Here is a 70,882-nt window from a genome sequence, read left to right on the forward strand (position 1 = left end):
GTTATCCAGCACAATATCCTTGGTGCAACAACATCAACTGTTGCATAGCTAAACACTTATAAGGTCCCAAAGGCGAGACCTATTGGCTATGCCAATGCTTGTTAGGTTGAGCTTTGATCGACCTGTTATGTCTCTTCTGTGGGGTTTGGCAAACCCACCAATTGCCATTGGTTGCTATCTGTGGCATTCAGAAATGCTGGCTTGTTAATGGTGCATTTATGGAAATGCCACTTCTTTGCTTGCTTAGTTCCGTCCCTGGCGATTTCACTCGGAGAATGTTTTTTGGGGGGGAAACATCCGGAACAATGAGGCCAGAGCCACGAGTTATGGAAGCCCGCAACCCGAACAACAACTGGCCCGAACAACAACTTTACCTTAACCAGGCATGTGTGTGGTTAAGGTAAAGTCGGTCTAGTGTTCGGGATGGGTGGGGAGAGAGGAGCGTCGGAAAGGAAGCAGGACAGGTAAGAGGAGTTCGGAGTAATTTTTCAGGGGTAGGGGGTTTGGGGTCATTTTTAGGGGGTGGGGTGTTTGAGGAAGTTTTTAGGGGGTGGAGGGGTTCAGGGTAGATTTTAGGGGCTGGGGGTGTTTTTATCTGGTGGGGGGCTAGGGGTAGTTTTTAGGGGAGGGGGTTCAGGTTAGTTTTTAGGGATGGGGTAGTTTTTAGTGGGTGGGGGTTTGGGGTTGTTTTTAGGAGGTGGGAGGGTATTGGGGTAATTTTTTTAGCGTATAGGAGGTTTGGGGTCGTTTTAGGAGGTTGGGGTGTATTTAGGACTCAGGGGGAGAGGGAGGTGTGGTAACCTTAGCCACAGATAGCCGTTTATCATGCATGCCTTTACCAGGAATGCGTGGTAAAGCAATTCGTGGTTAAGACACGGTTGTTGTAGAGACGGCGTTGTAAAGGTAGGCGGGGTAGTGGAAGTCGTTGTTGCAACATACAACTTTTTATTTGGCCATCACACTTTACAGCGTGTGATGGCCCCTCCTCCTTGTTTTTGGTTTCCATTTCTCGTTTTGTTATTTTTAACCTGCACGACCGGCCTTGCGGCTGCGTGTCTTTCTTTATGCATGGCTTTCCATGTTAAGATTAATAAACAATTGCCTTTTTTAAAGGGCGCGATGTCGTGCTTTACCTTTAAATATTCTCTTTTTTTTTCAATGCGCCACCCCGGTCTAAGGATTTAACATGCGCTCGCCTACATCAACTTATAAAAATCCTATTTGTTTTGTTAAACAGCGACAAAATACTGCACTCTCACTTTAACAATGGCGCCCGTGCACCTATTGTCAGCAGTTCGGCGGTCTCTAGCAACTTTGCTGCATTCACTTCGTGACCGTGTTGGTGCTGTTGTGTTGCCTCTAGACATGATGGACGGCAGCAACAGTTCAGGTGATCCTTCTCCCCTCATCCGAACGTCTCGCTGAAAGCTAGCTTGCACCACTCTCTTTTGGGTGAGTAGAGTAACAATTAGCACCGTTTTTAGGTCTCGCCTGGCGTTGGAGCGCGCATGCGCTCCTCGCCCTGCAAGGGCTATAGTAAACACTCTAAGAAGGGGAACTTTAATACACGCTCCTGTGTCTCGACCGTTTCCAATTGGCTTAGGTCGTGATTAATGTTTTTTACATGCTTCTGGTTCGCTGGCTGTCACTTTTGTTGACGCCCTTGCAGTTTTGTGATGCCGCCCATCGTGACAAGCACATCTGTTTTCACTTAGCCCCGGCGCGATGCAACAAATAAAAGCGGCTGAATGAAAACACTTTTGGGTGAGTAGAGTCACCATTAGCACCGTTTTTAGGTCTCGCCTGGCGTTGGAGCGCGCATGCGGCATGGCCCGTAGCAACGGAGAACGATTTCAGCATCCGAAGGACGACTTCATCGCATCAAGGTGAGGCAATAAGGGAACACAAGGCCCAGGGGGGAGCTCCCTGCTGCTCACCTCTCCCTGCTACTGGCACTGCTTCCCCTTTGTCGAGGCGGTCACTGCCACAATAGGGGAGAGCCCCCGCTCACTACAATAGACTGTCAGAGGCTGAGAGGCAGCGAGGAGAAAGTGGCCAGTCGCCCCGTGCCTCCTCCGTCAGCGAGGCATTAGCGTAGGTCTACATGCTGCCTGCGCGAGTTGGAATGCCCACAGCGAAGCATGTCTAAGCCCGCCCCAGCACTAGGAGGCCTGCCCGAGCATTCCCAGCAACGCGCTACCTGGTGCCCGAAGATGAGGAGTAGGGCACGTACCCAAGCCAGGCACCATGCATGCGGCAAGATTTGACACCGTGTGAAGACTGCCTGCAGTGCGATTAGACTGCGCACCCGGACGCCTCCGGTTATATCCGGCTACACCTGCAACCCTGATAGCCGGCCCGCAGCAGAAGGAAAGCTGCCGCGGTCAGGTTGAAGTGTGCAAATTAATGAAAAGCGGCAGCGCGACCACGATACACAAGTACAGATTAAAAGAAAACGTACTAAAGAAGCTTACTCACCGAAGCCTGCACAAGTAGCTCCTGCCCACGGCCAAACTACGCCGTTTGCAAACACTGCACAACTATTTGAGTTCCCCCTCCCGGTATCAGCATCTGAAGTACACAGTGAGGCCTGCAGCGCCACGAAAACTGCCGCAGCATCCGGAGTTGACACTAGCACCACCTAGCGCTCCCCAGTATAGACCGCACCCACGAGCTCACTGCGCTAGGAAGCCCTAGAGGGGGGCCCATCGTAGACAGAGTGACCAGCAAGCTGCTCCCGCCTGATGGTGTTCACGTCCTGTTCAGAGAAGCACCTGCAGCCCATTGAACTGCACTATTTAAATGTCTAACATTAAGCAGACCCAGCGCGAAAGTTTTCAAAGGGACAGGCAGCCTGGTACATCTAACTAGTCCGGCAGCGCCACCTAGCAGCCAATGAGAGGCTACGCGCTTAGGAAAGCAAATAGACACAAAAGGAACATGTGTGAATAGGACCATTAAGCAGCAATGCCACACCTAATGGAATACACAGTTTGAACTTAAACAGCCCCAACAAAGCAGAGCACCAGTTGTCCTGGAACAGAGAGAGGCGAGTCTTAGCCTAACAAAGTAGGATGCCACCAGGCCGAGGCAAACATCAGTAGACCTTCTTGCAACTGTCTTCCAGGGTGTAGCATTCCAAACCAGACATGTCAGCGCGCACCAAAGCATTGTCAGCCCACCACGGTGCTGAGAGTGCTGTGTGCCCCGAAGAGTGAAAATCCTGAGAGAACACCCTCCCAGAGACAGTGTTACAGAGCAAGCCTGATTGCCCGCCTGGTGTCCCCAAAAGCGACAACACAGGAACGTGCCAAGACACACAGGACAGCGCAGCTCAGGCAAGCGCCGACCAAGCTCAAGCAGCAACACCAAAGACGCGGCAACACAAGCCCCACGAGCAAGAGTGGACGACCAGCCAGAACAGCAATGTCTCAAGGTCGCTGTCCCCACTAACAGCTCAAGAGGGACTTGGGCAGAGCAAGCACCACACGTGGCTGCCCATTGCCACTGTTGGAGAAGAAACAGCATCGCTTGCTCCTCCCGGTGTACAGGCACAACCGCCAACCACACCACAGGCACCCCAGTGCCGGAAGGGAGCGCCCAAGGCGAAGACGGAGCGCACGTGGTCCGAAGCGCGCAGAAGACCACACCAGCGAATCCGACAGCACGGGCAGGCGCCCGGGAGAAAGAGACTTCTCCACAAAGGAGCACTGCTAAACACAGGCAGGAGAGCATCCACGTCTCCACTGCCCCAGCGAAGCCCCGCAGTGGGCCGAAAGCAACAAGGTCCTCCTCAACACTGCCTCAAGATGGAGTCGGCGGTGACCCACGACAGGCAAGAAAGGAGTCGCACCCGCAGCGGCCCAAAAGCGACACAGTGTCCTCCTCAACACAGCCTCAAGATGGAGTCGGCGGTGACCCACGACAGGCAAGAAAGGAGTCGCACCCGGAACGGCCCGAAAGCGACACAGTGTCCTCCTCAACACAGCCTCAAGATGGAGTCGGCGGTGACCCACGACAGGCAAGAGAGGAGTCGCACACTCCACATGGCGGCCGCCACAGCAACAGGTGCTCCAACGCCAGCGACACGCGACTGGACGTCACGTCGCCCAGCAAGCAAGGAGCGCGCCGGAGTGAAGGCAGAAGCCGGCGCCATGACAGCGCCGCCTCGAGGTCCAAGCGCAACGCCCTCGAAGAAAGAAGAGTGACAGCCCTGTCACCCTGAAAACCGGATAAACACAGGTGGGCTGAACAGACCAGCAAAAGGAGAAGACCGAAGACTCACAGCAAGCCAAGAGCACACCCTGGCACACCAGACAGCCACCAAGGCAGACCGACGTCCCTGGATACAGCTCCACAGGTGAACCGAACATAAGCCGCAGCAAGCGCAAACCGCGTCTCATCCCCACGCTTCCCCAGGCGACCGTCCATCCCCAAGCCACCAAGGCGGACCGACATTCCTGGATACAGCTCCACAGGTGATCCGAACGTAAGCCGCAGCAAGCGCAGACCGCGTCGCTTCCCCAGGCGACTGTCCATCCCCAAGCGTCAGCAGTCTAAGTCAAGTGGCATCCCTGCTCCTGTCCGCAGATGCCACGGGTGAAGATCAGCTCTGAGTGTCCGTCCTCACACCGCCTCAAGATGGAGTCAGCAGTGGCCCCAAGCCAGGCAAGAGAGGATCAACACACTCTACGTGTTAAACCGCCACGGAAACTCAACATCAGCAAGGCGGAGGCTCGTGGCTGCCCAGGTCCATCCTGACATCCGAACACTCTCAACAAGCCACCACCACCTGTCATTCCGACTCACCACATGGCTGGCAGCCATCACCACGCCAACCATCAACACATGCGTCAAGCACCACTCTCCGAGTACCGATGGACTGGAGTCCGAAACCGTTGCCGCACAAGCCGACTAAACGAAATCAGAAGCTACCTGTGACCATGACCTACACCGGAACAGCGACAGCAAGCCTTGACCAAGACTCATCCACCCGTGAGGGTTGTGCGTGCGACCAAGCAACGGCTCCTCGGCGGTCCTGCAGCTGCCCCAGATGGCACACAAGCAGTGGCTCCAGCGCAGCCTTCCTACAGTCCCGCAGCAACCCCGACGACGGGCCTCCCCAGGCGGGAGAGGGAGGAGAGACATTGCCCCACCGTCAGGGTACCGGTCACAGCCAAGCGGTTCAACAGGGACAGTCGGTCCAGCAACACTTTTGTGAATCCTCATGTGAGACTCCATCCATGGTCACGACGCAGCACACTAAAAGGAACTGTTAGAACCCACCACAGACCATCACCGACGTCAGTCACGATAAAGCCAGGCAAGACAGCAAGACATGGCATTGTCAGCGAACGGACGGTATGCAGCGGACGTCTCCAAGCCAGCGGTCGTGTCCTGAGTCCCTCAGGTTAAACTACGGGTGCCCGCTGAGAAGGTCCTGCTGCAAGCCAAGTTCACCAGCCCACGTCTGATGTCGTCCTGCCACCTGACTCGAGAAGCTGATGGACCCTGTGGTATTCAATCAACTGTGTGTTTCTTCCCCACAGGTTGGACTGACACTTTGTTTGTCCTTCAATAAAGTTGGAGAGGAATGTAGTGTCCTGCGAGACACGTTCTAGTGTCTCACAGGAAGCTGTAACCCCAGTCACTCCCTCGAGGGCTGGACACACTGCACCCCCACACCCATCCATCACGGGTGCCACGAGTGACTTGGCCTCGTCAATAAAAGGGCCCGAGTGCACGTGCTCGTGGCCAGTTACTGCACCATACCAACCTGTGTCTGTGTCCGTCACTTCTCAGCATGTGGGCCTAAGGCCCAACATCACACGCTCCTCACCCTGCAAGGGCTATAGTAAACACTCTAAGAAGGGGAACTTTAATACACGCCCCTGTGTCTCGACCGTTTCCAATTGGCTTAGGTCGTGATTAATGTTTTTTCCATGCTTCTGGTTCGCTGGCTGTCACTTTTGTTGCCGCCCTTGCAGTTTTGTGATGCCGCCCATCGTGACAAGCACATCTGTTTTCACTTAGCCCCGGCGCGATGCAACAAATACAAGCGGCTGAATGAAAACAGATGGCGAGAGCTTTTTAGGTCTCGCCCCTCTGACCTAATTGTTTCTGATTCGCTCACGTCGTGATTAATGTTTTTATCGTGCTTTTCCTTTGCTGGGCGTCATTTTTGTTGACGCCTTTGTATTTTTTTAAGCCCACCCATCGGGACAAGCGCACGTCATCTTTAATCACGCTGTGATCACGCAGTATTAGCATGCGGCAGTCGTGTTGGTGCTGTTGTGTTGCCTCTAGACATGATGGACGGCAGCAACAGTTCAGGTGATCCTTCTCCCCTCATCCGAACGTCTTGCTGAAAGCTAGCTTGCACCACTCTCTTTTGGGTGAGTAGAGTAACAATTAGCACCGTTTTTAGGTCTCGCCTGGCTTTGGAGCGCGCATGCGCTCCTCGCCCTGCAAGGGCTATAGTAAACACTCTAAGAAGGGGAACTTTAATACACGCTCCTGTGTCTCGACCGTTTCCAATTGGCTTAGGTCGTGATTAATGTTTTTTCCATGCTTCTGGTTCGCTGGCTGTCACTTTTGTTGACGCCCTTGCAGTTTTGTGATGCCGCCCATCGTGACAAGCACATCTGTTTTCACTTAGCCCCGGCGCGATGCAACAAATAAAAGCGGCTGAATGAAAACAGATGGCGAGAGCTTTTTAGGTCTCGGCCCTCTGACCTAATTGTTTCTGATTCGCTCACGTCGTGATTAATGTTTTTATCGTGCTTTTCCTTTGCTGGGCGTCATTTTTGTTGACGCCTTTGTATTTTTTTAAGCCCACCCATCGGGACAAGCGCACGTCATCTTTAATCACGCTGTGATCACGCAGTATTAGCATGCGGCAGTCGTTTCTGTGATTGGTGGACCTTGTCAACCAATCACAGAGACAACTGCTGCATGTGAATGCGGCGTGAAGGCAGCGTATCGCGAGCGCAGAGCTCCGGCATGTGTACCTAGCTCTCTCCACACGGAATTTGTGTGCGATTCAATTGCCTGCAGCTATTTCCATGGAAGCTAAAGCTCTGCAGCCAGGATGCAATAAGGGTAGGTAACAACTGTCCTGTACCCTCTGCTCCAAATAATCTCCTGACCTGCACACCGTAACATGTGATACCCGCGTCGGAGGGGGCTGTCCTCCCACATCACTCTCAGACTGCATGTCAGCTGTGTAATTGGAGTAGTCTCCGTGAACTGTGCACGCAGCGTGTGATAATGTGACAATATGTCGTGTGTACTCACACCGCCCCAACAGAGATATGTATTCACTTTGCCATCATACGAAGTTAGTGCATTTTCCTGTTTTTTTCCCGCTGCCTCTCTTGTTTTTCTCGTCCTCTTTTCTGTTATCGCTCGTTGCCTCCGTCTCAGCCTAACTCTGGTAACTAGCGTCTGTGCGTGCAGGGACCGAAACATTTAATTATGCATGGCCCTTCCCTACAGGTAATGGGACGTTAGGAAAAATGAAAAATATTCCGTTGTGCTACATTTAGACTCAGTTCTCGCCAGGAAGAAGGATGTTGGTTTGTGCATAACACCCACCTTATCTGCATCGTCTCCTGGGTACATAGCTGAGTTTTAGTGCCCATGACAATAACTTGTCCATGCATTTCCTGGAGTAAATGTGTAGGGAAACCCGTGTGTGGTCACGGACTCGTAGCCCTGAGGAACAATTGCAGCAATCCTGCGGTTTAGTGTTTACATCATTCTTAATGTGACTGGGAAATCCGTATTATAATCTGTCTTCCTCGCTCAGGCAGCCTGTGTGATCCTGGGGAAGTCCCTTTATCACGCTGTGCTTTGGTTCTTTCCCTTTCAACAAACTGAGAGCTCTTCAAAGCGGTGGAACCCTAGAAGCTGCTAACAGTCTGGACATTACAGGTGCCATGGGTTGGAATGTGGAACGAACAGACCTGGTATGTATTCAATCCCGCCTCCGAAGACTGAGCAGTGTGCTCTTCGGAACACGATCACATGTGGGGCCGCCCGCCTCTGCTTCTCTGCCGTGTATCGAGGGTCCGATGAACCCTCCCGGGGTGCTGCATACTTACGGTAGGTAAATGACTGCAGAGTGGTCCGGAGTGTCACACCCAACCTACCCCTCTCCAAAGTGCTGCACCTCGGCCCAGTGCCTGCTGACAGCTGCTTGGTGCCCGGCTCGATACCCCGAGGGCACCTCGCCAAGTGTGGCACGGGTGAGCCCAGCACGACTTGCGCAATGATGTCCAGCGGTGTCGAAATCCGGCCCGACTTCAAAGGGAGCGACCATTGAACGCGGCGGACTGTTCAAAATACGGTAGCACCAGTTGGGAGGGAGAGGGAATAAGAAGGTGGGAACTTGTCTCTGTCCCCTGGGAGTTTCAGTTTGTATAGCGCATATTTTGATCTCAGTGACTTTCTGGGTGCTGTGGGGCACGTCTGGGTTAAACTATTCTAACAGGATTTCCATCAATTACGCACCCCAGCGGGATTTAAAGAGCAGTGTTAGCTTGTATTATCAGATTATGCTAATGAGATGAATGTGGTTCCCGGCGACAGCTGGGTCTGGCTCGCGCTGCTGTGGCGAGACTGTTCGGTGAACTAATAACCCTGAGCGGGAGGTAGATCGGTAGTTGAGTGCCTGCTGCAGAGATCTAAGTGCAATCTGCTTATTAAGGGCATGGCCCCCCAACAACCCCATTGCAGCGTTTCGTTAAATGGTCACTATGCAAGTACAAGTTTTGGGGGGGGGGGCAGTGTCCTCTTCAGGGGTACCGCGCTTTCTATTTCCTTTTTTTTTTTTAACCCCCTCTGACGAAAGTTTTCTGAAGGGCCTCATGGGCGTGCGATGGGAGGGTCATGTTACAGGCTGTAACATGTGGGGACGCAGGCAAATATTGCCGACACCTGGACTGGCTTCAGATTTCAACAGGGCCTGGCTACTCGCATGGGGAGATTTGCCCCCGATCTTGTGGTAGGCTTCTGAGGGCTCTTTCATCCGACTCCCGTAGGTGCCTAGTACCCTCCCAGCATGACCCAAGTTCAGCTGGATGTATTCCCACAGTGCTCACATGCTCTCCTTGGTGAAGAGCCCTCAGGCTGCACGCCAGAGTTAAGTAAATCAGCCTTTCCCCCCATGGACCTCCGGTAAGCATGTGTCCCACCTCCAGGAGTACACCTCTTCCCGGACAGCTAAGTGTGGTGTCCACCAGTCCCATCTCCTCTTTCCAGGAGTTCCTCTGCGTCAATGGTTTGCAGGACACATGGTGTAACAACAGAAGGGGCATTATATACAGCTTTGGGTGGACCGTTCTCATCGCTCCCTCTATCTCTTACTCTCTACCCCTTCGTCTCTTACCCACACTTTGCTTCTTGCTACCCCAGTGTACTTCGCTCCTTACACCCCCTCTCTTACCCTCTACCTCTTTATTGCTCTCCCTCCTAGTGGCTTTTGCACCCTACCCGCTGTCTCATACTATCTAGCCCTATTTTTTGCTCCCTACCCTGTCTCTTGCTGTCTACCCTCTCTCTTTCCTCCAGCACTCTCTAATCCCCGTACTCCTCAGTTTCCAGCTCCCTGCCTCACTATCACTTATTAAAAGACACGGGGGAACCGAACAACGGTCCCACCAAGCTGCACAGCCGGAGCACTGTATAAATCCAATGAGTTGAACTCCACACGATATTTCAAACTCTTATCCATAATTTTCACCATTTATTTATTAATTCTCCGAACTTGACTTTTGTTAAAATCATTTTATCCATATTAAATGCTGAGCGTTGATATTCAAAAAGGGCACAGGAACACACGTAGTTTCCACATATCATGATTTTATTACTCAACCCAATGCATTTCGGGAAAAACGATTCCCTTCGTCAGGGGCATCTAAAAAAATACAAACACATAAATTTGACCAAACTAGATCAACATAATCAATGACTTTCTTATTTTCAACCACTGAAATCCCACTATCCTCCTTAAAGGTCACATTTTCAATAATCCACACTCCCCTAGTTGTTCCCAACACTTTCACATCGATATGTTTGCACCAATCCCTTCCCCATTGTCCTCACCAATACCACTGTTACTTCCATGCCCAAATCTTTAACAAAAATACATTTAGCTCTAGATAAATTCAGCACCTTTCATTAATAACCTGATGCCATTTATATTTAGTCACAAAAATAAACTCTCAGATTATTAGCACTTACCATGACATGCAGTTGATTGTATTTAAAACACCATTCACAAAGATTCCATTTTGCAAGGTTCACTGCTGTTTTAAACTTCTTGTTTATAACAGATATTCGAACTTTAAAAAAAAAAAAAAATACATAGAAGATTATTGAAAATGTGACCTTTAAGGAGGATAGTGGGATTTCAGTGGTTTAAAATAAGAAAGTCATTAATTATGTTGATCAAGTTTGGTCAAATTTATGTGTTTGTATTTTTTTAGATGCTCCTGATGAAGGGAATCGTTTTTCCCGAAATGCATTGGGCTGAGTAATAAAAACATGATATGTGGAAACTACGTGTGTTCCTGTGCCCTTTTTGAATATCAACGCTCAGCATTTAATATGGATAAAATGATTTTAACAAAAGTCAATTTCGGAGAATGAATAAATAAATGGTGAAAATTATGGATAAAAGTTTGAAATATCGCGTGTAGTTCAACTCATTGGATTTATACAGGGCTCTGGCTGTGCAGCTTGGTGGGACCGTTGTTCGGTTCCCCTGTGTCTTAGTATAATTTGCAGCGCAAAGGGACAAAGCACGAACAAGTTAGCACGCCGATATAGTGATGAATCAAGTAAATACAAATGAAATGGTATTATGAAGGTGTGCATCTCTCACCCCATAGAATTCACTATCACTTACGCCATACAATACTGTCTCTTGATTCCGTCCTCTCTTTTCTTTCTCCCTCCTCAGCGCTGTCATAAGTAAATAGGTATCGTGTAACCATGTGTGTATATTTATGGGGGGGGGGGGTGGTGTTGCCCCTACAGGCCTCGTGGACGCAGTTCTGAGAACACCCACCGCTAAGAGGGGAGGGGCAGAGCGGGGCCTATCCTCAGACGGAGGTACCAGATCACCCACTTGCTTTTTTATTCTGCACCACAAGGAGCTTTGAATCCGGAGGCGTAGGCGCTAGAGGCCTCTCACAAGTGGTGCTTTTATTAGCTTTTTTTGCAATAAACATCTGTTATTCAGCGCCAAGAGACCCCGTTGGGGTGAACGTTATTAATATCCACTGTATATTTCTCTCAGATGGGGGAGGGGGCTTCACATGGGGTCTGAGGGTGCACAACAGACCAGACCATGCTCTCAGGTGGGGGAGGGGGCTTTTCATGGGGTCTGAGGGTGCACAACAGACCAGACCATGCAAAAAACATTGCCATTTACAATACCAACAACTTTAAACTTTACAAATGCGAGACCTATTGCATTGCAAATGCTTGTTCTTCTTTAAATTGTATCGAGTTGGACTATTGAGCACTATTGCCAAGGTTCTATCATGAGCACAAAGGGCCTCGGCTACACCACACTACTGCTTTGGCCCAGGCACACAGACCGAAGGCCAGGCTTCAAGCCGCCCTTCTTCAACTGATTCCGATGAATAATCCACGGAGTTTCATGTAAATGCTGCTAAACTAAAACTCAGTAGTACCAGGTCTAAGAACCAGGGTAGCCGGGGCCGTTCCCCTCTATTTCAGCCCCTGCGGGCAGCCTGGCAGGGTTACACTTCACAGGGTGCTAGGATTTCCTTCAGATGAGGACAAGAACGGAGAGGAATCGTAGTTTTGAGGACAAGTGTTTTTGTTTACAATCAAACAACCTCTGCGACACATGCTGGAATAAATAAATTATAAGTCACCTAATGAAAACTACACAGCCACAACGTGCAGATAAGTTTGAGTAAATGGCCATTTGTAGCCAGGGGTGTCACACAGGCCCCTGCGGTGCAGGGGAGAGTCGATCATTAAGGGGCCCCAAACCTTGCATGTGTGGGCCTCATCACATTCTGAGCAGGAGGGGGGGGGCATCAATTTGTGAAATTATTATTTTGTTTATTCGGCCCTAATGGGAGGAGCTAGCACCTCTTAAGCATTTTTCTAAAACACGTAAGTTCAGACGCGGCTGCCACTGTTCTAGTGCTAGCAGCACCTTCGCGGAGCAGCAATCATGGTGAAGGCCACCGGAGTCACTAATTTCCATCTGTTTTTTAGGACTCGCCTGGCGAACGCAGCGCGAAGCGCTGTCGCCAGCGAGATCTATTGTTGCTGACTTGCCTCGGAAGTGGGACAGGAGATGGGCACGCGCAGGCTCTTGGCGGATTTGAGTTGGTGTACGCGCTTACAGCCATGCGGCGTGCACATCTCCTGTCCCCCTTCCCTCGCAAGTCAGCATGCAGTTTCACTTTCGTGAACATTCACTCGTTAAAAACGCAGCATTTGGGCATCCGCAGGGCTTTTGGCGCTTGCATGTAACGTGTACAGCTGGTGCTTGGTGCCGTGTTAATTAGGCTCGAGGCAGTAGTTTCTTTGTGAACGCGCTCATAAAGACTCGGGCCCCTCTCAATTCCTGAACTATGGCTATGGCGCAGCGGTAAAAATACAAGAACCACACCAGAGAGGTACGATGGACCTGCGCCACCTGTTCCTTGGTACCCACATGCTGCGGTAATTACCTAGCCCTCGAACTCCAGTGCTCGCGCCCCTTGCGCCATTTCAATGTGTACATATTAACAGGTTCGAGCCTTATGCGCGCTCCGTCATACTACATGCCGCGCTACATCCGCTAATAGCGAACGGGAGGGTTGGTGCTCAGGGCGCCCTATACTGCCTTCTTCATTCAAGCGTAAACAAGCGGGCCCATTCCTTTTTAGCGCTGGGAGCTAGGCGATTTGCCCAGAATCACCGGATGTTTGAGGGTCGGTGCCGAGACTCGAACTGGATTCCCCAGCTTCAAAGTCCCACGCTCTAGCCATTATGTTGTGTTGCTCTACACAACGCGTGTATTGTGCCTTGCACCCCTAGGCCGTCGCGCTATCACCCCCCCTAGGGACAGGATAAAGGATCTGTGATCCCGGCTGTCAGGAAACCCGGTCTGGCTGAAGGGGGAAGCGAGGAGAGAACTCGCGGGCAGTCTTGCCCGAGTGTAATCCAAAGCGGGCCAGCCACCCCCATCGCTGGCTACCCTGGGGCAGTCCCCGGGCAGCTAAACATATCGGCATGAGCCCCCGGTCCTAGTGCCTGGTAGGCAAACCACTAATGCAAGCGCAATTCAAAGCAACAACGAATATTTCGCAGTCGCTGGGCCGGCATGTACTCCCGGGAAGACCCGCTGGTCATCTTGTACTCCGACTCGGCCTGCTCTCACCTGCTGAACTCCTGCAGCGCCTGCTCCGCCGAGTTCTACGCCCCCTGCGCCAACAAACACACACGCACCAGCCGCCCTCAGCCAGTGCATGCGTATCCCTCAACGCGCGCATGGCGTGCTTTCGCTTTCCCTCCCTCCGGCGTTTCAGCCCACGCTCAGGTTCTCCCGCCCGTTGAGGCCCCCTCTCTTCCTCCCTCGCAGCTCTCTCCCCTCCTCTCCGACCCCCTTTTGTCTTACTCCCTGCACTTTGAGTCACCTTCCTCCCCCCTTTGACTACCTAGTGCCTCTTCCCAGCGCAGCCACGCACTGCTCGGTGACCCTCGGCAGAGAGCAGCCCTCGCACGGCCACGAGGATGGAGAACACACTGCTGCTCAAGATGCTCCTGCTGGCGATCCTTACCGGCCAGCTGAGGCTGCGCAGGAAGGTGGGTGCCCCCGGCAGACACCCTCCCCACCCCCTCCTGGCATGTGAGAGTGATCGGCCGGACACCCCCTGCTGGCATGTGTGAGTGTGAACGAGCCTGGCACACCCCTGCTGGCATGTGTGAGCGAGTGTGAACGAGCCTGGCACACCCCTGCTGGCATGTGTGAGTGAGTGAGTGTGAACGAGCCTGGCACCCCCCTGCTGGCATGTGTGAGTGAGTTGGAACGAGCCTGACACCCCCCCTGCTGGCATGTGTGAGTGAGTGTGGACAAGCCTGACACCCCCTGCTGGCATGTGCACGTGATCGGCCTGACACCCCGTGCTGGCATGTGTGCGTGAGTGTGAAGGAGCCTGACCCCACCCTGCTGGCGATCCTTACCGGCCAGCTGCGGCTGCGCAGGAAGGTGGGTGCCCCCGGCCTGACAGACTCTCCTCCCCCTGCTGGCATGTGTTTTGTGATGGTATTGTGTATCTTTATTTTCAGCGTGGTCCGCTTTCAGTGCGGTCCGCCTTGGTCACGCTTGTATTTTCATATTATCAGAGCTGGTTGTAAATAGCATTAACTGTTCTCTTGACTCTTCGTAAATGAGGTGCCATGGCGGCGGTACCTGCCCATTGATCGCCTGCCTTGCACCCTGGCATGGCAATTCGCAGCATGACCGGACTGAGAAATCATAAGGGGGTGTCCCGCCCAAACAGCCCATCTGAAGGTACGTACCTGCATTTACATTTAGTAAAAACATAATTTTCGGTCGATTTTACCATTGCCAGCACCTCTAAATGGGCCAAGTCCATAATGTAATCTTTTTGGCCGCCTTTGTGTGTGAATTCCCTTCTAGCTGAGTGTGCGGGTTTGTGTATTTCTTTAAAAGTGCATGGGCATGGATGTCTGTGCCACTCTATCTAAGTCAATCTGGGTGTGCGTGCGTAAGGCTTTTATGATTAAGATCTAAGAATCCGCCTCGGGCACCACACAACCCCTTCGTTAACGCCTTTCACAGCGCAGCAGTAAATGGAACTAAAATTTCTTGGAAACCTACACGCGTCCCCGGGCGATTCAGGCTGGGTCAGTACTGCCAGCATTCAGCTTTTTGTTTCGTTTCTTTAATTGAATTTAAATATATTAATCAGCAGTTGAATTAAAAAGACATCCTGTGCATTTGAAGGCCGCAATCACTGGAGGAACGCCTGGCCCACCTTTCAACGCAACCACGGCACAAGTTTTCACGTTTTACAAATTATTTATGATTGATTATTTTGTTATTATGCAACAATACTGTATCCTGCCGTCGAGATGGAGAGAGTAACTGAAACATTTTGCGAATGTTCGACCTGGCACCCCGTCACCCTGAGGTTAAGCAATTGTTTGGCATTGGAATCTGGAGCTTGTTGCTTTCTATTGAGAGTGATTTTTGTGTTCATCGTTATTTTTGTGTAGCTGTCTGTTGGCAATAGGCCTCGCATTACTAAAAATTAGAGCTATTGGTGTTGCATTATTATTTGCAACGCCAAAAGCTCAAACTTGTTCTTTACAGTTTGTATGTAAAGCGCGCTGATACCTACGGGTGAAGCTAGCGCTATATAAAACTTTTAAAATAAATAGAGAGGGGGCGCTGCCTCTCCTGGGATGTGGTCAGTTGGCTTAAACTGCCGACTTTGTTCCAGGAAACCAGGGTTCGAGCCTCGAGGTCGCGTCCACATCCTGTAATTCTTGGCAAATCACTTAATCACTCCGTGCCTGAATGTGGAATTTAAATACGGTGCTCATGTAAAGCGCTCCAGTACCTTCGGGTAGAGTTGGCGCTATATAAATATGCAACAAAAAAAAACAGAAGGCCCATCCAGCCCAAAAATAAATCCCTCGCAATTTAGGGTTTAAACTCAAATGGGAAAAATGTTGCACATGTTTGCGGGATATACCCCAATCTGGCCACACTCCGATACATTGAGCACGACATTTGTGGGCTGCGACCGTAAAACAGAGGACGCAGTACGCAACTACGTCACAAACACGGCCCATAAAAGGCGTCTCCACGCGTTCTGCAGTCTCTTTTCCGCTTTGCTGCAAGCTTGAAAGATACCGTCTTAAGGGGGTAAGTCGACTATCGCCCCGCTTTAGCGCGTGGTTGCTCTTGCCCTCTTTGCATTGTAGGCGCAGTTACTGTGGGGGTGGATCTACTGCACCCGGGCTCGATAAGGGATCATGTGGTCACGATGAATGTGGATTGTACGGTTCTATATTCGGCTAGTCGCATCGTGGCGGTGGGAGTAACCATTGCAGTTGATAGCCGCGATCAGTGTAGAACGAAGGAAGCACGTTCTAAACGCTCACTAGTGTGCATCGATTGTGATGTTCGTATTTCTAAAGCGTCTGAGACCTGCAGCCTTGCATGGCTCTGATGACAATGATTTATACACAGTTTTTAAAGTACAAATATTTTTCCGTAAGTATTGTGAACTATATTTTAGAGCGCTCACCTGCACAACGATAACTTGTAAGAATTAAGTTTAAGATTGTTACAGCAGATACTGTTTATAATGTTCACGTTTTAGCTAGTCGCGCACTACCTTTTTAAAGTTAAACTTCACGCCGAGTGGTGGTGTAACTCGGGAATGTGTCGTAACAAGGTGTGGTTCTTCTTTAATGTCGATAATCTCCCTCAAACGCAGTTAATGTCTTGAATTTCTCATTAACGCCGGTGCATCGGCTTGATAAAATAAAAAAACTGGAGTAGTGTGATGCGGTTTAGGTTAAGTTTAGGCCGTGGGGACCATTGTATAATGGTCGTGACTTTAAAGATGAAGTGTGGAATGCTTACTTTTGAAGTGTATGCTGACTTTTCTGTAACTTCCCAGTTGTGAGACTGAATGTTAAGATTGCGTCGAGGGGCTTCCGCCCGGTCGCCGCAGCATTTGCACTCTTAAGGACAGGTATAGTTAACCGAACCTGTGATTTAAGAGCAGTGGGCACGATTTTTCCTGAAAGCATGATCTACGGGGGGGCTCTTGCATGTGTAACTTATATTAACAGTAATTTGTGACTAAAGTGTTTACGTTGCTTTTTAGGAATGGACCAACACCGGAAAAATAGGTAAATACGGTCTTGTAACCAATAATTTCTTTAAACTTGCTCACTGCCTGTACTAAACACTGGTTTTAAAAAAAACTGGACATTCTCGACATTGCATGGCTCAAATGCGTTTTGAAAATGCGTAGCTCGCTGTTTAAACCCCGGAGCTAACGCGAATCCAGTGACTTACTCGATAAAAAAAGTTGCATATCCATGACGTCTTTAAAACGTCAGTCTCGCTTGCAACAATAGTGTATATTGATATTCCTTTATGGCAGAATGCTCCACCTGGAATTGGAACGCTATACCTGTTACAACGATAGAAAGTGAAGCAGGGACAGCGGAAGCTAATTTAACTGTACTACGTACATTTAAACCCCCCCTCATTTTAGGCAATCCTAGACTTGTTCAGTAGATAGTCCTTCGCCCTCTTGTCTCTGTTCTTGGCGTCTTGATCGTGTATTGAATGGTGCTAGATATTTAATCGAGTCTTCTAATCTCCAGTCTGGCTCTGTGCTGCTTATGATGACTATTAAACAAATGGGAATCTCTCTGAAAAAGGATGAGGGATACACTTGTAGCTGAAATTGCACAGGGCTGACTGGTGTGGGAATGTGCCCGTGGATAACGTGCTCCCTAAAACACCACTTTCGTGATTGCAGGGCCACATTTGCTGGAAATTGCACCAGGTCTGAAGTGACCGTGAACAAGCTGATTAAAATGCCAGTGGGCTGTCAATTGCCCCTGGTGCGGCGCTGGAGAAACGGGACGTGTCTGGATGAAGCTGGTAAGTGTCGCACATCAGAAGTACACGTTTATCACCAGAGGCAGCTTTGCATGAAACTTAATAAATCGCGCGTGCTAGCCTTTGCCCTTGGGCAGGATTCCTTTGTGTTTCTAACAGGGTAACCTGCATGTAGTACTGTTAGTGTGGACTGCATTGGTGCAGCACGCGATGGGTCTGCGCCGAGTTCGATACAATGATGATCACATAGTTCAGCAGATGAACCGTGGTGAATAAGAGCTCTTGTCTTTCGCTCCTATCTGATGTATCGATCGTTTATGGCCAAAGCAGCAGTTGGCATGTAATGTGTGCAGGAAAACTAATGCAGATCGTTTCTTTTTCTTTTCAGCCTCAAAGGAAAGATGAGTGATTGATTTAAAGGTAAGTTTCTTCTTTCTTCTCGAGTTTAACACTTGTAGGCAGCTGCGTTCTAGACCAGGTGTCTCCAGCCAACCTTCAGAGTAGCTCCCAGCTTAGAGTTAATTTTTATCCAAGGACTGTAAAATAAGTAACGCGTTTTCCCCTTTTCAAGGTTCAAGATATGATTAATTTACGTTACGGGCCTGCAACTAGCAGAGCCTGATAAGCTGTGCTCTGCTGGGATTTATGACCCATGTGGGTCAGTTTCCTAACTGAGTGGCATATTATCAAGGTCCGGTGATGAGTATCAAAGTGCGCTTAGCACTTGCATATTTATCGCCAACTATCTCTGGAATTTATCGCCCTATTGGCGCATTATCAACAGCACGCAACGCAGAGGCGATACAAATTCCTGAGATCGTGTGGATATCAGTTTTCCATGGTGGAAAACTGCAATATCCTAGATATGGCCTGTGGTCTTAGCCACACAATCCACCCCCCATGTTAGGTATGCCTTAGTCAGGAATTTAAGACGTTAAATTCCTGCGTTGAGGCATACTTTACGCGATTATAAATATCGCTAACCCTCAATGTCAATATGACGAAGCTGGGTTAGCGATATTTTCCCAAGGAAGTCTTGTCGGACACCTCCTTTGCATCTCATTAGCGATGGGAGGTGTGCTGACATGGGGCGCTATTGCCAGTAAACTGTCGCTAACTGTTAGCGACAGCTTGCTGATGGGGCGCTAAATATCGCCGCTTTAGCAGCAAAAGGTGCCGCTAAAGCAGCGATATTGCCCTTGGTGAAGTGCCCCAAATCACTGAGGTCTTTACTTATTGAATAAGTCATTATCCACTCAATAGTGGAGATTGAGAACAAACCCTTTTAAATGAGAGAACAAAAATTAGTTACCTAAATGATTAACATAACTCCATTTTAATTTCCACCCTTTTCAACGTGTACTATTTACAAACGGGCATTTTGTGCCTAGTAGCTGGTAAACATTTATAACTAATGGTAATTTTCAATTACTGGAGAAATTCAAAGTGAAGAAAAATATTTCTATGAATTAAGTCTGAATATTTTTCTCATTTTAATTAAGCCCGTTATGTCCTAATGTTTTATGGAGCATATTTCTTCACTTTAAACCCTGCCCCCCCCAATAACTAACTACCATTTCCCTGTAATAAGTATGGTGCCATGTCTACAGGCCCCTGGGATTAAAATGCCTACTGTTTGTAAAGGCAATGACATTGGAGGAAATTAAAATTGAAGTTTTTTATAACTTATATAAACAAAGTTAACTAGTTGCATTTTCTCACTGCTAATTTATCATTTATGCACAGCAGGAAACTTCCTTTCAATGGCTGGTAGACGTGCTGCCATATTTATAATTGAATAATACACTTTTTAAAGGGATACATTTGAAATGTTCTCTATGGACAATTTTGCAGAATATTTTTCTGTACTTTTTATTTCAACTATTTACAAAAAGATGTTGGTGTTGTACATGGAATAGTGCTACATATGGCGGAAGGCATGTTCTGAAGCCACGGGTAGATACCACACAGGCTGTCGCCCATACATCCCACTCATTCACACACGTTCATACATCTCCACAGACCATGCACTCAGACACATGGCAGCGATATCATATTACCCCCTATGCACAGTTTTGTTCATGCCATTGTATCTGGCGCCGTGGGTTTTGGATTTAAAGTCCATGAAGCTGGGCATGGGTGTCTGGTAACCATGCAAGAGTTGCTTGGCCTTCAGTAGCTCGCAAGTATTTTCATTGATTAGAAGTAGCTCTTTTTACAGGAAAGTTGTAGACCTCTGTTCTAAACTTCCCTCTTTGACGTTCCTATGTGGATTTGACTCGTGCTCTGACAGATGCGACGTTGTGAAACCACCCCCTATTCTTTTTTAAATCTACAGCAAGGGTCTCCAACGTTGTGTTGTGAGCAACTTCTGAATAGTGAATCTTCATGAGCTACTGAAGGCTAAGCAACTTTTGCTTTACCAGTGCCACCTCGCCAAGCTTAATTGACTTGAAGCCTAATATCATAGTCTGATACTATGGTTTGAACAAAATACTTTGATTGGGGGCCATATGACAGGGCTGCCATGTGATGGTTAACATGGTCTTTAAGGGATGTATGCTCATGCATATAGGTGTACAGGTAACTGTCGGATGTATTTGTGCACAGGATATACCTTCCTCCATATATGCATTTTCACATGTATAACACGAGACACTGCTGAAATGTCCTGCAAAATTTGTGTATATTGAACATTTTTCTGGACTTTAAATGTTTCCCACTTAAAATGGCTGTTTTTTTTACTTATAATGGCGCTGTTGAATATAAACTGAAGTTAAATTTAAAGGGTTTCCGTAAAGGTCTTCACTTTATTTTTCCCATAAACCAGCATTTTGTTTCCAGTTGCCTGTAGACATGGTGCCATATTAACTGAAAAAATAAATCTGTTTAAATGGGAGGAATTTAAACAAACATGCTTCCTAAAACACATTGCCTTAACACAAGTATAGTGGTTCATGGACTGCCAGACTTGCGGTGGCATCAATCCAGCCACCGCCGCATCAGGAGTCCAACCACCATCTTGAGTTTGGCAGTCTACTGCCATTTGATCACCGCAGCCACCAGGGAACAGCGGTGGTCAGGGGCTCAAAATATCCTGGTCAGCACGGCATGGACTCTTCCGTCCCAGTGCAGCATTAAAGGCTCATTACTGCACTGCTGTGGGACTGCCACGCTGCCTGCCTGCCAAACAACGATTTGTATCGTAATCTGGTGGGCGGCAGCATTCTGGTTTGGCTGCACAAGAGCAGGTTGGTTTGCACTGTCAAACACTTAACCGGGCCCTCCGACCTAATTGGCTTAATTGAAAGTGGGCAAAAGCATGGATAATTAATGCTTCATAAACTTATCTAGATTTAAAATGTATCCTATTTGGAAAAATGGCATTTTCAGCTATAAATGTAGCAGTTTATTGCCCACTGGGAGCAAATGCCACACTTTGAAATAGGAGAAAATTAAACTAAGGAGTTGATCGGTAAGGTAACTTAATTTTAGTTCTCCCCCCATTTTAAAAGCATTTCGAAACAATTGCATTCCTCAAGCCCCAATATTGAATGGACAAGGACTTTTATTACTGAGTTACGAAACTCGGTGCTTTAGTTCACCTGTGTCCCAGCATGCCCCATAAATCTGAACAAGCACTGATCATTTTATTGGTCTGCTATATGCGGCCTGATGTGAAGTAGACCCAGTCTTCTCCCCCCCCCCCTTTTTTATATAAAAAGTCACCCTGTAATTATTTAAAAATGAACTCAAAGCTGTGAGCTACTAACTCGCTGTTGACTGGTTGGAGACACCTGATGTAAAGGTGAGTTTCTACTCCTTAAAATTCTGATCAAATGGAGCACTTCTTGGTTTAAGTGATGCTGATGAATGTCTGACCTGAACACTCATGTTGATGAAATGCAGACTGATACACCTAGAGGTGCTCTTGCATGAACCGTATGTACAGTGGTGTAAGTCCTTGAATTGCTTATGACCAGTCGGCCACATGAGCCTGCCTGACACTTGCAACTTGCTTTTTCATTCCGTGACTCCTTGCATTTCCGAGAGGCTTTAATTTTTTCAATCGTAGCACGCGTAGCATCACTGGGTGTCTGTCCCCTCGTGAGCAATTGTACAATAGGTGCCTTAGCAAACAGCCTCGAGGGTGTACCACTGGAATACCTATTGTAGTGCTTGCCCTCTACCTTCCCTTCGTGAAAATCGGCACAGGGCTTCTGGCAACCTGAATGAGCACCAACTTTCAGAAAGATGTTAAACGGTCAGTTGCATGGTAAGAGCATTCAAAGAAAGGCACAGAAGGTGACCTGCAACACAGCCTTGAGGAGTATCTTGATGCATACATTATATGATAGTTGTCGTGTGACCCAGTTTGTTATACATGTAACTATGTTTACTAAATCAGAAGATTTGATTGTAGAACACATGGTTGGTACTCATGAAAAAGCAGCAAGGTGAAATAAAGGTATTTCCTATGATCACCTAATTTGTCAAGCTGGGATAGATGGTGCCTATTAATAGAGGTACAATGTTTTAGGAAATTGTGAAGAATAAACTACACCCTTCTTAATAGTTCACGTAATTTATGTCGCACACATTGTGGGAATGGGCCACAATGCTCATGTTGACTTTTTCAATGCTTGTTTTATTTTTATGGCTGTAGAGCATGTGACTTAACTGGCTACATTTTTTTTTCTAGACAGACTTCAGTTGGAGCATAACATGGCGACTTCAACTGGCTTGTACTGCAGGTATAAAGCAAATCTCTTGTCGCATGTGCTTGCATTTTAGTGGCCACTCCTCTTAAACTGACGTGTAACCCATGATGAAATCGATTCTGCCATATGAGTTATGCTGATTCTACCCCTTACCGTTCCATTGTTATCTGAGGTTACTTATTGGTGGCATCGAGCCTAAACTGGTCCGTATTATTGCAGTTGCTCATGTTGTACTTGTGTTTCTTGTAGGAGGCCCTTCCTGCCTGATTTCACTGCTGCACTTTGGCCTTTGAAAGTAAGTGGCTGTGTAACACCAGTGAATTATCGTGGGTTTGACATTGGTATCAAAGTTGACTCTTGATATGGCCTGTGATGCTTTTTTTATCTGTAAAGCAGTCTGGGTGGGAGTAACACATTCTGGAAGTGTTTGCTGTGGTAGATCCACAGCAAAGTCTGCAGATGATGATAAATATGTTGGTAGGGACATCTGATAAAGTGTGAAGATTACCAACGTCTCTGAGCAGGTTGCACACTGGTGTGTTAGTCTTGTGTTTGACAGTGGGGGTTGAAGCACGTTAATGTACATGGATTTTAATGTAAAACTTTTTGTCGTTTCCCCCCCCCCCCCGTCTCAGCTCCACCGGCTTCAAGAGTTCTTTGAGTCCATCTCGCTGGACAGTGCCAGGTATGTTTTTATTGTTCAGTATGTCTTACCATGTGGGTAAGAGCCTCGTTACAGCGTAATCCGAACGGTTTCAAGGGTGTGGATCTTGTGCTGTTTGACGTCAGCACTTTGGCTGCTGCTTGTAGCATTCGAGGTATACACGTGCTGTCACATGAAACCCCGACATGAAGTCGGTTATCGATTGGGTGGGGTTCCTTGCTTGCTCCTGGCATGTAGCAGGGACTATAGGTGGAGGGCAACGGGGTAGATTAGCACGGTCTAGTCGCAAACTAGGGTTTAGTTTCTGCATTCCATTTCTCAGACCTGGTTCATCCGGTTTAACTCGGCGAGTTTGAAATGATTACATTTACTGGACTGAACGGAAGTAGTTGGCTGGTTGGTGGTGGTGGTAGATGTGGGTGAGCCCAGACTCTGATGTGGCATAGCTCCGAGCAGAAACGGGGAGGCTAGCCGTCGATGGACTCGGCACGTAGGAGTTACTATTCGGAAAATGATACTTACCTTTATGTATAGCCAATGCATGGGATTATACTGCATCGAGTAACACTTAGTTTCATGTGTCAGGATTGACCCAAAACATGGGTTGTCGTGTATGTATAACCTACAGTTGTGTAAAGATTCTAGATTTACTATATAAACAATGTTTGAAAGTGACTCCAATCTTTATTCAGGGTTAAATGCCCTTTAAGTGAGTGCGTGCACGAGTTTAACGTGTTTAAGAATTCAATGTAAGGGAAGACGGGGCAATGGGCCTTGTATGGTTCTGTGATTTTCTGTCTTGAGAGAGAGAGAACAGTCTTGGGACTTCTGTGGTGTTTGGCTTGTCAAGACTGCGTCCGGGAGCTATTCCTGCCATGTGGTTCGGTTGTTTGAGGCTGCCAGTGCCCAGGCATAGCCGAGCAAGGCATTTGGCTCGAACTTTGAACTCCTACCTGCATGTGTTTTTACCTCATGTCTTTTGCTCCTCTAATCCAAAGCCCTTGATGTCAATATAATAAGAGTAGTGGACAGAAAGTATTTCTGAAAACTCAAATACTGAGGCTTTGGGACTAGTTCTGGAGCAGTGGACAATACTTGTGATCCTGAACTCTGCTTGACATGTCACTTTTTTTTTTCCTCCTAGATTCGAGCTTCAGAGTGTGCCTAAAACGGTAAATATCGACTGTTCTGTAATAAAGCTTGACATTCGGCCGTATGGCAATTTTAATGTGGTGTAAATGGCTTCGCCAGCCTCGAGGGTGGGAGGGGTAGACCTCGTATTTCAACTAAAGGTTGGTTTGTAGAGCCATGTTAAGGTGGCTGGGGAGCTTGAGCGTGCTGCTGTGATGACTTGTGTATTTGCTACTCTTGACCAAGAGTATGATGAGAGCTAACCACACTTGAAACTCTGAGAGCACGCTGACATCTTGCAGGGGCTTTAGTTATGCTTTTTGCTTTTACCTGATGGCATTTTTCTTAACCTTCCCTTGTAGAGTCCATCTGCCTTCCGGGAGAATCCCTTATCAAGTGTACTCTGCAGGAAAAGGTGAGTTCAGAAATATTTCAGGTCTGACCCTCTCCCTGCAGCACTCAGCCCAGGGTGTGCATGATGAGTACATAGTTCAGCTGATTCTCTATGAAGAACAGTCTTTCGCTCCTAGCTGATGCATCCTTAACTGAAAGTGCTGCCCCTAATACCCCAGGTTTGACACTTGTTCACCTCGCACGTTAACTAAGCTTGGTGCCACTAAACCGAGATCCTGCCAGTCTCAAAGGTATCCATTGGTGTAGTCCTGAAGCATGCTTTCCATTGGGTGCTACTGCGAATTGCATTACGGAGTTGGCAAGTGTCATTTGTAGGACACATCAGTCTTTAACATCTCTTGATGCGATCTGCCTCTGACCAGTTCCTGCTGTCATGTTTCTTTTCAGACTGCATCGTTTGCGACTGGAGAACAGATGAGCCAGGTTAGTAATTGTGCGCTCAGGATGTTTTGTGCATAATTTACTTGTGTATGTAAAGCCGGGTGCCAACATGGTCCTTTTTCATGGGTTGGCTTGTTAATGATTTTTCCTGTTCAAGCGGTTTCTTATAGTCGGGGCCACTGGACGTATGAGCTTGTGCAGGCGCGGCGTTTTTCACATAATTATAGATTTGCCACATGGTCCATCTGCTGCATAATCCGTGTAGTTTAGCACATTGTTTCCAAGTCAAACGGTTCAAAAGTTACTAAAGGCAGCAGCACGGTGCCGCAGTGTAATGGCTTTTGCATATGTTGACTGGTCACCTTTCTATTTCTATATTTCGGTACTAATGAGGTCTCCCCAAGCCCAGACATTGAGTACTGAACGAGGTAAAACATGTGCCTCATTTGGCTCTCTTCTGCCGCCGCATAATTCCCATGGCCTTGATGCTTTGCTTCTGCCTCCTACGTATCGGGTAGGGCAGTACTAATGCCATGACTTGTTGGCTGGTAGCATTTGGCAAAATGGTATGGCATTTCCAACGCTACAAGACGCCTGCAGTCTCCCTCTGCCCATTGTGAGGCTGCGCTGAGCTTTGAGAAGGATTGCTCTATTCAACACCTTATGCAAAGCTTCGGATGGTAACGCCACTCTTCCTCACCCCCCCCCCCCCCCCCCCTCCGAATGTGGTAGCAGTCATGAGTAGTTAACAAAGCAACCAGTGATGAAACCGATTCTGCCATATGAGTAATACTGATTATACTCCTACCGTTCCATTTGTCTGAGGTTGCTTGACTCTAGGGTAGCCGGTGGCTTTGTGTGTGTGTGTGTGTGTATACATACACATACACACCAGTCCACTCCACACTAGCCTCTATGTGGACCTTTACTTCAAGGTTTCTGTATCCACCCGAATCTTTTAAGATGTTATGTGACACAAGTTAACATTCTGTGCCTGGAAAATGGAAGACTTAACTATGCATTTTTATTTTTAGGTGAGAACGTCAACTCCTCGGCTGGATCATCGGATTTCTGAAGCTTGCCTGTGCAGACCCTTCAGCAGGTGAGATGACTGTTTTGTTGGTAGTGTTCCCTTTCAAAACTGGATTTATGGTGATGGTAACTTGAACTATCACAGAGCGCTCCATGAAATGGACCAGAACGGATTAATCCGAGGTCCTTTTACTAAACTGGGGGGTCGAAAGAGCAAGCTTCGAGGATCCTCTGTTACAGGACCTTGATCTACCTGTAAAGGTTTGGGGTGTTGACTGATTCCTGTCGGATAGAGTTAATTAACAAAGACAGGCTTGAATAGTTGTGATGTAATATATTGTACTCTATTAACCTTGTTTTTGTTATATACGGGATATTTAATGTATGGAATGGGGGTGTGCGCTTTGAGCTCTCACAAGCCGTTTACCCCTCACATTTGGGTCCTCCCAAGGGGTAATCTCTGCAGAGATGTTATGCCTTTTTGATGCTTTTCAATGCGGTTAAATTGGGTGATTGTCTGGGTTTCAGTTCTGGACACCCAGAGACTAGTTGCTCATTACACTGCTTTGCCTACTGGGACTTACCAGCTGGAAACATGAACCGTGTTGACGTGTGGTGATCTACATTTTTGTATGCATGGAGGGCTCCGTTCTAGACATGTAGTGAATTGTCATGAATCTCATGCCTGAGCGAATGGCTGCGCTCTTATCTTAGTACGTCTGGTTCAGTCAAAAGCCAAACGAACGCCGTTAACGTTTTCACCTCAAACACTGATGGTTTGACCCTGGTATTATAAGGAAGTCCTATATGAAGGTTCACTAGAGTGCCTTGAATTGCAGCATTTTATTACAAGCTGACCTGTCTCTGTCAATTGTTAGTGCAAAGAGGTGTATAAGTGGCGGTGAATAGCCTATTTGCATTATCATTCTAGCTAGTAGGTGTGGGCTAGGTATTAAAACCCAGCCAAAAGCAACCCATATAGTTAGAAAACCATGCCAAGTGTCCCAGGTGCATGGGATGTGTTGCTCCAGACCACGCTTTTGCTTTGAATTCTGGGACTTGCAGGCTTGTTCGAAGGGAAAAGCCTGGACTAGAGCCGCCCATCACGCATGGTCTTGGGAACCCGTGCTGTTCTTTACATGCAATTACCTCTGAGTGGAAACACTACAAAATTGCTGAATATTTTGGTCTCAACGAAACGTTTGTTCCCGCTCTCACGACACGCAGCCTCGCAGGTCTTCTCTTCATATAAGGCCACTTTTTTTATAAACCTATTGAAAAACTGTCTGTTGCCGTCCTCTACTACCTCGCATAAGCCCATCTCAGTTATTCGTATTTTATAGCAGTTACTGCAAGAGCGAGTTGGAGCACGTCATTTGTGAGCTTCAAAGACTATGGCTTGCGGGGGTCTTTTTCTGGTCAACTGCCTCTATTTGTCTTGATAGAAAACGACCAGCAGAGGTCAGTAAAATACCAGTATCACTTTAGAATTCTCTAGATTCCAGTCCGTGGAAATTGTCTACCACAAGCACCCGTAGACTATACTCTTTTCAAATCTTGTATTTTCAGTGATCTGACCGCAGAAAGCCCTACAAAAACATATTAACAGCTTTGGACTATACCATTTCCCGCTGGCAATATTTCTCTCCATGTGTTCCCATACCTGGCGTGTCAGTTTGTTGCTTACTTCCCCCTCCATGTTGAACAATGTTTCAGCACCACTCAAATTAATTTCATGTTTCACCATACTAATTCAACTCTAATCTTTATGGGTTCCAGAGTAGCGTGCTACTCGCCAAAAAAGCGCTTCAAAACCCCAACAGGGGTAGCAAGCATTATATAAATACAAATCTCTTTGCCTCTTCTATCCCGCCACCTACCCTTCTCTATCCAAATAACTGACTAACCTATCCACCACTTAAAATTTACTTGCATGTTTCACTACTAATCTTCTATGGGTCCCGGAGTAGCACGCTAATCACTGAAAAAAGCGCTTACGACAGTCAGGGGTAGTAAGCACTATACAAATGCAATTACAATCCAATGTGCTACATAGCTAAATACATACAAGGTTCCACAGGCAAGACTGATTGCATTGCAAATGCTTGATCTGTTTGCATTTTAGCAAACCTAGCACTGCCTTTTAAGTTTCTTAACACAAAGTACTGATGCAACTCCGGAATGTGACTCGACTGCGGTGCTTCAATGTCTGTTCTCCTTAACACTTTCAGTGTTTTGTTTTTCTTGTTACTGTTAGGACTTTATAAGCATTTTTACACTCCTGTTTACATTTAAACTTACATTTTGAGTCTTGTAATCTACAGTCTGGCTCTGTGCTGCTTATGATGACTATTAAACAAATGGGAATCTCTCTGAAAAAGGATGAGGGATACACTTGTAGCTGAAATTGCACAGGGCTGACTGGTGTGGAAATGTACCTGTGGATCACGTACACACTAAAATACCACTTTAATTTTTGCAGGACCACACTTTATGGGAACTGCTCAAAGTCTGAGGTGACCAATAACCTGCTGCTTAAAATGCCAGTGGTTTCTAGGTGTGGTGCTGGAGAAACGGTACGTGCCCAGATGATGCTAGTAAGTGTGTGGCGGTGTGAAGTGTTTAGTAATATTCTTAGTGTCAATATACCTTCTTCAAGGGGTTGATTTGGCAACTTTTGTCTATAGGCATGCAGTGTCACTTATATAATTCAAATATTCCAGCGTGGAGTGTAATTGCGCAATATAAGGACTGTTTATATTTGAAATGCATGTATGTTCATGTGTACTGCATTAGTGCATCACAATGGGTCTGCACTGAGATTGATACAATGATGATCACATAGTTCAGCAGATGAACGAACCGTGGTGAATAAGAGCTCTTGTCTTTCGCTCCTATCTGATGTATCGAACGTTTATGGCCAAAGCCGCAGTTGGCATGTAATGTGTGCAGGAAAACTAATGCAGATCGTGTCCTTTTCTTTTCAGCCTCGAAGTCAGGAGGATCAATTATAAAGGTACTTTTTTTTTTTTTGTTTTTTTTTCTCTACCCATCCCCTCCCGTAGGCGGCTTTATTTGACCCCCCCCCCCCCGATTTTGTTGGCTTATGTTGTAAAGCAAGTTTTTTTTCTCGTCCATTCTCTTGCGCTCCAAGTTTTGGGTTTTTCATATTCTGGTTATCTAACTCACCGAAGTTGTGCAGCCAGAATCTCATGTACGGACGTCCACAGTATTTCATACTTTCTTTGTAGTACAGTAGGTTTATCTGTTCCATGTTCAATTTGGTGATTGCCTTGCCTTGCGTGATGAGATGATCAGACTTGACTTGCACATGGAAGTCTGTATTAGCTCTATCTGATGTGGCATTGTAAAGCCATCCCCTTGATTGTGTTTTTGTTTTTTGCACTCCTTTTAAAATCCTTAACGGTACCTAATTGTTCTTTACAGATTTGACACCGCGGCAATCCTGAAAGGTAAGTTTCTACTCCTGACAAAGTAAATTGAGAATTTCGTGGCTTAAGTGATAAATGTCTGACCTGAAACACCCTTATGGATAAAATGCAGACTGATACACCTAGAGGTGCTCTTGCATGGACTGTACAATGGTGTAGGTCTGACCTGCTTATGATAAGTCGGCCCCTTGAGCCCGTCTGGCACTTGCGCGCTCTATTCCTGCGACACTTTACTATTACAATTGGCTTTATTTCCTGCATGAACATACATAGCAGGTCTGTCCCCTCATGAGATCTTACAACTGGTTCCTTGGCAAACAGCCTTGAGGGCACCCTTCTATGTAGCAGTTGGTTAGAGGGTCTAACTCTGAATTGCTCATTGTATTCCTCAGGGGCCGCCTTGCTTGACCTGTGCATGCGTGACCTGTGGGAACAGCACTGGGCCGCTGGTAACCTGCCTGAGCACTTGCGTCATGAATCTAAATGGGCTAGTTACATGGCAAAAGGAAAAGTACAAGTGTCCTGCACCTCTTATCCTTGAACAGCTTTATGTTAAAGATATTGTAGACCAACTTAAAAATAGGATAGCGGTCGTGTGTGCTATGCAGCTGTTTGTCTCTGCTGGCTATGTGCCACCCCACCTGTGACATGTCAAGCCATGATCTGTCCTGGGACTCTGCCTGCTTATTTCTGAGTCTGGGTTGATGTGGTGTTAAGGGACTAATTCATTAACCATGTGATTTCTTTTTTATACACGAGTTTATCAATATTCATATTGACCTACTTTCTCAATATTAGCACATGTAACCAAGTCTAATAATTAAAAAATGTTGTGCTCTTATAAGAAACATGAGGTGTGTAATAAAGCAAAATGAGGTGTGAAATAAAGCAATTTCTTAGGATCACCTAACACGTTGAAGCTGGTATTGATCCCAGGTATTCTATTTCACCCTCTGGCTTTGTATTTAGTTCTAGGCGTATGAAGTAAAATATCTGGCAGCAAACTGAAGCCGAGGTTTGCTTTGAGGGGTGGTTTCGAGAGATCCTCGCAGAGGCAGACATCTAAATAAGATCATACAATTTGAAGGAGTACCTACGTCCCCCAGCAGGTTCATACACATCCATCCTCTTCTGCCTATTGGTTATAAATAAGCTAGATAAGGGACAAGTGTCTATGCTGCTTCTCCTGGATGGCTCCACACAGATCCCGTCTATGGAGACGTGAGCCCCATAATGTGTGGGCACATGACACACTTAATTCACTATCTGTAAGCTACATGTGCTCAAGTTTGGCCAACAGCTACTCTTAAAACGTTATCCTGTCTGCCTTATTTTTGTATTGGGCATTGTTAATTATTTAAAACCCTGGCTTCTGATTCTTCAGTGTTTTTGGTTACCGCCCTGTGGCTTTTCTGTGCATGCCCTTGGGACACAGTCTACGGCTTCTTTCAGTTTTATTGCTTTTCTCTTATCTGATGGGGCGTGTCAAGGGAAGGTTCAGGGAGTTCAGCACGGCATCTGCTTGCCAGGCCGTTACACGTGTCTTCGGTTTCCTCCCACCCCACCCTCTGCTGTGCCTCCTTCCCCCTCCCTCCAGTGCTGTGGGGTCCTACAGCTTGTTAAAGAAGCACCCTAGTTTCTTTCACTCACAGCAAAGGGGAAGGTGTGTCTGTGACCCTTGCGATGAACGATGTGTTGAACTTCAGGGTTACTAGTCTGTGCTGTTACACCTTTTCGGGAGGTTGCTGTCGGCAGTGCAGCAGGTGCAGTCACACAATGAGCAACCTGCGCTCCTATTATGGCCCCGTGAGTCTGCCTATCAAAGGGCTGGGAGGGGCACGTTCAGCCGGACAGCCGTGTCAAAGTCTGGGGGTGTAATGCAGGCCTCTCCAGCCTTTGCGGCTCAGTGGTGCCCCAACCTCCACGGGGCCCATAGTTCAGCCATAGGCCTGGAAGTGTCTGTTATGGGTGTCTTAGGGGCCCCTCGCTGCATATGTCAGGATGGAGGTGCACCATTTTGCGTTAAACCTCTGCCGATGTCTGACCCTGGTTGAAAGCCCGTCTCTACCAGTGGTCAGGTCAGTGTAACGCAGACACTGTCTGGGTTGGTGTGAACAGCCTGTTGCTTGAGCCTGTCTTGGGCCGCAGAGGAAGTAAGTCCAGGGAGGATCGCGCATCCTGTGCGACTCCGCCAGGAGCGGCTGCAGCTCATCTGGCACCAGAGGCTTGGAGCTGCGGGCACCTGTATCGGGAGCTGCAGGTATCCCGGATAAACCGTTGACTAAAAGGGGTGGGCATCGCACAGCTTGTAAGGTGGTCGCCTTCCCACCAGGACCCGTGGCCAGGACACGGGAGCAGAGACGCGAGGCTGTGACCGGGTGGTGTTACGGTACCCTTGGGTGGTGTTACGGTACCCTTATCGACGCAGCCCTGGCACTCCTATCCGGGACAGAGCTGATGAGAAACCTTGACCTGCGGCTCCCTCGCTCGTCACGAGCCCACGGACCACAGGGGGAGAGGCGCTCTGGTGCACCGAGGTAAGGCCGGAGAATGCTCGGGAGTGCCTATAACAAGATGGGTGTGGGGTTCTGGCATTTCCTGTGGATATGTAGCCTTGGGGGGGGCTAAATTCACACCCATGTGGGCTGTCCACCCAGCCTGTTTTCCGAGCGTTGAAACCGGAGGTGTTCAATGTACCACCACAGGCACGGGTTCTACCCCTCTCCACCGCTCTGACCTGACTGGGTACACTGAGAGGTTCGGCGCTAGACAGGCAGCATTCACCCTGTACTGAGAGCATTGCCTGTGTACCTTTCTGCGAGAATACAAGCACGTTAAGGTTCCTGCAAACTGCCTGTCTCCTACTCACATGGCTATTATCCGATGAATCTCTGACAGCCTCTAGTGAGTAAATTGTTAGCGGTGGAACCTGGTAAAGGTGGGGCTTTAACCCCAACCTTCATATTATATTGTGTGATCCTGGGCAAATCATTTTATCTTCCTGGGCTGTCATTTGGGAAATTATTATTGTAAACTCATGATTAAGAACATGGAACGTAAACGGCTTATCAGTCTGCCGTCAAAATAACTTTTGAAGTAATTTGCTATTTTAATAGGTTGCTTCCCCTAGTGTTAATCTCTGCTGTTCCCTTCCACCCTATGTTGGCTACACCTTTTTGTAGAACAAGTAAGTTAAATACAGAGAAAGAAACCAGCATCTGCAATGGGTCTCGCATTTACGCGAGTTTGAGCAATTGGCATTTTAAAAGACCATGCCTTTTATTAATGTTATGGTTTAAAAAAACATATAAAAGGCATTGTCATTTACAATGCCAATAGCTCAAAGTAGTGTAAATGCGAGACAGATTGCATTGCAAATGCTCGTTTCCTTTTACTAATGTGCATTTGTAGATTTTAACCACTTCAATATTGCCTTGGCCCCAGATTACTTTATCACTAGTCCACATTTTAATGAGTACACTGCACCGGGTGTCCTCTGCTGCACATAATTGGGAGCTTTAGTTTCTCTATGCCTACTAGTATTTAGTTTGCGATGCCCCACTCCCCCTCCCACACACACTTTAAACATTTCCAGACCCATTAGAAATTCTAAACGTTTTGTGCATGCTAGCTGCAGATATAAAAGCAAATCTCTTGTGCTTGCTTTGTAATGGGCACTCTTCATAAACGGATGTGTAACCAATGATATCGATTCTGCCATATGACTTTTGCTGATTCTACCCCTTACCGTTCCATTGTTATCTGAGGTTACTTATTGTGGCATCGATCCTAAACTGGTCCGTATTATTGCAGTTGCTCATGTTGTACTTGTGTTTCTTGTAGGAGGCCCTTCCATCCTGATTTCACTGCTGCACTTTGGCCTTTGAGGTAAGTGGCATTTTAACACCAGTGAATTATCGTGGGTTTGACCTTGGTACCAAAGTGGACTCTTAACCTGGGTTGTGGTGCTTTGATCTGTGAAGCGGTCTGGGTGGGAGTTTTACAAATTCCGAAGTGTTGGCTGTGGCAGTCTGCAGAGGATGATAAATATGTTGGTAGGGACATCTGATAAAGAGTGAAGATTACCAACGTCTCTGAGCAGGCTGGTGTGTGGGTTAGTCTTGTGTTTATCGAGCTTGCATCAACCCCCACTGTATGTACATGGATTTTAATGAACCTATTTGTTTCCCCCAGTCGCTGATCTACCGGATGCATGAGTTAAAGTTCATTTCGCTTGAAACTGCCAGGTACGCTTGTCTTCTTCCCCCCCCCCCCCCCCCCCCCCCCCCTCCCTGAATAGTATGTTTTGACCATGTGGGGTAAGGACCGCCAAATTACAAGAGTTGTTTTTTTGGGGGCGGGTGGTTATGCAGTTTTACAAACTGTAAGCACTTGGCTACTACATTGTAGGGGGCCTATGTTCCATTGGTTAAACTACTGGCACATGTAACCGTGATTGCCAGGAGTTAACCAAACATACCTGGTTTTGCATCTATTTTGGGGCTATTCCCAGGCATTGGTGGAGCAAGGCATTTTGCTCGAGCTCTGCTTCAAACACCTGCATGTGATGTTTGACCTTGTATCCTTTGCTCCTCTAATCCAAAGCCCTTGATGTCAATATTATAAGAGTAGTGGACAGAAAGGATTTCTGAAAACTCAAATACTGAGGCTTTAGGACTAGTTGTGGAGCAGTGGACAATACTTGTGATTCTGAACCCTGCTTGACGCGTCACTTTTTTTTTTTTTTTTTTAGAATGGAGCTGCAGAACGAACGTAGAATGGTAAATATTAACTACGTTTTATTGAGCTTGTTTGCGATTGGTCAGTATGGCAATTTTAACGTAGTTTAAATGGCTTGGGCAGCCCTTAGGATGTGGGTGGGAGTGACGGGCCTCCTATTTCAACAAAAAATTAGTTTGTAGTGACCTGTGAAAATGGATTGGCGTTTGGAGCGTGCTGCTGTGACTTGTATTTGCTACTATTTTCCAAGAGTATGATGAGGGCTAACCACACTTAATACTCGGAGCACGTTGACCTCCTGCAGTGGCTTCACTTATAAAATGCTTTTACCTAATGGCTTCGTCGTTACTCCCCCCCCCACCCCGACTGTAGAGTCCATCTGCCTTCCGGGAGAACCCCTTATCAAGTGAACTCTGCAGGAAAAGTTGAGTTCGGAAATATTTCGGCTCTGACCTTCTCCCTGCAGCACTCAGCCCAGGGTGTGCATGATGAGCACATAGTTCAGCTGATTCTCTATGAAGAACAGTCTTTCGCTCCTAGCTGATGCATCCTTAACTAAAAGTGCTGCCCCCTAATAGCCCAGGTTTGACACTTGTTCACCTCGCACGTTAACTACGCTTGGTGCCACTAAACCCAGTAGCCTGCCAGTCTCCAAGGTATCCATTGGTGTAGCCCTGAAGCATGCTTTCCATTGGGTGCTACTGCGAATTGCATTACGGAGTTTGCAAGTGTCATTAGTAGGACACAGCAGTCTAACATCTCTTGATGCGATCTGCGTCTGACCAGTTTCTGCTGTCCTGTTTCTTTTCAGACTGCATCGTTTGCGACTGGAGAACAGATGGGCCAGGTTAGTAATTGTGCGCTCAGGATGTTTTCTTTTTCTTTGACTTGTGTATGGAAAGCCGGGTGCCTGCATGGAACAGTCATGATCATGGGCTTGGTTGTTAATGACATTGTACCTTTTCCAGCTGTTTATCACCAGTTCAATGGCTTGATTTGCTTTTTTTTTTTTTTTTGTTGCCTCCTACGTTTCTGGTAGGCCAGTACTAATGTGATAACCTAGAAGAGGTGCCCTACACACTGCACTATTGTGCCCTAGGGCTGCCTTGTAATCTTATGACCCCAAATTATTTAACAATCCACATGGAATAATTAAACTTGTGGCGGAAAACGAATCTGTTTCACAAATGTCATCTTTACATTGGTGTAGTCCAACATAAGTTAGTGTTCTTAATGGTCTGTTCAAACCCAATGCATTTCAGGTCTAGAAAGCCCTTCGTCAGGGGTCACTACAATCGAAATATAATAACTCGCAGGAATTCCGTCATTTTGACTCGTTGCTCAGACGGCGGGGATTTGAAATGTGAGACTCGATCACTGCAGAGACAGATCCTATGGTGAAAAGTACAGTGTGTACTGATGAAATGTTGGACTGCGCTAATGTGCAGATAACGTTTGTGAAAAGAACTCCGACAATTAAAGAACTGATCCGTTCAAGTTTCATTTGAATTCCAAGTTGACTGTTGGAAACAAATCATCACATAATTTACAAGGCAGCCCTAGGGACCAGTAGTGCAGTGACATGTGTGTTCTAGTTTTTTTTCCCTTAATTTTCAAGCCATGGGTTGACCCCTTTCCACATTGTACAGTTCGTTTTAGGATATTTTGATTGTTGCGTACAAAAAGTGTTAAATGGCCATTTGTCTTAATCGAATAAGTGCAATGCAAACCATTTTTTTTCATAGGGCAGTATTAATGCCATGGCTTGTTGGCTGGTACCATTTGGCAAAATGGTATGGCATTTTTAACGCTACTACAAGGCTTCCCCGTGACCAGTGGCTGTTCTGCACTCGAGGGATCGATTAGTGCAGTGATGGCCAAACCCAATGGCTTCTGTTGTGCTTAGTGTTAACTTGCGATCTGTACATGATGATTAGAATCAGGTCGCCGATCCATATGAGGATACATTTATCAACCTGATACAGATGCCAGTCTAGCTGTAGTGATTCTACAAAACTAGTGTTCCCTCGCTGAACTGTTGTATCTTTATTCCCAGGTGCTACAAGTGTCTACTCTTTGGATTGCCGCCTACTGGTAAGTTTACTTTGGTTGTTGGGGGTAACCTGAAGCTTTACTTGGCATATGCAGGTTTACTCTTCCGCTTTGTGAACTGCTGCTGTGCATCCCTAGTCTGTACTACTGATACATGGTTAAACATTCCTCCATTTCAACACTTCCTTTATGCAAACCCTCAAATGGGAGTTTTTGCTCGATGGCATATGTGGCTGAGTGTACAGGCACACTCCTGCATTCTTCCATCTATTGGGTCTTGACTTGTGCAACTTTGTCTTCAAATCAGTCTTTTGAGGCACAAGAGTAACTCAGTGATGCGCATGGGCATTGCCTTGTTTGATTCTCTCCGCTGTCTGGTCCACCGGGGGGGGGGGGGGGGGGGTGGATCACACTCCTGACTCTTTCAGCAAAGACTATTCCCAGGGAAAGCCAACCACTAAAGCTTTCTATAATGATGAAAGCTCTGCAGTAGAGCTGGGTATGGAGATGCAGTAACTCCCATCCGGCCAACGCTTAAGTACTGACACGCATCCCCCTGTCCAAGTCTGCCACAATATTCCCCGTTACCTCTATCTGAGGTCACTGGACCACCACTACCGCTACTTTTGGGCCGTGGTTGGATCCAAAAAACTGTTCCGGATGCCCCACCCATGGGTCTGGCAACAAATTGTACCCCAAGGTTAAACATTCCGTATTGACCAAGGACATTATTCACGATCAAACCAACCCAATCCACCTTGGTGTCTAGCAAGTAACACTGTTCCAAATCAAACTTCAGTAGCATCCTTCAGAGCCGAAAGACTCCAGACCTTCATTGGCTTCAATCTCTCCTGTCGAACCTGTTCTAGAAAAAAATTGGTAATTCATCGGAGCAAGATTAAAATTCAAGAAGTGAACTAGTCTGATTATTGCCTCTGCCACCAAAGAGGAAATTTACATTTGAGACGCTAGACATTCCTGTTCCTCCCAAAAAGACAGGATGAAGCCACCAGTCCTACATGCCATTCTCCACCCCAGTCAAACACATGGCCTTGATGCTTCACCTCCAGAGTCACCACATTCAGATTAGTTTAGGGGGATCATTGGGAGATCCTAACCCATGGGATGTGACCCTGATCACACTACCACTGATCTGCATTTATATCCAGCTTGTCCCTCCCAAAGATGCCTCTTCCATTCATCAGGTACTTTCTAGGGCTGCAACTTTTCAATGAGCTGCGTAAAGAACCCCTAGAGCAGGATTTTATATTTGACATCTCTTCCACTCACAAGGACACCCAGTATTTGCCCATGCCTCCTGGCATAAGACATGCTAAGAACCTCTTTGAAAAGTGGGTCATCACCCCAAGGGTGGACAAAAAATACAAAGCGGCTCATTTTGACCCCTCTTTATCTATAGACTGCTTCTGCTGGACTTAATTGTTGCAACTTCTGCTTGTAAGAGGTCAAACAGGCTACTGGGGCCTCCTCACCTCCTGAGAAGGCAAGCCAGCATATAGATGAGGCTGGTAAGAGGGTCGCAGCACAAGCAGCCTACCACTGGCAATTCACAAGCCCTTCCAGCCTGCTATGAAGGACCCACTGATTAAATGAGAACTTTTAGTACCTACCTGAGCAATACTGTCAGAGGCCAACATTGTCGCAGAAAGGCAGACTATTGATTCCATCCACACTGCCCTAGACGCAGCAGATGCAGCAGCTAGAGGTACTAATACCACAGTGCTTATTTAAAAAGGCTCCTGGCTTAGATGTTATGTATTTAAGCCATTGGTCCAGCCGGCAGTCTTAAATATGCCATTTGAGTACCTCTATAGACCGCAGGTAGATGCTACCCCTGACAAAATAACACCAACACAGCCAAGGCCATGAAAGCATTACAAACTGCCACTACCTTTGTCACTTGGGCTACAGAGGTGCATATGAATCCACCTCCACAGACACATCCTCTTTCCCAACAAACCAACCCAGTCCACCTACAGTAAGGGTCATTTTAGAGCCTCCTTTAGAGGAGGGAACCAAAGAGGGCAGGGATACCTTTGCATTCAGAGCAATTTCACTGCAAAGCAGGGACTACCCAAACCCACCCTACAATTCCTGTTTGGGGGGCATGCTACAGTTCTTCTACCTAGTCTGGGACACCACCACAGAATAGGTGGTGTCCCTTTATCCAACATCACATGAACATCTTGAACACTCAAACTAGGTCTAAACCTTTAAGTGGGCAATAGAACCTGTCCCTCTTCAAGACTCACTTGTATTCTCAATTCATTGCGTTTCCCAAAAAGACTAGTTGCCAAGATCAATCTTCAGTCTCAGACCTCTAAACCACTGCATCCTATTGAACACTTCATATGGTCACTACAGGATGTTATACACTTCTCCAACAGGGAAACTTTCTGTCAACACTAGACCTAAAGAATGCCTATTCTTGCGTACAAATTCACTCTAATCACTGCTGATACCTCAGATTAATTGATAGTGCTTGCCTGCTACAAGTAAAGTCTCTTCCATTTGGGGTGACTACTGTGCCTCGGGTCTTCACAAAATGCTTGGCTGTGGTCGCAGCACATTTACAAAGGCAAATATCAGCATATTACCATACTGGACGATTTGCTCATCTAAGCCAAGTCTCAAATAATGCCATCCGCGGCGCTGTCCGTCGAGTGGATCTACTACACAGCTAGGGTTTACTATCCATAATCCTCAAGTCTCACCTTGAACCTCAAAGTTCAACCTTACTTGCGCAGTCCTAAACACTGAAGATTAGCGAATCCTGCTTGAATTCAGAACTTTTAGGTAACTACCCCAGTTCCAACCCAACAAAACACTCCTAGTAAGGACTGTTGTGTCAGCTAGAAATGATGGCTTCTTGCCATAGTTCCCCACACAGTTGCATGCACCATTTACAGTTAATGTCTAGGTTACCAGTGATTTCAATCACTGGGTCACCCTGAAGATCTAGTGTTAGACCACCAAGTGCAACATTCTCTGCAATGGTAGAACACCAGCAGTCTATGGGCAGCCTTTTGTGGACCCTGTTCCTCACATCACAGGCGTATCAAACATGGGTTTGGGTGCCGATCTCCAAGATTTGACATTAAGGTCTTTGGGATGCCAGACATCAATCGCTCCACGTCCTACCTGAGCTTCAGGCAGTTTATTTAGCATTGAAGCCTTTCCTGTCTCACCGGTCCCGCAAGGCTGTCCTAGTCTGGACGGACTGACTGCAATGTAAGGGGAGGGGTTGGTCTTCACAACTATCGCACTTGTCTCATACTCCACAACAACTTTCACCTGTTGGCAGAAAACTACCCACAAATCCTACTTGCTTATTTTCAAAGGTGGGGGTTTCCTCCGATCTACCTGTTAGCCACATAAGAAAGCAAAATGCTCAAACTTTGCCACCAGGTACCAACCCCCACTCGCTATGTAGGAGTTTGTCAGGGATATTTGCCAATGCTTTTCCACTGCTCCCTCCTCAATTTCTGGTTCGGAAACTCCGGCCAACCTCTCCATGATCCTTATAGCTCCAACTTGGGCATATCCGCATTGGTTCACAACACTACTAGATCTCTCAGTAGGTCCACACACCGAAGCCTCCCAATGGGCCAAAGCTTCTCAATCGGGCACCAAAACACAGCTTAGCAATTTGGCTTTTGCGGTCATAGAACCCAACTAGAGCCGGTTGTGTTGTGAAGTGGAAACACTTTTACATCCAGTTCTAACAAATTGATCTATGAAAGCCACAGTGCAAGACACTATCTGCTACCTACTTCATTTGCAAAAGGCAGATTTAGCCTCCACTTCCATATGGCTACATCTCACTGCAATGGCTGCCTATCTCCAAAATGGGCAGCATCTCTCACTATTCATAATTCCAGTCTGTGTTCATAGAAGGAATTCTACCTCTGGTTCCTCCAGCAATCTGTTGGAACCTTTAACCTACTTCTTAGACTTGCGGTCCCCTCTTGAGCCTCTTCACATGTACGCCCTTCGATCCACTTTCATGGAAAGTGGCATTCTTAGTTGCCATTACCTCACTTGGATGCATTTAATGAGCTCCAGGCCTTCCTTGAAGAACCATTCTTCCAAATGCATAGGTACAGGTGTGTTCTTCCTATAGTCGCCAATTTCAGCTCCATCCATTGAGCTACCAGTCGGCGGCCCCTTCCCCTCACCGCATTGCAGCAAGAGCTCTTCATACCCTAGATATAAAAAGCACATTACATAGACTTTGATTTCAGGGGAACAAAGCGACTTTGTCGCTTTTTCTACCTCCATAAAGGTAACTAAATATCCAAATCTGGCATAGCTAGATGGATAGTCAATTGTATCTAAACTTACTATTTTAAGGCCAAAAGACCATACATAACCTTACTCCCAAAGCACATTCCACTCGTAAAAAGGGGTCCACTATGGCCTTTCTTGGAAATATTCCTATAGCTGAAACTTGTATGGCAGCTCAATAGTCTGACACAACACTGGCTTGGGAAGCACTCCCACAAGCCAGTGTAGGCCAGGCAGTGCTATGTACCCATTTCCAAGTCTATGCAAAGCATGTGAATCTACAGGCACATGCCACCATGCAGATTGTTACTTATGCTGCAATCACCTGTTTGACATGTAGTGATGTAGATTCACATGTGCCCTCGCTCCCCCAGATGCCTATACCCATTGTAGTTACATTATATATCTGGACCTACTTTTAGCGTGGCCACCACTTTACTTACTTGCACTCCTTTCTCATCTGCCTGTGGGAAAACAATATAACGAAGTCTATGCCCATGCACAATATCACCAAGAAGTCACTGAGTTATGACTCGTTCTTGCACAACTCTGGACCCAACACTAGAAGACCGGAGTATACAGAGCATGTGAATCTACAGCACTAAATTCCACAAATAGATGTTCACTAAGTAAGATACTGCATTGTGGAAATGTTGTAGAAGTCCTGGGTAGTTCACAAGCAACCAGTGATGAAACCGATTCTGCCATATGAGTAATACTGATTATACTCCTACCGTTCCATTTGTCTGAGGTTGTTTGATTAGAGTATCCAGTGGCTTGGTGTACATACTGGTCAACTCCACTAGCCTTTACCTTTTAGTTCAAGGTTTCTCTATCCTCCTGAATAACATGTTCGAGGCATATGAGCTGCAGATTGTACACTTAGCATAGGTCGCCATCTGGTGTTGGGCCCGGATGTTTGCAGTTTGTTTTTCTTCTTGGACCGTGCTTGGAAGTCACGAGTTTGGTGACTCCTCCTTCGGTCCGTACTGCGCATGGGCTTCGGCTCCATCCTCAGATTGTTTTTTTCCGCCATCGGGCTCGGATGTGATACTTCGTGCTCCGGCTTCGAACTTCTACGGTTCCAGCCTCGACGGAAAATCCTCGATTCTTCGAGTTCCTTCATCATCTTCATCTCTCGAAGCGGCACTTTTTCCATCCCGTACATCGACACCGGCCTTCGGGCCCTCCGCGACTCCGGTCCCGGCCGATGGAAAGGACTCCGTTTAAAAAGTGCCCAGAATGTGGGTCTAAATTTCCCCACACCGACCTCCATCAGGTGTGTAACCTTTGCCTCTCTCCGGAACACGAGGCTCGAGACTGCCCCGCCTGCAAGTCTTTTCGATCGAAGAAAACGATCCGAGATCGAAGGGCTCGACGCACCATGGCGCACTCATCCTCGACAGTTCCACCGGACATCTTCGGAGACGACGCCGAAGCTTCGGGGCAGACACACACCGAACTGGGAGAAGACATCGTCAGCGCTTCCGAGGCCGACGACTCCGACCTGGAGGACGTAACACCAGGACAGCGGGCCGTGAGTACAATGCCCCCTCCCAGCCCCGCACCAAAAACCAAAGAGACTCCGGTTACTCCCTCGCCTGCCGGCCTGGGCAAAACCAAAACCAAAGCCTCGATCACCCCACCTTCGGGCCCGGTGTCGAAGCACTCAAAGTCTCACGGCAGCTCGGGATCGAGCCAGCCGACGCCCGGTGCCGATAAACACCACTCTGCACCGAAGCCTGCAAAATCCAGCTCGACTCCGAAACCACCGGTGCCGAAGCCTGGACACTCGGCGCCGACCAAACACAAACAGAAATCGGTCGGCACCGACGCTCCGGCGCCGAAACAGCATTCGACGCCGAAACACACGGAGACCTCCAAAAAGCAAGGCGTACACAGAACATCGAAACCTCCGGTTCCGAAATCGCCGGTGCCGACAGACGACTCGGCGCCATTGGCTCTGTTTACACCAGACCCTTTACAAAAGACTTTGTCCAGAGATCCAAAGACTGGCCTTTTGACTGTGATTACTAAGAAGCGTCGCCTTGAGGCTCCGGCTCCTCCTCCTCCACCCAAAAAGAGGGACTCAGCTACTTCTCCCCTTAGAGTACCCTCCCCACTGCCACCCCCCCTCCCACCACCACCCCCTCCACCTTTACCTCACTACGATCCGGCCCCATCCCCAGATCCGGATGACGGGGACCCGGACAATGACCCAGGGGACGCCCCAATGGATCCCACTCCACCAGGGACCCCAGATCCATGGGAGGATTATAATAACCCTGATGTACCCAATGTACCTCAAGACGACCTATACCCATCAAGGCCGTCTCCTCCAGAGGACTCTTTAGGGTTTCACCATTTAGTGCAGAGAGCAGCACACTACCATGGGGTGGACATGCACACGGAACCAGTGGAAGAAGACTTCCTACTGGATACATTTGATTTACAAGATCGTTCCACTGCTATTTTACCCATGCTTAAGGGTGTCACCAAGCACGCTACAGAGGTATTCAAAGACCCTGTCAGAGCCAGAGTACTAAACCCTAGAATAGAGAAGAAGTACAAGGCGGCACCCACAGACCCTGCATACATCAAGGGCCCTGCTCCTCTAGATTCCCTAGTTGTCTCCACAGCTAGAAAGCGGGCTAACTCCCAATCCTCAGGAGATGCCCCACCACCAGACAAGGAATCTAAACTTCTGGACGCGTCTGGTAAACGCACCGCCTACCAGGCTGCAAACATGTGGCGCATTGCAAATACACAAGCACTGCTTGCGCGATATGATAGAGCACACTATGATGAATTAGAGGCTCTTATGCAGCACCTTCCAGAGAAATACAAACGCCAAGCTCATGACCTGATACAGGAGGGCAAACTAATCACAAACACCTCCATTAAGTGTGCCCTCGATGCAGCAGACACTGCTTCTAGAGCCATAAACACCAGTGTCCTGCTTCGCCGCCATGCCTGGCTCAGGATATCAGGGTTCAAGCCTGAGGTCCAGACATCAATACTTAATCACACCTTTGACCAGCAAACACTCTTTGGCCCAAAGGTAGACGAAGCGCTCGAAAAAATGAAGAAAGATACAGACACAGCGAAGTCTATGGGAGCGCTCCAGACCCAAACCTCTAAGCGTTCCTTTCGACGCTCGTCCTTTCGTGCCACAGGTAGAGGCTCCTCCACCGATAATGCCTCTACCTCCTACAAATCCCCTCCTCAAAATACCTTTTCAAAGGGCAACCAAAGAGGTGGCTACAGAGGCAACAACAATAAGGGCAGAGGCAAAACCAACAATACCCGTTCTGCCACCCCACCCGCACAATGACTCCCCTTCGCTCCCCCCAGACCATTCCACTCCGGTCGGGGGCAGACTACAAGATTTTATCCACGTATGGGAGTCCATAACATCGGACAAATGGGTGACCCAAATCATTCGGTCAGGGTACTGCCTCGAGCTAACATCTACCCCACCCAATATCCCACCAAGGCACCGCCCAATGTCCCAAGAGCATTCCACACTGCTCAAACAAGAGGTACTCTCGCTCCTCCAGAAACACGCCATAGAGCAGGTACCCGACAATCAACGAAATCTAGGGGTCTACTCCCTATATTTCTTAATCCCAAAGAAAGACGAGACCCTCAGACCCATTCTGGATCTCCGGCCTCTAAATGCCTACATACATTCAGACCACTTTCACATGGTCACCTTACAACAAGTCCTCCCACTCCTCTGCCAGGGAGACTTTCTCACAACACTGGATCTGAAAGACGCGTACTTTCACATTCCAATACACCCCTCTCACAGAAAATACCTCAGGTTCGTGGTGGACGGGCAACATTACCAATTCAAGGTTCTCCCCTTCGGGGTCACCACTGCACCACGGGTGTTTACCAAATGCCTAGCAGTAGTAGCAGCACACCTCAGACGTCAACATGTTCACGTCTTCCCTTACTTAGACGACTGGCTCATAAAAGCCGCGTCCTACCACCAATGCGTGCAACATACAAACAGCACCATCCAACTGCTTCATCAGCTAGGCTTCACGGTGAACTACCAAAAGTCCCACCTCATACCATCTCACACAAAGCAATATCTCGGGGCCACCATAGACACCTCAAAAGGTATTGCCTATCCAAACTCAGCCAGAATCACAAGCATTCTAGCCTTACGCAAAATATTCCTTCCTCAACACTCTCTACCAGCAAGAGTGTTTATGAAGCTCATAGGGATGATGGCGTCCTGCATCTTCATAGTGCCCCATGCAAGACTCCACATGCGTCCACTTCAGGAGTGCCTAGCACAACAGTGGAACCAGGCCCAGGGTCAGCTGACGGATCTGGTGTTGGTGGACGGCCGCACACATCACTCTCTGCAGTGGTGGAACACCACAAACCTTTCCAAGGGACGGCCGTTCCTGGACCCGGTTCCCCAAGTGACTCTAACAGCGGACGCATCGCTCTCCGGCTGGGGAGCGCACCTCTTACACCTCACAATGCAAGGTCTATGGACGCCACAGCAAAAAACGCTCCACATCAACCATCTGGAGCTTTTGGCGATCTTTCTAGCCCTAAAATCTTTCCAAAAGCAGATTTCAGGCAAAGCAGTCCTCATTCGCACAGACAACATGACTGCGATGTATTATATACAGAAACAGGGGGGGACACACTCTCCCCAGCTCTCCCGCTTAGCCCAGAGCATATGGAGATGGGCAATTCCCCAAAACATTTTTCTCCTGGCACAACATGTTCCAGGCGTACAAAACACCATAGCAGATCTGCTCAGCAGACAGACTCAACAACTACACGAATGGGAACTGCATCCACAAGTTCTTCACCCATTCTTCCAACAGTGGGGGCATCCTCAAATAGACCTCTTCGCCACCCACGAAAACAAAAAATGCCCAAGCTTCGCCGCCAGATACCCACACCCATTGTCCAAGGGCAATGCGATATGGATGAACTGGTCAGGCAGATTTGCATACGCCTTTCCACCTCTCCCACTAATTCCATTAGTGGTCAGGAAACTACAACAGCACTTCCTCACACTCATTCTGGTAGCTCCGACGTGGGCCAGACAGCCGTGGTACACCACGCTACTACAACTATCAGTGGTACCACATCAAAAACTGCACCTTTCCCCATGCCTCCTAACCCAGAACCATGGAGAAATCAGGCACCCGGACCCAGCTCAGCTCAACCTGGCGATCTGGCTCCTGAAATCTTAGAATTCGGGTACCTTAACCTTCCCCCTGATTGCATGAACATCATCATGGAAGCCAGACGTCCTACCACTAGAGCATGCTATGCCGCAAAGTGGAAAAGATTTGTAATGTACTGCCGTAACAATACAATCAACCCTCTAGATGCATCCATACAACACATCATATGCTATCTGCTTCATCTTCACAGGTGTAACCTGGCGTATTCATCCATACGCCTACACCTAGCAGCGATCGCTGCCTATCTACAAAACAGACAGCATTTGTCACTCTTCAGAGTGCCCGCTATTAAAGCCTTCATGGAAGGCCTTAAACGAGTAATTCCTCCCAGGGCACCACCCTCCCCTGTATGGAATCTAAATTTGGTCCTTACACGACTAATGGGTCCGCCCTTCGAACCAATGCACAAATGTGAGCTACAATTTCTCACCTGGAAAACAGCTTTCCTTGTAGCTATCACTTCCCTTAGAAGGGTTGGTGAAATACAAGCGTTCACCATACAGGAACCTTACATACAAATGCATCACAGCAAGGTCATACTTCGAACTAATCCGAAGTTCCTGCCCAAAGTCATTACCCCCTTCCACCTCAATCAATCAGTGGAATTACCTGTCTTCTTTTCGCAACCCCAATCTGTTGCGGAAAGGGCCTTACACACACTAGATGTGAAAAGAGCGTTGCTATATTACATACAAAGAACGCAACCCTTCAGGAAAACCAAACAGTTGTTCGTTTCCTTTTCTCCACCACATAAAGGCAACCCCATCTCAAAATCAGGGATAGCTAGGTGGATTGTAAAATGCATACAAATTTGCTATCAGAAGGCAAAGAGAACATTATCTGTTCCCCCTAAAGCCCACTCTACAAGAAAGTTAGGGGCTTCTATGGCTTTTCTAGGGAATATACCCTTAGATGACATATGCAAGGCAGCCACATGGTCTACACCGCACACATTCACAAAACACTACTGTGTAGATGTGCATTCCCAGCAGCAAGCTAGGGTGGGCCAGGCTGTACTAAAAACACTCTTTCAAACAGCTGCAACGGATACCGGTGGTCGCCGCTAAGGTTGGGTACTGCTATATAATCTATGCTAAGTGTACAATCTGCAGCTCATATGCCTCGAACGGAATATGCTACTTACCAGTATGCATCTGTTCTTGGCATGTAGAGCTGCAGAGTTGTACACGCCCACCCGCCTCCCCGGCTACCTGTATCCGTTCCAGTCCATCTTATTTAGATACAACACACATGGGTTTCTCACTGTTATTACTACGCTCCATCATTTCCCTGTTGGCGAAAAACAATCTGAGGATGGAGCCGAAGCCCATGCGCAGTACGGACCGAAGGAGGAGTCACCAAACTCGTGACTTCCAAGCACGGTCCAAGAAGAAAAACAAACTGCAAACATCCGGGCCCAACACCAGATGGCGACCTATGCTAAGTGTACAACTCTGCAGCTCTACATGCCAAGAACAGATGCATACTGGTAAGTAGCATATTCCTTACAGGTGTAATGTCACAATTAATGTAATTTTGTGCCTTGAAAATGGAAGATTTTAAGTGCATTTGTTTTTTTTAGGTGAAAACAAACCCCTGAAAGACTAGAACAGGATTTCTGAAGCTTGCCTGTGCAGACCCATCAGCAGGTGAGGAAATGGTTCAGTTGGTAGTGTTTACTTTCAAAACTGGATGTATGATGATAGTACCTTGAACTCTCTCACTGAGCACCCGATGAAACTACAAGAACTGATTCATCCAAGGTCTTTTTACTAGAGTTTACTGTGGTTGGAAGAGCAAACATTAACACACCCTCTCGTTTTGTTGCAGGACCTTGAGCTACCTGTCAAGTTTGCGGGCTTTACCAGATTCCTTTTGGATGGAGTTAACCTAGAGGCGCTCTTGCATGAGCTGTACAATATTGTAACTTGCTGAATTGCTAATGGTCTGTCTGCCACATGAACATGTCAGGCTTTAACAATGGCAGACATGACTAATTGGTATAATCATTAAAGTATTTTGTTAAAACTGTCTTTTTTTTTTTTTATTCAATACAATGTTTGGTGTATCAAATGGTATGTCTGATTTTTATTGAGCTCCCACAAGCCACTTCCCTCACATTAAGGGCCCCTCGGAAGGTAATCTCAACTGAGATTTGGCCATTTTGATTTTCGAATTGGTCTACATGGGTGATCTACTGGGTTTGAAGTGTCAGTCTTGGATACCTAGGGTCCAGCAAAAGTTGCTCATAACATTGGTTTGCTCACTGGGACCATACAGTCTAGAAACATGGTCCTTGTGGACCCGCATGACCAAGGTAATTTTGCTTGCATGGAGGGCACAGTCCTGTACATGTGGCAAAGTCATGTTTTTTATGCCTCCATGAATGGCTAACCTTTTAATTCTGAGACTTGAGGTGCAGTGTCCTTATCTTTGAAGTATATCTCTAGGCGTCCAACTGGATCCAGAATTTTTCATAAGCCATAACCCTGCACACTGGTAGGTGGCGTTGTTTGGCACCACAAGTCACGGAGCCAAACATGGGCAACATAGTAATACAGCATCTGCACTGGTCAAATATACAGAAGTGTAGATGCAAGTTAACAGTCCTGATCTGAACCAACACAGTTTGTACCAACTCTACCTTCCTCAGCACCAGTCCCAAAGGAGACTGGTGGTGCCATCTCCCAACACTAAGCCGGTCTGTCGTCTTGGCAGATGCAAGTGGACTGGACACCTCCAGACACTTGCATGGTCTCCACTTATTGGCTACGGAGGAGGGAGCCTCTTTTTAGGTCGAGCCTTAGCGCTCTAAGGATATGGCCTCTTGCAGCTGAACTCCACTTTTCACAAGCTTGGGTGGATTTTTCAGTAGTATTTTCATTGGCCTTTGCATGCTGTCTTTAAAAAAACAAGCATTGGCCTAGCCAATAGGTCTTGCCTTTGGGACCTTCTAATTGTTTAGCCATATAACAGTTGATGTTGTTGCACTAAGGATATTGTGCTGCATAACTAAATACTTGGAAGGTCTCAAAAGCGAGACTTATTGGCTATCCCAATTGTTACTTACAGGGCTGTAGTTGTCAGTGTATAACATCGCGTGTACTATAATGTCTACTCTTGCAGACCTTTAAATGCTAAGTCTCCAGAGGTGAGGTAGGAGCAGGGCGTATAAACGGAACCGTTCTTGCCAGATCACAGACCCGGCAGTAATTAAAGCTGACTTTAAAACGTCTTTACCTGGCCCCATTTCCATATCCTTAATTTTACAGGCACAAATATTGATCGATTTTTCTCGTGTCTGTACTTCTAGGGATGTAAGCCATTTATCCCCTGTAACTTTCAGATGTTCCATTTCAGCCAGCATTTCCTACGTTTTGCTTTTTGCAGGTTTTTTTTTAACATAGGACACTTGCACAGTGCGCGAGTTGATTGTGAATACATATTCATGGAGGGGCAGTTGAGGTTGAAGGCAGTGCGATTCTCTCACGGTGCCGGTTAGTGGTTCATTAAAGTCCTACTATACCTTCACCCAACCCATGGCTCCTCTGCAGAACATTCAAAGCAATGGTCACGGTTAGGCAAATGTGACAACCATTTTATGTGCACGTATTGCAGAGGTGCGCAGCTGTCAAAATATTGACCGCCCCAAAGGAAAAAACGCTGTGTATAGGTTATTAGAGTATGTGTATATGAGGGAGTGCATGGTGAGGAGGTTGTAACTGAAGGAAGTACTCGTGGAAGGAGATGACATATGATGCAGATAGGGAATTTATAAAAGCTGTTGGTCGCAAAAGGACAAGGTTTTAACAGAATGTGAGATTACAAAGGAAAGTGAGTTATTTGGGAGAACAGGAGTGAAAAACACTACGGGCCCGATTCACAGAACTAACTTGTCAAAATCCTAAACTTACTACCATTTTGGTATTCACAGAAGGCATTTACTCCTCTTGGTATTCACAGAAGGCACTTACTCATTTCGGTAGTCATGAAGTTAGGACTCCTAACTTTGAGACTCCTAAATGCCTTCTGCGAGTACCGTAAGCCTTAAAATTAGGATTTTTCTCAGTTTAGTAGTTAAGTTAGGAGTCCTAACTTTAGGACTCCTAAACTGAGAAATCCTAATTTTAAGACTTGGTATTCACGGAAGGCATTTAGGAGTCTCAAAGTTAGGAGTCCTAACTTCATGACTACCGAAATGAGTAAGTGCCTTCTGTGAATACCAAGATGAGTAAGTGCCTTCTGTGAATACGAAAATGGTAGTAAGTTTAGAATTTTGTCTTACGTTACTTCTGTGAATCGGGCCCTACCTGTCTGCCACAGACCTTAGCAATGCTAAATATATATTTTATGGGTTGAAACATTTTCATTTCAAATTATTCCCAGAAACACATTACTCATTTATATGAACCTGCTAATGCAATGGCCTGTCTAATAGCTCTGCTTGTTTTAAGCGCATATTGATTGTGTGATATGTCTGGATGTAACCAATAACTCGGGCACCACATACTGGCAAATGCCACACTGTGAAGCAGAAGATTAAAGTTCACATGCTTTAAGCCCCAATCTTATCTAAATGTCTTGGAAAGGACCATGTCCATGTTTGAGACGCACCACCCCACACTTTTTGTATTCATCCCTCTCCCCAAAAAACGGTAGGAGGATCTAGATTAGAAGTAAGACTAGATGACAGGGTATTGGTTCCTGTTCAATACTGCTTTTAAGAGTTACTATTTAAATGAAAATTGCCAAATCGCAGGTCGTTTCTTAGTAGAATATAGTAGACCTCATTGCACAATAATGTATTGAGAGCAAGTGATGAGGATTAAGGCGAGGGCACTAGTTTGATCCCGTGTTGCCTGTAGTTAAAGTCTGAAGACTTTAGGCAGTGTTGAGCTTTTTTAACGGATACTTCTAACTACAGGTTGCTCACCTTAGAAATATCACGCAGTGCAGTTTATAGCCAGAATTTTCAGCAATACTCCAGCATGCCAATAGGTGCCATGTGGCTCTATGATCTACGGACAGCAGTGTTAAATGCTTGCGGGTGGGGGGGGGGCCACGTTTGTCCAAACCTACTTAAAAATGTGCATGTGTGCCTAACAGGTTTAATGTTTCAATTTATATCCAATATGCAGTTTTTTAATAATTCGAAATACTAATAAAAAATTCCGAAATGTGATTCGTTCACACCCAAGTATACAGCATAATCCAGAAATTTAATTGTGTATCTTTTTTTGTCCTGCTGGAATTATTGTAAATTTGGTAGTTTCAAAAATATGTTCCATTGCTATAATGAATTCTTTTAAAGCTCTTCTTTAAATAACTGCTCAACCATTTATTCAAGGCGATTGGGAGCCAATATATGGCTTTGTTTAAAATAAGGAATTCTACCATATGTGCACGGTAGCCACTTTTAATTCTGGGTCTTAGTTGTAGATGTTTCAGCACCAAGGCTAATGTGCTGCATAGCTAAATACATAAGGTCTCAAAGGTGAGACCGAATGCATTGCAATACTTGTTTTTTTTTTTTTTTTTAGCTGGAGGTGTTAAAAATGTATAGTGGGGGGGGGGGTCAGGGTCATTGTCAAATAGCAGATTTAGCTTAGCAATTTTGATTCAGCTGTCCGATACCATCACATTCTGTAAGAGTATTGTTACTGGGTTATTGAACTTCTAGCTAAATACATTTTAAATAGATTCAAATTTTTTCGTTTGGATATCAGCCAGCGAACATCCGTGCTTAACCAGTGAGTGTGTGGGTTAGGAAGGAGACATTAACCTCGTCTTCAGCCTGATACAGTTTTTCCAGCTTGCTATAAAAACCATAAAATGGTTTATGAAGCAATGTTTTAATGAGAACTTTGCCGGAGGAAGGTAAACAAAGCAGTGGATGAAAACCATTACATTGCCAATGAGGCTTGCAGAGTTTTCTCCAGCAACCTCTTCAGCTGTACCATTTTTATGCATGCCTCTTTGTGGAAAGATGCAGCTAGTCCCGACTAATGTAGCATTGATTTTAATTAGCTGCATAGTGGAGGAACTTGACGCAAGTGTATTTGGGCCTCGTGCTAGTAAAATGAGACTCAGACACGAAGTTCCAACGCCCAGAGCACGTGCGCTCTGCCCCTTTTTTTTTTTGCCAGGGTCACCTGACTGGTGACACCTGTGCTGGGTGTTCAGTGTGTCTTACAACATGCTGGAACACTAGACTGCTGATTGGACGATCACTACAGCTAGCTTAGTTCATTTGTATAAATTCCCCTAAATGTGATCCTATCACAAAAGACGAACAGCGGGATCCATGTTACAGCATTGGCATGTGCTAGGATGAGGACTGCAAATAAAACTAGCTCTGAAGGATGCCATGACGAGAATTATAAATATCTATTGCAGATGTTCTGTTTTATTGGATTATTGAAACACTTTTGCTCCACAGCCCCTCTAGAGCGTAATAGGTACTATCGACTTATCAGGGGTTAACAGAAGGAGCAATAGATGGGCAAGGCAGAGTTGGTGGCATTTGATAGATTACAAAAGGCAGTATCTGAAAGAAACACGTTAGTTAGATTCCTCACCTTAGAATATCCCCAGGCGTCAGACTGGATCCGGAAGATTTTTCATCAGCAATACCCCTTGCGTGTCGCTAGGCGTCGTCTGCGGCTCCGCGTCCGTCGTCGTGCGCCGGGATGACGTCGTCGGAGTACTTGGACACCGCCCTCGCGCGCTGACGTCAGTTCTTTTTTCCGCGCCAGTAAGCGCAGATCCGGGAGAGATCAATTTTTGATTAACTTTTTGATCCTGTCTATCGACACCGGTGCCGGTAGGATGCCTGGGTTTAAAGCCTGTACGGACTGTAGCCGATTGATGTCGGTTACGGACCATCACCGCCGGTGCCTGTACTGTTTGGCCCTCGACCACGACGCGGAGTCGTGCTCTGACTGTAAGGCCCTGACCTCGAAGGCTAGACGGGAGCGGTCCCGTAAGCTCCTCGAGATTCGCCACTCGGCTCCGCGCGCCTCTCGATCCCGGTCCAGGAGGAGGTCCAAGGATCGGTCGCGGAGCCGCAGCCGCAGCCGACGTCTCCATCGGTCGTCGGGATCAAAGTCTTCGGGTAAGTCGAAGCAATCCAAGAGGCGACATTGCTCTTCGGACTCCCCTCGCCGGCCGCGCGACTTGGTCAAAGGTCAGGGTGGTTCCACCCCCGCGGCTCCATGGGAGCCGCAGGCGCCCCATACCCTCCGGTCCCTGGGACTAATGTGACGCCGGCGGAAGTCAGTGCCTACCTCTCGGCCATGAGGAACCTGGCTCCGCCGCTGGTGCGCCTTCGGGCCCCGCGGACCCGACTGGGCTGCCTTGCCAACTGACGGCTCCGGCGCCGTTGACTGCTCCGGCCTCGACGCAGCAAGCGCCCGAGGGACCTGTTCTCGAGTCCCCGTAGACGCCGGTCGACCTCGTCACGCCTCCACCGGCGTCGACTCCGGTTCCACCCTCCGACGTTGACCCCGATCGACGTCGTGCCCCAGTTCAGTCCCGCTCCGGGCCCGGCGTTGATGGACGCCGAGATTGGCGCCGCTAGATACACATTTTGTCTACCGCCCGGCTCCGTTACTTTCTCCTCTACACCAGGAGTCGGATGATGGGGACTACTGGGAGGGATCTGAGGATCCTATGGCCCATCAGGCCCAACTGTCCCAGGACTGGGCAGATGAACTGTGGGAGGCCAGTGGTCTGGATACCTCGCCAGACACTGGATTCATCTCTCCTCCGACTGTGGCTTCGAAGGATGGTGCTGCTTTCTCCGTGGTGCTGCGCAAGGCAGCCGCAGCCCTTGGGCTCGAGCTACCTGCCGTGGCTGTGAGGACGAACGTCTTCACTGAGGTGCTTAGAAACGACAATTCATAGAAAAACATTTTTCACCTTTAATAACTTCGTCACCCCTTTACAATTTGCAGCATAAATGGGAGGAAAAACTCGTACAAATGAGGTTTTTCCAATTTCTAATGCAGAAGAAATCAGATTTTATTAAAGCTATTGAGGTGAGTAATTTGCAAATATGAAAATTACTACTCCCAGCGCAATAATAAAGGCATAGCCAATAGGTCTCGCCTCTGAGACCTTGTGTTAAGACATGCAACAGTTGCATAACTAAACACTTGTAAGGTCCCAAAAGCGAGACCTATTTGCTATGCCAATCCTTGTTTAACTGCTGCAATCTAGTAAAGCCTCACGAACATCAACGCTGCCGTGGGGCCTCAAATGATTGCGATCAAACTTCAAAGCGGCCGAGTGGCTGTGAAAGTAATTGCAGTAAAGTGCGACGCACATGAACTGTAGCTCTAGGCTGGCCTGCTTTTTAGAGCCCTCACAAAATATCTTGCAAGACCAGCGCATGCGCTGGGTCAGGCAAGACCTAGAAAAGACCGCATGCAATTGGGTAAAGGCGTGCGCATGTCCTGCCTTTCCCAGGCAATGTAATAGCCCATGCCCTAAAGCTTGCAGGTACACGCATGGGATGCAATCTGTTTTCAATTATCGTGCCCGGGCGCGGTAATTAAACAGATGGGCTGCTCGCTCTCCCAAGCGCGTGCACACCACTCGCGGGCTTTCCTCATTGGTTGTTGCAATCGCCACCCCGACCCCTTTGCTGTTTTTAGGTCTCGCCTGACCCAGCGCATGCGCTGGTTTGGGGAGAATTAATTGAGGGCTCCAAAAAGTGCTACCAGGCCAGCCTAGAGCTACAGTGCGCGGGCTGCGCTTTATCACGATTACTTTCACTTGCACGGCCGCTTGGCATACCCAATAGGTCTCGCTTTTGGGAACTTATAAGTATTCAGTTATGCAACTGTTGCATGGCTAAATACTTATATGGTCCCAAAGGCGAGACCTATTGGCTATGCCAATGCTTGTTATACTTGTGCCCCAATGAGAAGCAAATCATGTATTTTAATGTGTATCTTAAACTACTACACAGATGTGCCCATGGGCCCACACAGCATCATTGACTGATCCTGCAATGGCGGTCTATACCGGCCTCTTCCCTTTCAGTCTTTCATTCTCCGTCTGCTCCTTGATCTGCTTCTAGGCACCTCAGTGGCTGTGTGGGACGTCCCTTGCGATCTTATCGCAGTGTACATTGGTGAGTGTCCAGTTAAAATGTCTGGACTTAATTGAAGCGCTGGATTCTATATGCTCCAGCGGACATGTTTTCAGTTCACAATTATCTGTACTTGCAGCTTTCCAGGACTGGCGCAGCAAGAGCCCTAATTAAAGGATGGAAATGTTACCCCTGGTTGGTAGTTGAAGACCGTTATAAATGGAGAACAGTGGGGCCTTCACACGCAATTTCCTGGTGCCACTGCACCATTGGTAGCTACGCCGCTGCCGCTTTTAGTTGAGAGCCGGTGGTTCGTCCTAGTGTTGGGCTCCTAGGGTGGCAAAGAGCTTATTCAGGCAAGTGAAGGTGGCAGTGAATGCGAGGCCCGGGGATGCCAGATATCACTGGCACGTGTGTTCTCTAAAAACATCTCACTGGCTCTCGTGCATTCCTTCATATAGCGCCTAAGCCTTTCAGAATCAAAGCTATGTAAAGGCAGATGTTCGAGGCATATGAGCTGCAGATTACACACTTGTGCATAGATCGCCATCTGGTGTTGGGCCCGAATGTTTGCAGTTTGTTTTTCCTCTTGGAAAGTCTTTGGAAGTCACGAGGTTGGTGACTCCTCCTTTGGATTGTATTGCGCATGGGCTTTGGCTCCATCCTCAGATTGTTTTTTTTTCCGCCATCGGGCTCGGATGTAATCTTTGCGCTCCGGTTCCGAACAGCTTCACGTTTGACGAACAACGTGCAATCCTCACCCCAATTTGCGGTATTGTTTCGATTGCGATCTCCCCACTCGACTCACCGCTCATCGGCAAGACCTTTGGTTCCAGTCGTTGACGGTGGCCTTCGGGCCTACCCAACCTCCGGTCCTGGCTAATGGAAAGGACTCCATTTACAAAGTACCCTCTGTGGGTCCAAATTCCCCCACACCGATCTCCACGAGGTGTCCAACCTCTGCCTCTCCCCTGAACACGAGGCTCAAGACTGTCCGGCGTGTAAATCCTTCCGGTCCAAGAAAACTATTCGGGACCGAAGAGCCAGAAGAGCCATGGCACACTTTGGTGATCCCGGACGACCTCTTGGGGGAAGGCATCGACGCTCCAGAACAACACAGACTCGTAGACTTTTTTTTTCTTATTTACTCATGCTGCACACTATCGGGGATGCTGTCAATCATGGCTAAAAACCGTGGACAAAGCCAATATGTCTCAGAGGAGAGACTTGTTGGCTTTGCAATGCTTGGTTCATTTCTTTTTACACGTTCCCCTTCAATGGCCTTGAACCCCAAGCGTCGGTCGGCACAGTTCATTGCTGTTTGGAAAGCCATTCGGTCGCCGTGGAAAGTGGCCGGTAACGGTAACGACTTAATTATTGTCTCACTCACTCTCACTGTATCAACTTCACTCTAGTCTTACCTTATGTGGGAACGGCAGAAGACGGCCGGCGGTAGAAAGCGGCGGGCGGCAGAAGACGGCAGCAGTTACTCCTCTCTAAGCCAGAGCTGCGTACGTATGGCATGCGTATGCCAGTAATGGAGACTACCTCCAACGCCTGAGAATGCACGTACGACGCGTATACGTACGCACGCACGTATCGTGACAGTACGCCTCCAGGAACAGACCATGCTTTGCCTTCAGCTCGCTTCATTTTTCAGCTGGGTCGGGACGTCTCTTCATTTTTCAACATTGTGCTCGCGGCGCCCCTGGCTTGTCATTACGGTGCACAGTTTGGGAACCACCGGACTAGGGACTCGTCAGCGCATTAAAGCAGACGATTCATATGTGGAGGACATCACCCCGGCACAGAGGTTTGTGAGTACTACTCTACCCCCCCCCCCCCCCCCCCCTCCACACACACACACACACACACGCACCGAAAAAGGCTTTGGTCATGCCTTTGCCTTCGGGCCTAAGCAAGACCAAAGACACTGCTTCCCACAATGCACCTTCGGGACCGGTAAAGAAGCCAAATAAGCCTTCAGGCGGCTCGAGCCAGCCCACCGTCGGAGCCGATAAACACTCTTCGGCACCGAAAAAGAAACCGGCCTCCATCTCGACACCGAGCCCCACACCGAAACACTCTGGGTTGAGACCCAGTTCCTCTGCACCGACTCCCATCTTCGGTACTGACAAAAGACCACTGGCACTTCTAAGCCGAAATCCATCTCGGCGCCTACTAAACTATCGGAGCTTTCCAAGCATGGTTCCAAACAAACCAGCACCGACAAGCCTAAGAAACCAGCGGCCCCGACGCCTTTGGCGCCGACGGACCAACCAATCTCTCCAGAACTATTCGCACCGGATCCCTTACAAAATACATTAAGGAGCTCAAAACTGGACATTTGATGCTCTCTATCAAAAAGAGTTAGAAAAACTCTGCTACCTCCCATTTCAGACTACCTTCCCCACCACCTCCACCCCTGGATGATGATGATGATCAAGGGGATCCATACGATGACATGGGGGATGTGCCCCAAGATATACCTACATGGGACCCCACTCCCACGGGATCCCCAGACCCATAGGATGATTATAAAATCCCTAACGTCCCACAAGACTATCTTTACCCTTCCAGACCTTCTCCACCAGAAGACTCCTTAGGGTTCACCCATTTACTGCAAAGGGCGGCACACTACCAAGGGGTAGATTTACATACCGACCCAGTGGTGGAGGATTTCCTCCTAGATACATTTGACACCACACATAGGACCATCTCCATATTACCTATGCTTAAGGGTGTAATAAAACATGTGCCGGATGTCTTTAAGGACCCAGTCAGGGTCATTAACCCGCGCATTGAGAAGAAATATAAAGCTGCCCCAACAGATCCCTCCTACATCAGAGGGCCAGCGCCACTAGATTCCTTGGTAGTATCCACAGCACGGAAAAGGGCCAAATCCCAGGCGTCGGGTGATGCACCACCACCTGACAGTCTAAACTCTTGGACGCATCAGGCAAGCGTTCTGCATCTCAAGTGGCCAATATATGGCGTATCTCCAATACACAAGCGCTACTAGCGAGGTATGACAGGGCCCATTATGACGAGCTAGAAGCCATAATGAACCATCGCCCTGATAAATACAAAGCTAGGGCCAATGAGCTAATTCAGGAGGGTAAAACAATTACCAATACCTCCATACGTTGTGCCGTAGATGCAGCAGACACAGCCTCTAGGGCTATCCATACTAGTGTCCTCCTCCGTCTCCATGCCTGGCTAAGGATATCCGGTTTTAAACCGGAGGTACAAGCCTCCATCCCTTTGACCAGGAACATTTGTTTGGCCCCAAAGTGGATGACGCCCTAGAGAAAATGAAAAAAAGACACTGACACGGCAAAATCCATGGGAGCCTTACAATCTCTCCCTCCCAGATGCTCCTTTTGCCGCTCTTCCTTTCGGAGCACATCCAGAGGCTACTCCTCAGACACCGCTTCCACTTCATACAAATCCCCTACTCAGTCCACCTTTACAAGGGGTTACCCAAGAGGCTGCTACAGGGGCAACAATAACAAAGGCAGAGGCAAAACAAACACCGCCTGCTCTGTCACCGCGCCTACCCAATGACTACACCCACCCCCCCCCCCCCAGTCCATCACACTCCGGGGGCAGACTCCAACATTTCCTTCCAGTCTGGCCTACCATCACCTTAGACAAATGGGTAACACAAATAATTCGGTCAGGCTACTGCCTAGAACTAATATCTACCCCCCAAAATATTCCACCCAGGCAACGCCCAATGTCACCAGAACATCTGCTGCTACTCAAGCAGGAGGTAATCTCCCTCCTCGACAAAAAGGCAATAAAACGCGTTCTTACTAACCGACAAAATATGGGGGTCTACTCCCTATATTTTCTCATAGCAAAAAGGGACAAGACTCTACGGCCCATTCTAGACCTTTGGCCCCTAAACAAATACATACACTCAGACCACTTTCATATGGGGACGCTTCAGCAGGTACTTCCGCTACTTTCCCAAACCTACTTCCTCCCCACTTTGGACCTAAAAGACACCTATTTCCACATTCCAGTGCACAACGCTCACAGTAAGTACCTCTGAATTGGTAGTGTTGGCCGTCCACTACAAATCGAAGTGCTCCCGTTCGGAGTCACAACCGCACCACGAGTATTCACCAAGTGCCTAGCAGTGGTGGCAGCACATCTACGAAGACAACACATTCATGTCGTCCCATACCTAGATGACTGGTTAATAAAAGCCAGTTCATACAATCTGTGTGTACAACACACCACGATCCAGCTACTTCACCAGCTGGGTTTCACGGTAAACCACAAAGTCCCATCTACAACCATCCCATAAACAATACCTAGGTGCCACTATAGACACCTCAAAAGCGCTCGTCTACCCCAATCCTGCCAGGATTGCAAGCATTCAGGCTTTACGTGCAAAATTCATAGCACAACGCTCCCTTCCAGCTTGGGTGTTCATGCAACTAATAGGGATGATGGCCTCTTGCATCTTCATAGTACCTCACGCAAGACTCCAGATGCGTCCTCTCCAAGAGTGCTTAGCGCACCAATGGAACCAGGCCCAGGGTCAATTAACAGATCTGGTGTTGGTAGACGGTTGTACTCATTGCTCTCTGCAGTGGTGGACCACCACAAACCTTTCCAAAGGTCGACCGTTCTTGGACCTGGTTCCCCAGATAGTACTAACAGGCGCATCACTCTCCGGCTGGGGAGCTCATCTATTACATCTCACCATGCAAGGCAAATTAACACCTCAACAGAAGCTACTCTGTATCAACCATCTGGAGTTGCTAGCAATCTTCCTAGCCCTAAAATCCTTTCAAACACAGATTTCAGGCAAGGCAGTCCTAATCCGCACAGACAACATGACAGCCATGTATTATATTCAAAAACAAGGCGGCACACGCACTCCACAGCTCTCTCAATTAGCACAGAGCATATGAAGATGGGCCATACCCCAGAAAATCTTTCTCCTAGCCCAACATGTCTCAGGAGTACAAAACACTATGGCAGATCTACTCAGCAGACCCAAACAACTCCACGAGTGGGAACTTCACCCGCAAGTTCTTCACCCATACTTTCAAATGTGGGGGCATCCACAGATAGACCTTTGTCACCCATGAAAACACAAAATGCCCAAGCTTCGCTGCCAGATACCCACACCCATTGTCCAAAGGCAACGCGATATGGATGAACTGGTCAGGCAGATTTGCGTACGCTTTTCCACCTCTCCCACTCATTCCACTAGTGGTGCGCAAACTACAACAGCACTCCCTCATACTAATATTAGTAGCGCCAACTTGGGCTAGACAACCATGGTACACCACACTGCTTGAACTATCGGTAGTACCGCATCAAAAATTACACCTCTCAACCCAAAACCATGGAGAGATCACACACCCGGACCCAGCTCAGCTCAACCTTGTGATCTGGGTCCTGAAATCCTAGAATTCGGGTACCTAAATCTTCTCCCCCCCCCCGACTGTGTGAACATCATCAAAGAAGCTAGGCGCCCTACCACTAGAGCGTGCTACGCCGCCAAGTGGAAATGTTTTGTTGTCTATTGTCATAACACCATCGATCCTCCAGATGTGTCCATTCAACACATCATAGGCTACTTACTCCACCTACAAAGGTGCAATCTAGCCTATACGTCCATTCGACTACACTTCGCAGCCATAGCAGCTTACCTACAGAACAGGCAACATCTCCCACTCTTTAGAGTACCTGCCATTAAAGCCTTCATGGAAGGCCTTAAAAGAATAATTCCCCCCCAGAGTGCCACCCTCACCTGTGTGGAATCTAAATATCGTTCTCACCAGACTAATGGGACCTCCTTTTGAACCACTACACAAATGTGAACTTCAATTCTTAACATGGAAAACCGCTTTTCTTGTAGCCATCACTTCCTTCAGAAGGGTCAGTGAGATACAAGCACTTACTATTCAAGAACCTTTTCTAGAAATGCACCATAATAAGGTGGTTCTCTGTACCAACCCAAAATTCCTCCCCAAAGTCATTTCTCCTTTTCACCTAAACCAATCTGTAGAACTACCAGTATTCTTCTCGCAACCACAAACTGTTGCAGAAAGAGCTCTTCACACACTAGATGTCAAACGAGCCTTACTCTACTACATCGAGAGAACACAACCTTTCTGTAAGACCAAACAACTTTGTCTCTTTCTTGCCAGACCAAGGGCAACCCCATCTCCAAGTCGGGGATAGCTAGGTGGATTGTCAAATGCATTCAAATGTGCTACCATAAAGCAAAGTGAACGCTATCCGTTCCCTCTAAAGCCCATTCTACACGTAAAATAGGGGCTTCAATGGCTTTTCTAGGAAACATCCCATTAGATGATATCTGCAAAGCAGCTACATGGTCAACAGCGCACACTTTCACCAAACACTATTGTGTAGATGTACAAACTAAGCAACAAGCTAGTGTGGGCCAGGCTGTACTCAAAACATTATTTCACACCACTGCAACAGATACGGGTGGTCGGCGCTAACGGTGGTTACTGCTATATAATCTATGCACAAGTGTGTAATCTGCAGCTCATAGGCCTCGAACGGAATATGCTACTTACCAGTATGTATCTGTTCTTGGCATGTAGAGCTGCAGATCTACACACGCCCACCCGCCTCCCTGGCTACCATTATCTGTTCCAGTTTATCTTATTTAGATAACGCACACATGGGCATCTTCACTGTTATTACTACGCTCCATCTTTACCTGCTGGCGAAAAACAATCTGAGGATGGAGCCGAAGCCCATGCGCAATACGATCCAAAGGAGGAGTCGCTGACCTTGTGACTTCCGAAGACTTTCCAAGAGGAAAAACAAACTGCAAACATCCGGGCCCAACACCAGATGGCGATCTATGCACAAGTGTGTAGATATGCAGCTCTACATGCCAAAAACAGATGCATACTGGTAAGTAGCATATTCCTTATTATTAAGGCAATATAATTAGTGCTCATTCTGCCCATTTCATAGGATTACATACTTTGAACTCCTAATTCAGAGCCGCAGCTTGTTAAATTATACACGGATCCGAACAGCCGATGGTGCTTAACCCCAAGAGCTATGCTACTCATCTTCCATATTTCCGCATGGAGTGATCTGTGATGGTCTGGTGTGGGTTGCATCTTTGAATACTTCTACGTTGTAAAACTGAGGCATCGGAGCGCTGTGCTTCTTTCATGGGGAGACTAGAGACCAGGTAAGCTTGTTCAAATCTACAGGGGAATTCACCCCATTCAGTTGCATTGCACACATTAACAATTGCATTGCCGCACAGGGAGATTACATGATCTGCCCAGGATCACACGTTTTCAGGCAGTGGAGGAGCCAGGGTGCGGATCCTGGTCCTCGGGTTGCATACGTCTGCATGTGAGTCCCTGGACCGCATGTCCTCTGACAGCCGACACTGCACCCTGTCTTTTCACCAAAGAAAACTTAGAGGGAGAAGAGCGGGTTTACTTTCAGAATATCACGATTTTAATGTCCTGCTGCCTAAAATCCTGGCCACAGCATTGCTTCCATAATCCTGTGCAGGTTCGTACATGGAGGTGCGTATAGCTTTACCAGTCTTCACTCCACAGAGAAGTACCCTGATCATATCTGCCAAAAGAACCTGTGCACCTTCGTTCAGATCCTCCTTTCAAGCCCTGAGCCTCAAAGGGCTGATTCCTCGCAACGTCTGCTCCTGCTATAGGCCATGTTCCACTGTATAAGACGTGTGTGTGTGTGTTCCACTGTATAAGACGTGTGTGTGTATATATATATATCCAGATTTTCCATTCCTGTTGCGTCACTGAGTGGCCATTTCTGTTTTACATTTACAAAAAAGCCCAAACTTCAACACACGGATGATTACAGACGAACAAGCTCTCTGCTTTAGTACTATTATTGTGAGAACTGAATTTACAATTGAATCAAATAAACCCGTTGGTGGGGCACCTTCGAAAACTTGGACTGGACTTTAAATACCAGATGCGTGGCTAAAACAAAAGGTGCTCGGCAAGGAGATTTTTTTTTTTCTCCGCGTGTGCCTACAAACATGGCAAATAGACATTGTCAAAGCCAATAGCTGTCGCTAGGCGACACCTATTGGCTTTGCCAATGTGTATTTGAACACAAGATTTTCCAGACTTGTGTGCAAATTGTGCAGTCTGTGAGCGAGGCATTTCGGCGATGCAGCATGTATCACTTGAGTCTTCTTGAGGCTGTCATTCGATGACAGTTAATTGAGGTGTGGCGATTCTGTTTCCTAGTACCTTAGGCCAGCCAGTCTTGCAGCTAGTCATTCTCTAACTTCAAAAGGAGACTAGTGTGTGCGAGCTTCCCTTTTTTTTGTTGGTGCTTTTGTGGCGTTTGTCCAGCAGACCGTTAAATGGCAATTTTTTTTGTCTTTAAAAGTTTAAAGACAATTAGACGTTACATTATAAAATATGCTAGTTTGCTAATGCCAACTCTTTAATCCCTGACGGCACAGCGCCCAGCATAATATGCTGCATGGTATAAGACTTAAAAGGTGAGCCAATGTTTGTTCTGTAAGTGTCAGAGGTCCTTGACATGTCCTTAGTGGCAATCAAGACTATCTGGTCAGGTGAGTGACCGAGAGGGGGGTGGGGTGACATGGAATACTGCGTGAGGCTGCAAGAGATTTCAAACGAGTTGCCATCTTGAGACATTCGTTTTTCTCCCAGTAGCGCCTCGGATACTGAGTTATCGATTTCTGTTTTTCAGAAGGGCAAAGCCATAGAAGATAAATAAGGCTTTTGGCACTGTGGGTGCCTTTGAGTTTCAGAACTCAAGAAGAATGCATGCGTTGTACTGATCGCCCGTTAGCCAGTCACGTTTCAAAATTGGAATGACAAACGTGCCGATACGGATGTACAGGGCCTGTTTTTAGGTCTCGCGTAGCTATTGCGTAGCAATCGCTATGCGAGACTCTAGTAAGGGGCTCCCAAAAGTGGATTGCATGGCGAGCACGCGCACAATCACTTGCATCGGGACGCCATGCAATCAGTTTGGCATCGTACTTCAAAGGGTCCGCTCCCCCGCCTGGAATGCGCTCCCCCGCCAAGCGCGGACACAAATTTGCTTTCTCTTTACAGCAGTCTATTGCTAATAGTCACTCCCTGCCCGGGTTGCTGCGGGTCACAGCTCGGCGTGCAGTTGCCTGCTCTGTTGCTCTTGGCACCACCGCTCATGTCCTTCCCCTGCGCCTTTTCAGAGATGATCATGCTCTTGCTATTTTGTGATGCTTCAGAATCTCGCAGTGTAGGTCTTCACCACAGCATGTGCGGCCGCTCCCTTATTTATCTGCCTGCCACTTCATTCCAGCCTTCCTTTACTCCAGTGCTTAAAATGGAAATACAGACGTGCAGGTACTCTCGATTTTAAAATACCTGTGATTTAATATACCTGTTTGCTCCAGAGAAGGGCTGGTACTTTCCCGTCAAATGTATTGCAGCAGTGCTGAGAAATGCAGTACCTGCACTTCTTTCAAATTAAAGAAGTGCGGGTCCTGAGTACCGGACAGTACCTGCCCATTTAAATCACTGCTTTACTTCCTTGCTGTCCTTTACCCATTCTGTTCCTTCCATCCAACTTGAATTCTCTCCCTCTCATCCGGCCATTTGACTCTACTCTGACCCTAGCTCATATTCTGCCACCTAATCCGTCTGTCTTTGTCTTCTCTGGCCAATTTCTCCCTTTCTCGCTCTTCCCTCTCCTCTGTCTTTTCTCTCCCCTCTCTGTCTTTGCCCCGCAGTCTCTCCCTTTCCACTGCATTATCCCCTTCCTCCATTCTAACCTCAACTCGTATGCTGCCAGCTGTCCCTATTTTCTACGTTGTTGTTGCAGTCTCTCCCCTCTTGCTCCTGTCTCTCTCCCTTCTCTTCTGCCTGCCTCTTCCCCCCCCCCCCCCATTCTTTCCAATCTGACCCCTCCACCCAGCCTTTCTTCTCCTCATTCTGCCTTTGCTCTCCATTCTGCCCCAGTTCGTATTTCTGCCATCTCTCCTTTTGTCTTCTTTGGCCTCGAGGCCTGATGTCTCCCCAGGTCTCCATTCTGTTTCCACCACTCTCCATGTATTCTGTCTCTCTTTAATTGCTGCCATTTCTTTCTGACCCCAATTCGATTTCTGCCTTAGCTCTCTATTCAGATTTCTTCTCCCATTCGGTTACGCTTCCTCTCCTCTTCTGTTTCATTGTTGCCTTCTTCCCTAACTCTGCCCTCTTTGTTCTCCTGGGTTTTCTATTGAATCTCCTCCACCCAACCTATCACTTTCTCTTATTCTTCCCCGCTACCTATTCAGATTACTTCTCCTTCTTTTCACCCTCCTTATTCTGTTGTCTATCTGCATCTCAATCCATTCTCCCTTCTTTGCCCTCTCTTCACTTTCACCCCTACCATTTTGCCCTGCCTCTTCATTCTGCCCCAACGCCCCTATTCTGTACACTGTTCTCCTTCAACTACATCCCGGAGCTAGGTGTAACCAAACGCCAACAAAACCTCACACACTATCACACAATGGTTCTTGCAGCTCAAGTGATGGACTTCCAGATCCTTAAGAGTGTCCAAACGGTTAAAGTGCTGAAATGCTATAACAATGGTGGGCAGCGCTATACAAATTACATCACATACTATTCTTTTCCTCACTCAACTCTGTGTACCTTCTTAACTCTCTCTAATCCTTCTTTTGCTTCTGCTTCTACACTCTAGTTCCTTTGCTGGCCCATTCCTGCATGTGTTTTACGGCCCTCTGCTTCTGGGAAAGGCCTCTGGAGACTGACGGCCTCACTGGCTGGCGATGACTCAAGTTCTCTCTCCCCCCCCCCCCCCCCCCCCCTCTCCCCCACACGCACTCACTTTCCAGGGTCTCTAACCTGTGAGACCTCTTTCCAAGATCTAAGGTGGCTGCAGTCAGTGCCTCGCCGTCCGGGTGCAGGCTTGTCCTCCCATCACTAGCTGTCAGAGCTCAGCATTGCTCATCAGGGTCCTGAAATCTGCCGGCTGATGCGGTGCTTGTATGCACTGGACTGAAGGGGTGAGGCCCTGTCGAGGTGCCTTTACTCTGAGATAAAAACACATACAGGAGCCCTTCTGCCCATTAAAGTAACTGCTGTACTATTAAAAATAGACCATACTGAGGAGCCCTGGTACTGTCCCACTAAATGAAAGTGCACCCTGATGAGAAGTGCCAGTACTGCCCCACAAAAAAGGATCCTGCCGAAAAGTTCTAGTACTGCTCCAATAAAAGAAAAGGTGTTCTGCAGAGAAATGTGGTACTGCCTCATTAAAAGAACAGGAGCCCTGCTGAGAAGTGATTGTAGTATTGGATTAAAAGAACAGGGGCCCTGCTGAGAAGGGCTGGCACTGTTCTATTAAAGGGACAGGCGCCCTGCAGAGAAGGGCTGCAGTGTTTTGCTCTCTGGAGCCAGCAGCTGCGCGCAGGGGCCTTCTGGTTTTAATTTGTGTGCCTGTTTTTTTGTTTTGTTTACGGCTGTCCGCGCTTCGTTTGGTTTTCTTTTTGTGACCCTACTTTATTTTGCCCCCTCACCTCCTCCAATATTTTCAATACATAGATAAAGTGGTGTAAAATCTCCCCCCCCTCCCCCCCTTTCAGGGTGCTTTCTGCACAAAGACCAGTATTGTTGATGCGTTAATTCAATCATTCAGATTTGTCAGATGCTTGAAGGGCGGGTAGAATGTGGTTTTCACCCTGGGCTGGTGTGTGACCAAGTTCCTTATGTACTCTGTTTTGATGAGGTCCGACCTCGGCGCCACCAGTGTAGTGTTATCCAGCACCTTGCAGCAGTGACAGTACCCACAAGCCACTTTCTTTTGTGGTGGTTAATCTTGCTGTGTGTGAATTGTATTTACCCTTCCCTAGAAACGGTAACCCTTGTACTTTGAACTTCGGCCACGTAGTTAGATCTGAGACTTTAGAGCTTTCAATGTTTGAAAACTTCCTTCCTGCTTCCTATTTTCTCACCCTGTTTCCCTTTCACCCTCTGCTTCCTCCTTACCCTTCTGCCTTTTATTCGCCTTCCTCCATCACACACCAGGACTCCTCTTTCAGTCCTTTCTCCTCCTTTACATCAGCTCTTCCTCACCTCCCCGTTCACCCCCCCCCTTCTCTAACGTCATTACTCTCACCTCAGATCTTTTCCCCGTCATAGATATTTCCTGAGGTTCTCTCCCCTTAACATTCACTTTATATTCCCTCCATGCAGCAGTCCTTTTCCCCTTTTAATCCTCTCTGCCACTCGCACGTTTCCCTCTCTTGTTCCCTCTTCTCTACTTTCTAACACTGTATTTCTGGCTCTCTCGCGTCTGAGTCTCTCGCCCCCTCTTCTCTCGCCCCCTCTTCTCTCCTTTCTTACACTCTTTATTACCTGCCCCCTTGCATCTGACTCTGCCTCTCCCTGGCCCTCCATTCACCTGCCCCGGTGGAGCGATCATCTGCAGATGTTTCAGATACTTCCCCCTTGCTTTTTGGCTCGGCCTTACATCACCTCGCCACTCCACCCCTAGCTAGAGGGCATGTATTTGTGCGTGCATTACTCTGCCTCTCCACCCCTAGCTGGAGGGCACTGATATGTGGGTGGGGCCCGCACTGTGGAGTTTGCTTTGTGCAGGACTGGTTTCTGCTCCAGTGTCTTGTGCTTGCTTTACTAGAATGAGGAACTACTCAGCTGGTCTGCGCATCCTGTGGACCCTGGGCAGGCCCCTGGATTTTACACGTGCCTTTTATTTGTTCTAATTTCTGAATCTGAAGGGGAGGGCGGGAGTTTAGGAGTGGCCCAGGCATTGCATAGGCGGTGATTTATAAAATGTTTTTCAGCGGTGATGCCTACACTCCCCTCTCCACGTCTGCAGGGTTCACGTGTTTGATAGCCACATGTGACAAACATTACTGTGACCCAAATACCTTCTCTTCTCAGAAGATGCTCTCCAGGGATCCTCACTGCTGAGGCAGGCAAACGTTTGGGGGGGGGGGAAATCCATGCAAGCCACACCTCCCTGGACTCCTCAGGGTATCTAGTTTTCAGAAATGTCTGGGTTTGGTAGGTTTACCTAGATGCCCACTGAGCCTAGGACCAAAAACGCAGGTGACTCCCTTGCCAAAACCAAGTATTGTTTTTTGATTGATAATTTTGCTTTAAGTCTCCAGTCATTTTTGGGCCAATACTTGTCGCGGGCACGAGGCACAACGACACTAGTGAGGTACCATTTTATCGAGTGACCTGTTAAGAGCCACACAAGTCACCCCATCCTGGATTCCACTGGGTGTCTAGTTTGAAAACTACAGGTATGCTAGGCTTCCGTAGGTGCTGGCTCAGCTAGGGTCCAAATTCCACAGCTAGGGAGATTGCGAAAAAACGGTCAGTTCCTAGTGGGCTTTCTGCTGCCCTGGGTGTAGCAGATCGGGGGCTATTGGCCTGATAAATGCCCCCATGGGTGGCAGAAAGACTGGCTTGGGGGGGGGGGCGGGCAGTCATTGGCATGCCTATTCTGGGCAGCCACCACCCCTATGTATAAAATAAATCCCTGGTGCCTAGTGGGCTTTCTGCCCTCCCCAGGGAGTGGGGGTAGATCAGGGGCTATTGCCCCAAATGCCTATGTGGGGGGGGGGGCGGCAGAAAGACTGAATTTTGTGTGTTGGGGGGGGGGGGGGGGGGGGGGATTGGATTGGCATGCCCATTCTGGGCAGCCCCCAGACCATTGAAGGAAAAATAAATCCCTGGTGCATGATGGGCTTTCTGCCTGCCCTGGCCCCTGGAGGGTCAGATAAGGGGCTATTGTCCCATATGCCTCCTGGTGGGCAGACAGGTTGGCTTTTTATGGTGGGGTGGGGGCATTGGCCCTGCCCATTCTGGGCAGCCCCCACCCCGGAACTATTAAAAAAAAAAAATCCTTGGTGTCTGGGAGCGGAAGGGTTGAATATGCCCATTTCCAAATGGGGGGGGAGCCAAGGTTGCTCCCCGTCCCTGGTGTCTAGTGGTGCATCCCTGCTTGGGATTGCTCTCCTGCAGTGATCCCCAAACAGGGATCCATTGGAAACAAGAGATTTTTCCCTTCCAATGATACCTCTCCCATGTGTTTCGGTGCTCAGTGGGCTGAGATGGTCCCATGAATTCCGAAACAGTGAAACTTTCATTTTCAATGTAATGACGTCAGCATGTGATCGCCATTACATTAGAATCAAAAATGCCCCTGGAGGATGGGAAAGCTTCCCCCACCTCACCCCCTCCCGAGGCAAAAAAGAATCCCTCTGATGAGGGATTTTGTGCAAGTAACTGAAGGGTTCCCTCATGAGCACAAAAGCGCCGGTGCTCATGACTGAACCATTCAGTCATGAGCACCGAAGGTGTTAAGAGGTGGTTGTGCAGGCCTTAAAGGCTGCCTTCTCCACAGCCTCAATCATGGCCTGTAAGGAATGAAAATTGCTCAGAAGGACCTGGTTCCATCTCTGGTTCACCATTGTAGCACCAGCCACAATCCAACAACTCTGATTTCCTGTATGCCGATGGCATCCAGAGAGGCTGGCTGTGGGGTGGAACCAACTTAATGTTCCCCCCCATACAACATGTGGGGGAACAAAGGCCACAGCATACCCAGCCCCTCGCCATAAGGACCGCTTTGCGAGAAGGAAACTACCAATATGCCCTCTACAGCAGGGCTAACAGTATGCGGGTTCCTCCCCCCCCCCCCCCCCACCTCACAAACCCTACCCGCTTGCACCAAGCGCAATGGGCGAGGTACTCAATGCGTTAAACATGGAGTCCTCAGGCCCTGCTTGCTAGTGCAGAGCAATATGGACCGGAGACACCAAAAACAGCCACAACATCGTGCTAGAATACATGGAGCCTGCCAGCCCTGCCTGCTGAAGCAGGGCGCCACAGGCGGGAGCAGCTGCACAGAAAACCGTGCAAAAAGCACAGGAAATATAAGACTCCAAACCAGAAAGTGGGAGCCTGGGGCCATAACCACTAGCCCACAGATGATTCCAAGTAAACCCTGCAGGGCGAAGGGCATAACCTAGAACAGCACAAAAAAACAAAAGTGCCAAAAAAAGTTATCGGAGATGTGAATTAAATTTATATGAAAAGGCCAGCATTAAGTCGGAACTGCCACAAGCGTGCTGCCACTAATGTTGAGCAAAAAAAATGCCCAACTAATCGGGAGCCCTGGCAATAAGGCGCATCAAACCCTCGCCAGCATTACAAGGAAAGTGGAACCGCTTACCTGCAGGGGATGAGAGTGGCTGAAAGGGTGCTAAGTGTAGCAGCCCAGAAATACAGACCTACTCCTGTTGTGCAAGGTGGCCGGGTCCCCTAAACAGACTACTAAAGCAAGTCACAAGGTAGACAAACATATCAACATTCAAATAAAACCACGATCAGCTTACCTGACCTCATTAGGCAGCATGTCTACAGCCCAGAAAGAAAAGAACAGGTTATCCTAGTGACAAGCTTCCCCCTTCATGCATGCTGGGTAGGTAGTGCCATATTGGGTAGAGTTTTGACTAAGGCTCCCTGTTCTGTTTTTACTGGTTTTTTTTTGTTGATTTTTATTTATTTATAATATAGATAAATATTGACAAACATTTACTTTGTCTTTGTACTTATTTTTAAATGTGGATTAAAAACGTGAATTGGGTGGCTTTTTGAGTAATTTATAAATACTGTCATGACTGCCAGGCAAATAGCTGTGTGGTTTGATAGGTAGGAGGGTTAACAAAGAAAGGAATTTTAGTAAAGAGGCTTTAACAGCAGATATGAACAAGGTTGATACTGGAATCAGCATATTTTCGTATAAGTGCATTATTTACCTTTTGCAGGTGCTCACAGCATTGAAACTTGGCAGGCACTCAACCATGAGTGCATATTTTTCGATTAAATAAAAGTGGAACTATACTAATTTCAGCTTCATTTTTCCAAAAACCCCAAAATAAATATAGATAAATATAGATAAAATTAGCAAAACAGATCTAGATACA

The 70,882-nt window shown here is 47.6% G+C and overlaps 1 long non-coding RNA gene and 14 other non-coding genes across 16 annotated transcripts; all 15 read left to right on the forward strand.

The window, feature by feature from the left end:
* The first annotated feature begins 15,872 nt into the window (after positions 1-15,872).
* LOC146833704 (uncharacterized) lies at positions 15,873-47,812 on the forward strand. 2 transcript variants are annotated; one of them, XR_014960610.1, is made up of 21 exons: positions 15,873-15,934; positions 16,908-16,932; positions 17,574-17,698; positions 18,045-18,076; positions 22,359-22,410; positions 22,627-22,672; positions 23,013-23,062; positions 24,186-24,213; positions 24,535-24,587; positions 24,974-25,009; positions 26,002-26,069; positions 28,482-28,575; positions 28,987-29,015; positions 29,447-29,472; positions 33,295-33,339; positions 33,646-33,698; positions 34,205-34,232; positions 35,003-35,038; positions 36,248-36,285; positions 47,362-47,428; positions 47,610-47,812. It is a non-coding gene; the product is annotated as an uncharacterized LOC146833704 (long non-coding RNA). The 2 variants fall into 2 exon arrangements; XR_014960611.1 differs by having other exon boundaries at positions 22,363-22,410.
* LOC146833705 (small nucleolar RNA SNORD79) lies at positions 17,426-17,503 on the forward strand. The gene has a single exon (XR_014960911.1). It is a non-coding gene; the product is annotated as a small nucleolar RNA SNORD79 (small nucleolar RNA).
* LOC146833706 (small nucleolar RNA snR60/Z15/Z230/Z193/J17) lies at positions 17,884-17,967 on the forward strand. Its single transcript, XR_014960839.1, has one exon. It is a non-coding gene; the product is annotated as a small nucleolar RNA snR60/Z15/Z230/Z193/J17 (small nucleolar RNA).
* LOC146833707 (small nucleolar RNA SNORD47) lies at positions 22,477-22,552 on the forward strand. The gene has a single exon (XR_014960888.1). It is a non-coding gene; the product is annotated as a small nucleolar RNA SNORD47 (small nucleolar RNA).
* Positions 22,824-22,906, forward strand: LOC146833708 (small nucleolar RNA SNORD74). Its single transcript, XR_014960836.1, has one exon. It is a non-coding gene; the product is annotated as a small nucleolar RNA SNORD74 (small nucleolar RNA).
* On the forward strand, positions 24,038-24,105 carry LOC146833709 (small nucleolar RNA SNORD75). The gene has a single exon (XR_014960864.1). It is a non-coding gene; the product is annotated as a small nucleolar RNA SNORD75 (small nucleolar RNA).
* On the forward strand, positions 24,639-24,714 carry LOC146833710 (small nucleolar RNA snR60/Z15/Z230/Z193/J17). The gene has a single exon (XR_014960843.1). It is a non-coding gene; the product is annotated as a small nucleolar RNA snR60/Z15/Z230/Z193/J17 (small nucleolar RNA).
* Positions 25,723-25,795, forward strand: LOC146833711 (small nucleolar RNA SNORD47). Its single transcript, XR_014960826.1, has one exon. It is a non-coding gene; the product is annotated as a small nucleolar RNA SNORD47 (small nucleolar RNA).
* LOC146833712 (small nucleolar RNA SNORD79) lies at positions 28,334-28,411 on the forward strand. Its single transcript, XR_014960965.1, has one exon. It is a non-coding gene; the product is annotated as a small nucleolar RNA SNORD79 (small nucleolar RNA).
* On the forward strand, positions 28,822-28,909 carry LOC146833713 (small nucleolar RNA snR60/Z15/Z230/Z193/J17). The gene has a single exon (XR_014960841.1). It is a non-coding gene; the product is annotated as a small nucleolar RNA snR60/Z15/Z230/Z193/J17 (small nucleolar RNA).
* Positions 33,149-33,221, forward strand: LOC146833714 (small nucleolar RNA SNORD47). The gene has a single exon (XR_014960901.1). It is a non-coding gene; the product is annotated as a small nucleolar RNA SNORD47 (small nucleolar RNA).
* LOC146833715 (small nucleolar RNA SNORD74) lies at positions 33,478-33,558 on the forward strand. Its single transcript, XR_014960835.1, has one exon. It is a non-coding gene; the product is annotated as a small nucleolar RNA SNORD74 (small nucleolar RNA).
* Positions 34,055-34,122, forward strand: LOC146833716 (small nucleolar RNA SNORD75). The gene has a single exon (XR_014960862.1). It is a non-coding gene; the product is annotated as a small nucleolar RNA SNORD75 (small nucleolar RNA).
* On the forward strand, positions 34,668-34,743 carry LOC146833717 (small nucleolar RNA snR60/Z15/Z230/Z193/J17). The gene has a single exon (XR_014960845.1). It is a non-coding gene; the product is annotated as a small nucleolar RNA snR60/Z15/Z230/Z193/J17 (small nucleolar RNA).
* On the forward strand, positions 41,233-41,305 carry LOC146833718 (small nucleolar RNA SNORD47). The gene has a single exon (XR_014960879.1). It is a non-coding gene; the product is annotated as a small nucleolar RNA SNORD47 (small nucleolar RNA).
* Positions 47,813-70,882: the final 23,070 nt, after the last annotated feature.

The sequence above is a fragment of the Triturus cristatus genome, chromosome 4_2 (assembly GCF_964204655.1).
Source record: "Triturus cristatus chromosome 4_2, aTriCri1.1, whole genome shotgun sequence".
NCBI classification, from domain to species: domain Eukaryota; kingdom Metazoa; phylum Chordata; class Amphibia; order Caudata; family Salamandridae; genus Triturus; species Triturus cristatus.